Consider the following 72089-nt stretch of genomic DNA (forward strand, 5'->3'; position numbering starts at 1 on the left):
GTTTTGGAATTCCCCAAAGGGAGCTGAGGGAGTTAGAGGAAGAGCTGGAATCTGTGCAAAATAATAAGTCATCGGGGAGATGACTGGCTCTCAGCTGAGCTGCATAAGCAATATGCAGGGGTGCTCTTGACCAAAAAGGTTGGAGGTACTTTCAAAAGCGGTAAGACAAACAGAGCTGCCACCATCCATGCGAAATGCAATAATAACAATTATCCCAAAACCGGGGAAGGATCCACACTTGCTGGACTCTTACAGGTCTATCTCATTACTCAATGTGGATGTGAAGCTTCTAGCGAAAGTCTTAGCTAATAGGCTCTCGCGGGTGGTGACGACTCTCACCCATCCTGATTAAATACAATTTCAAAAGGTCTGCTTCTGGAATTCAAGTCTATTCCAAAGGATCATTTTGTACCTAAAAGGTATTTTCCAACCAGCAAAAACAATTAGCCGTAGAAAAGGAATTATCTCTAAGAATGGATCATTCATCTAAAAAAAAAAAAAAAAAGCTTAATCCCTTCCAGAAAATGTCAATTTCTGGGGATCCTTTTAGATTCCTCCAGTCAGATATCTCAGCGTCCCTTGGAAAAGCAGTTGATTATGAATATATAGTGTGATTTGTATAATGAATCGGCCACAGATCTTTGTCTCTCAGCAATGTACAGTAAGAAGGATGTCAGTTCTTGGCCTTTTCTCATCCTTAATCCCAGCAGTTCGATGGGCAAGGTTTCACTTAAGGGCTGTTCAGTGTGATATTTTGAAAAACTTGGTGGTGAAGATTTATCTGGACAGAACGTTCCAAATGTCAATAATAGGCAGAATTTCTTTAAACTGGTGCCTGAACTCTACTTTGTAAATTAAAAAAGAAGTTCCTTGTAATTCATTTTCCCTTAAAGTAATAACTGATGCAAGCTCTTTAGGTTGAGGGGCACATTCAAGTCTGGATTTTCGCCAGTCAACTTGGTCCCCTCAACGATAGCTTGTAATTCGATATTTTCAGCTATCTACAATGCTCTTTAGAAATTTCTTCTACAGATCTCAGGCCGCCATGTAAATTTTTTTTGGACAATACACAAACTAGCCCAGTGTTTCTGAACTCCTGTCCTCATGTAGCCTTAACAGGTTATCTTAAGATTTTCACAGGTAAATGTAATTTAGCAGTGGTCCCCAACCTTTTGGCAAAAGGGACCGGCTTCAAGCAAGACTATTTTTACAAGGCCTGGCAGGGTGGGGCGGGACATGGGTGGGGCTTTGGTTATATGGGGCGGGGTTATAAAGGGGGTTGGAGTTTAGATTTTATGTTTTTTGCAAATACAAACCAAGCATTGTAATCTGCAAATGGTGGCCACTAGCCCCAGCCATCGTTCACACCACGCAAGCCAGCAACCATTAAAGACCAGGATGGCAAAGGATTGATTCTTGGCAAAGTCAGTGGGAAGAGAAGATCCGGACGAGAAAGAACTAGATGGCTAGATACAATCAAGGCCACCACAAACATGCCAATCGCGGAATTGAAAGAAGCCGTGAAAGACAGAAATGCATGGAGAACATTGATCCATGGAGTGACCGAGGGTCGGATACGACTGAACAGATCATCATCACACCGGTAAAACAAAAGGTATATTAATATTTATGCATTTAAAATTCTCTTCAAAGTAGTATTTTTTTTATATTATTTTTTTCATAAAAGGGCTGTCCACGTTCTTTTATTCGTAGGAGTCGGGTGACATTGTTCAAATAAAATCTTCTTGCTGCTTCGTCTTGCCCTATGTCTTATACCTTGGCTTGATTTAGCTAGATTCTTAACTTAAAGGAAAATTTCTTGGGAGAAAGTATTCTCTTCTCTACCTCCTATCTAAAAAGCTGTGAATTTTCTATCAGATCTGTGGATGCAGTCCCATTTTTTTACACTAATGAGGTTGAGTCAGTGCGTGTAGTCAGCCATTCACTGGTAATGTGTACTCAGAAGGATGAGGAAACGGAGGTGCCACCTCTGGGTGTTCAATGTATCAGAGCCCACTGAGGAGGATGTGGAAGAGAATTAAGTACTCAATCTAACATGGAAAGGCAGGTAAAGTCTTCATAGCAGCTCGCAGGGAAAGGTGGACATTGTGGTGCAGCACCCTGCCAAGGCAGCCAGTAGGGTGTTTTAGAAAAACAAAAGAGCACTATCACCACCCTCAATTACTTACTGCTGGTCGCAACAGCAACAATTATCTTCATCAGATCCACATCTAGGTCTGCTCACAGGCTTTTTTTTGAAACCATAGGAGACGACGTAAGAGTGGTCCTCAGTGACTTCAAATTATTACAGTGGACAATGTATACTGAACCAACATTTTTCCTTTATTTGGTATCATTTTACATTGAGAAAAGAGACATTATTCTATAGGGGAGGGAACTATGGGCCATTGTGATAATTCCCAGAAAAAGGACTACCGGTAAGTAATCCCTTCTTTCCCCGGTCGTCATCGCGACGGCCCCTTTTACACATGGAGCAACACCAAATTATCAGCATTCTTAGGGTGGGGCTACTGGCTGAAGGACTTTCCGTCTGTATGTCAGGTCTTTTGTTAGATTGTACATTGACCCTATGATGTTTTATAAAAGTGTGCAGACTGGACTAGGTAGCCGCTTTGCAAATTTGCTCGGAGGCCTGTGCTTTCTCTGCCCACAAGGAGGAAAGGGATCTTGTCGAGTGGGCTTTGAGATTTTCAGTAGGATCGAGATCCCGGGCTTTGTACACCACCTGGATAGCCGTCCTGATCCACTTTGCTATGGTACCCTTTTTTTTTTTAATTAAATGTTTTTTATTAAACAGTTTACAGCTTTTTCCTTACTATAAGACTCACTCCCCCCTCCCCCTCCCCCCCCCCCCCTCCCCCTCCCCAGGTCTCTCTCTTGCTATGGTACCCTTAGATGCTGTCTTTCCTTTGCCTGGGTCCTGAAATTGAACAAAAAGATTGTGTTTTCAGAAGGATTGGGTAGCTTCTAGATATGCTGGAACAGCCCTCCTGACATTCAAATGCCTGACATTGCACTGTTTATCTTTGGGCATAAAGAAGGATTTAAAATCACAGGAGTGAGGAAAAAGAAAAAAAAAAAACACATTCACTGAAAAAGCCAAAAATACAATACCTGAAGGTCTGCAAAGCAGACACGGTCGCCATAGGCACGATCGCCACAAGGCAGGCACAATCGCCACCGGCACAATCGCCGTAGGGCAGGCGCAATGGCCTTAAGCCCTGAAGATATGTAGTCAGCCAGACAATAATGTGTGGAGGAGCAGCTTGTTCCTGGCAGGCTAATATGCAGTCACTCACTCAACCCAGCCCAGAATGGGGAGGAGTGACTGCATATACTAAAAGCCTGCACATGTGAACGATACCAAAGATGTCAGCCATAGATGGGTGGTGACCCACCATACAGGATATCAACCCTGGCTGATATGACAGCGGGTTGCCCTGTATCTCCAAGGTGGGCCACACTGGCTGACATCTTGGGCTCCCCCACCAACTAGCAAACTACATACAAAAATACTAATGCATACTAATAAAATGCGGGTGTTGGTACTGCATTTTGGCCAAAACGCATAGGCTGACGGACCGCGTCGAGGTCACACCGCTTCCGCCAGTACCTACGCTAACTCACAATAAATTACATAAAATCACAGGAGTGAGGAAAAAGAAAAAAAAAAAACACATTCACTGAAAAAGCCAAAAATACAATACCTGAAGGTCTGCAAAGCAGACACGGTCGCCATAGGCACGATCGCCACAAGGCAGGCACAATCGCCACCGGCACAATCGCCGTAGGGCAGGCGCAATGGCCTTAAGCCCTGAAGATATGTAGTCAGCCAGACAATAATGTGTGGAGGAGCAGCTTGTTCCTGGCAGGCTAATATGCAGTCACTCACTCAACCCAGCCCAGAATGGGGAGGAGTGACTGCATATACTAAAAGCCTGCACATGTGAACGATACCAAAGATGTCAGCCATAGATGGGTGGTGACCCACCATACAGGATATCAACCCTGGCTGATATGACAGCGGGTTGCCCTGTATCTCCAAGGTGGGCCACACTGGCTGACATCTTGGGCTCCCCCACCAACTAGCAAACTACATACAAAAATACTAATGCATACTAATAAAATGCGGGTGTTGGTACTGCATTTTGGCCAAAACGCATAGGCTGACGGACCGCGTCGAGGTCACACCGCTTCCGCCAGTACCTACGCTAACTCACAATAAATTACATAAAATCACAGGAGTGAGGAAAAAGAAAAAAAAAAAACACATTCACTGAAAAAGCCAAAAATACAATACCTGAAGGTCTGCAAAGCAGACACGGTCGCCATAGGCACGATCGCCACAAGGCAGGCACAATCGCCACCGGCACAATCGCCGTAGGGCAGGCGCAATGGCCTTAAGCCCTGAAGATATGTAGTCAGCCAGACAATAATGTGTGGAGGAGCAGCTTGTTCCTGGCAGGCTAATATGCAGTCACTCACTCAACCCAGCCCAGAATGGGGAGGAGTGACTGCATATACTAAAAGCCTGCACATGTGAACGATACCAAAGATGTCAGCCATAGATGGGTGGTGACCCACCATACAGGATATCAACCCTGGCTGATATGACAGCGGGTTGCCCTGTATCTCCAAGGTGGGCCACACTGGCTGACATCTTGGGCTCCCCCACCAACTAGCAAACTACATACAAAAATACTAATGCATACTAATAAAATGCGGGTGTTGGTACTGCATTTTGGCCAAAACGCATAGGCTGACGGACCGCGTCGAGGTCACACCGCTTCCGCCAGTACCTACGCTAACTCACAATAAATTACATAAAATCACAGGAGTGAGGAAAAAGAAAAAAAAAAAAACACATTCACTGAAAAAGCCAAAAATACAATACCTGAAGGTCTGCAAAGCAGACACGGTCGCCATAGGCACGATCGCCACAAGGCAGGCACAATCGCCACCGGCACAATCGCCGTAGGGCAGGCGCAATGGCCTTAAGCCCTGAAGATATGTAGTCAGCCAGACAATAATGTGTGGAGGAGCAGCTTGTTCCTGGCAGGCTAATATGCAGTCACTCACTCAACCCAGCCCAGAATGGGGAGGAGTGACTGCATATACTAAAAGCCTGCACATGTGAACGATACCAAAGATGTCAGCCATAGATGGGTGGTGACCCACCATACAGGATATCAACCCTGGCTGATATGACAGCGGGTTGCCCTGTATCTGACTACATATCTTCAGGGCTTAAGGCCATTGCGCCTGCCCTACGGCGATTGTGCCGGTGGCGATTGTGCCTGCCTTGTGGCGATCGTGCCTATGGCGACCGTGTCTGCTTTGCAGACCTTCAGGTATTGTATTTTTGGCTTTTTCAGTGAATGTAAAGAAGGATTTAGTTCTATTCATGGCATTGTCCTTCCCCTGGAGAAAGTCTTTCTGAAGGAGCACAGGATTTTATTTTTTGGAGAAATTTTGGGGATCTTGGCAGAAAGAGGGTAGGATAATTGCCTGCACTGTGAAATTTAGAGACTACCTTCGGAAGAAAAGCAGGCTCTAAGTTAAAAATAATTCTGTCATCTTGCACTAGGATGGGGGGGGGGGGGGGGGGGGAGGGAGGGAGGGAAAGGAATTCAACACAAGAAAATGCCTGTAATTCTTCCACTCTGTGCTGAGGTTATGGCCACCAGGAGAGCCCTTGAGTGTGAGTAATTTAATGGGAAGTTGGGAGAGGGGTTCAAAGGGTGGCTTACAGAAACTGTTTGGGACCAGTCGAAGGACCCTCTTAGGCCTGGCGGTGAGGAATGTGGGCCATCACCCTTGTGGGCCATCACAGTTTCACAGCCCACATCAGGTTATTACTGGGTGGTCACCTTCCTTGAGGTCCACTATAATGCCTAAATCATAAATCTCATTCTGGTACTGGAGAGAGACTTCAAAACGCAGCAGTATCAGGAGAGACTGTTAAGTAGCTTGAGCAGAGCATTTCCTCATGGCTGCATTTAGCAATAGCATGCAGGTCTGCGGGTCATGGCGGACGAGCAGCACCATTGCTGGCAGTGTAGGTCGAATACAGGTGTGGCATATTTTCAGTCCCAACGAAAGCACAGGGTTGTACTTAACCATTATGGTCCATGAGTAGGTTAGCTCCCGCTTGGATGTTCTCAGACATGGTGTTGGCCCCTTTGACTTCTGGGTGTCTAAGCTGGACAAGTGGCCAGAGCTTGCACAACATGCTTTAGAGGTGCTTACCTGTCCAGCTGCTATCAGAAGAGTGTTCAGTACAGCTGGGGGTGTGAGAACTGACTGAAGTGTGGAGTTTACCTGACTTCTGCACCTCTATGGCAGATTCCACTGATTAGTTAGAGCACAGTTTTATATCAGTGTGCTATCATAGGTGAGTAAAAATTGCCAAAGACCACACTGTGCCCTCAAGGTGCTGGTGAAACGGCTGCTGCTCTTTCTCCTGATTGTCATGTTTTCTTCTCCTCCCAAAACAAACATTTTCTAAAGCACAAGAAACAGTTGTAGCTCTACCGATCTTCCTTGAAGAAGGTCCGTGCTTGGCTGTTCTGTGCACCTGGTAGAATTTGTCCTTTGTCTCTTTTGACTTAATTTTTGGTAACTCTACTAGTTTGTCAGAGGAGGCGCGTGAGTGTTGGGTTAACCTGGCAGAATTGGTTCTGATCAATTTTTAGGAGGAGCACAGTGTTCCCCAGATGTGTAGCTTTATTCCAATGTAATTTGTGGGGCTTTGGCTGCATTGGGGACCTTCTAAATAAGTGAACTCCAATTTTTACTCCCATTGGCTTTAATTGGAGTCATAATTGACCATACTGATTCACAAGGATTTTCATGAAACTGGCCAGATGCCAGCACAGACAAATCATTCCACTAATAGCTCATCACTAGGCACAACGATAAGGCTTCATTTGCATAGAAAGATTCTAAAACCACTTTCAAAGAGGACTTGTTGGTTTTAGTAAATATTTGTATTCCAAATGAAAGTCTGGAATTTCTTTCTTTGGAACTCTGCATTGTGCTGTTCCTGTTATTTCCCCTGGAAATGTATGAACGAATGACCAACTATGTTCACAACTGTGTCATAAGGTCTGTACAATATTTTCTTATTTTCTGTTGCCTCAAGCCCGGGTGTGTCCTACAGTCCGTGATACTTGTGTAATATAAATCCATTTTGATTTATCCCAACTATCCAAGTTTACCTGGGAGATTCCCCACAACCCTGTGAGCGCATTGGTCAAGCAGAAAGTTTAAAAAAGGGGATTCCATGTACCCATCCTTCAAATAGCAAGTTGTCCTGGAGATTCACCAGTCGTTTGAATAATTGATTGGTTTGGACATACAATTTATTCAGCTAAATGGATTTCTGACCCATATATGATATGAAGCAGATTCAGGGGTATGTGATACCATGAAAGTTCAATGTTTGGGGCATATATATTATACGCACACACATACTTATCTCTCAGCTCGGTTTAAAAAAAAAAAAAAAAATTGAAGTTTTTGTTCCAATTTTACTTTAACTTGTATTGAAGTTCTAGTGTTAGGAAAATGTACACATTATGAAGAGTGACACCTTGCACATCTTCCTATGCCCAATAGTTCTTAGTGACCTTCAAAAATTGTCCCTCTTGTATTTCATGACCCCATATGGCTGAAAGTTGACATTTATTTACATTCTAGTAAACAAATATGCAAAAAGGTTCATAAAAATCAGAGATGGTCAGCTGTTACTCTGGGAGATTTGTCCTGGAATGACCATCTAATGCATACCGAATCTACTTAGAGTGGGAAGGAGTTCAGGAGGAGAGTGATGTCAATCAGTAGCTCTGAATGGAAAAGGCATGCCACAGAGACTGATATTCAATATACTCGAGAGGCTCTTCTACAATGCAACTTTGTCAGGTCAAGTGGTTCCAAAGAAACAAATGAATAGAGGCTAAAGAACGCAAGCACAGCTAGTTACTCGATGCACATTACTAACAAAACATACCATTAAAAAAATTCCCAAAGTGCTTCAACTGAACTTTTTCTGAATATGTTCTGTTTTCTGCTTTTGTTAGTCGGTAGCTGCAAATGGTTTTTTTTTTTTTTTTGGTACCACCACATAATCTTGATGTCTCAAGGAACATCCATTAGTTTATCCCAAGTGAAACACAACATGCAGGTTTAAAATTGATTCTTTATTTGCTCTGTTGCATGATGCCTGGATAAGAAACAGTAAGACTTACATAATGTTGGGAGAAATAAAAAAAAAAAAAACTAAGTGATATTATTTGGAACTCAATGCTTCAAAATGAACGAACCAACATCAGTAAATACAAATTGTATTTGTAACAGACAGAAGGAACCATTAACACTTCATTTAGTCATTTTAAACAATAGGAATATGACAAAAGAGCAAAATCTGCACTCTACGTGTGTACACATTGAATGGAACATGTAGAATTTGTAGGGTTGTTCATTCCAGTTTAGTCATGAGTAGTGGGACTAGTTTTACCATTCACACCGACGATAGGAGATCCTCATCTACCAGCAGTGAGAGGTACGAGGCAATAGGTTATTTTATGCGCAGGAACACCCTGCTAGCACTTTTCAGTACTCACGGTTGGTACTTGGTAAGTACCGGAGACTGTCACACTACAGATCCATTGTATACATCTAAGCACCAAGCAACCCTGTATCTCCTAAATGGGACTGGAATGTGCTTTCACTGGCTCCAAAGGAAATGTTATCCAGCCCATAAGTATTGCTGGGACTTCAGCATAAACATGCACAATGAATATAGAATACCATTTCACAGCTCTGGCGCCAGCCACAAGGAGACAACGAGTCAAGCATTGCATTGAATGTGGCCAGGTCACGTTAAAAGGATAGTTTTAAGCAAATGTCATTTAGCCCCAAATTCTTATTAAATATGGACACTATTAACATGTCAAAAGAGTAATAGATTTAATGCGGATCAGTTATCTATATTGTGTTGGCTTCCAGGATCACCTTTGCAAAAAGGTATGAGGTGATCCATTCAACCATGTGTGATACCTGAAAGATAATGTCACCAGTAAACTAGCATGTGGCTGAAACTGAGAATACAAAAAAGGGAAGACCCATTCACAGGCTACAAAATTAGTTTGAGCCTATATAGCAATGTCACAGAGGAAACCCAACCCTACAGTAATTCCATGGCACATATCAGCTGCCTTCATCTCAAGTATCTGACACTAGTACGTCACTTGGATTTAAAGAGGATTGTAAGAGGGACTCTGGCATCTGTCCCATCTGTGGAATTGTTAAGACTGATTGCCATCACAGAACACAGCACAAGAACAATTGATGACAATTCAGATTTCTGTCTTCGCTAGAAAGAGATTTCTCATAAAACTGAATGGCCTAAAACATATTTCTGTCTGCACAGCTAACACAGAAAGATGGTATGAGCAGATAACCAACAAGTAGCTTTCAAAAAAGCATAAAAAGGCACAAAAAGGTAAGTGAAGGGCTGAATGGTAAAGCTTATTAAGGGCTAGGAGGTAAGCAATCTAAAAGTTAAAAAAAAAGTGAATGTGCCAATAAATATGCTAACATTTTATTAGTTTAAATCTGAGATTCCCCCCTCAACACTTCCTTGAAGTTAACATAAGAGTGTGAAGGACTTTCATAAGTGATACTGATGCTCTGCGGTAAATCTGGCAGGAGCAGCCATTCTTGTTGGAATGTTGCAATATCTAGACTATATAGAGACAGCGAAAAGCAGGCCAAACTCTGCCCCACCTCTGACTCCAGTTCACAGGCAAATGGACCCTGAACTGAAGACCTGAGTAATTTAACCCTTTCCAATCCGTATCCTGGTTTTCCGAGGGGGCTTACTCTTTTTCTGACATTATACAAGGGCGCTATCTGCAGGCTAAAGCCAGTACTGCATGAGGTGACACGTTGGATAGGCTCCGACAGCAGAGAGGCTGGCAATATACAGTAAGAGAACCCCGATGGATGTCTTCCAACATCGGAGCTGTACAGCCTTAAATCATAATGTCTTCAGAGGTCAGACAGCGGATTGGAAAGGGTTAAGACCTAGGCTCTCGACCTGTGTTACATGTACCACAGGGGCTGTAGCTTATGTCTCTAGGGGACACTTGCATGGAAAAGGAAGCGTATTCTAGGACCACAAACCTTGGCTATTTTAGATGTAATTTGAGCAAGAGGTACTAGGCTGAGAAGCGATGAAAAATACTGATCTAAGGCCGATAGCACACGAGTATGCACGCATTTGTGCATCGGCTGTTGTGTATTTGTAGGGGCAACAGCAGTGGTCACTGTTATTTTTGCATGTGCAAATAAAAATAAAATGCACCGATGCTCTCAGCCATTGAAATGGCCAATTAGTTGAACAAGTCCAAGACATTCACTTTTAGTAAATAGAGAAAGCTGCATTTTTTTTTTTGAGCAACACAATTGCACGTGCAAAATATGCTCTTGTGAACGAACCCATTGGATTCTATTTTCTGCGGATCGCACGCACAAAATATTTGTGAACGCAAAAAAGCCTGCAAATACATCCGTGTAACACAGACCTATCACATTTACTGGTGGCTCTAGATCCACTGCTTTACGGCACATTTCAAAAGACTTGCAGTGAAGCAGTGCATCCCTAGCAATCGAACTATCAAACGATTCGAGGTGCCCTGTATTTTAATAATGTCATTAAAAAAATTTTTTTTTTTAAAAAGTGAACACACATTTTTTTAATTTTACTTTCTGCCTAATCTCCAAACCACTGCAGCAGTATACATAATTAGCTGGCTCTAGGGTTGCATAGTACCATCAATAGCCCTCTTTGCATGTACTTCCTGTCACGGGACGGTCACAGAATACATTCATAGAGAGTAGTCGGATGACAGTCCGTTCTAGTTCGGTTCCTGCAGCAGTAAGGAAATCAGAAGGCTAAAACGGACCATTTCTTTTTAGATTACAGAACCCCTTTGGCAGCAGTCATGTCATACGCTTCTTTATCTCAGCCAGCCCCACTCTGCTAAATGGCTAATTCAGATGTGTGATGAAGGTACCCAAAGTATAGAATTCAACACAGGCCTAAGGACAGTCATATTACAAAATGCTGCATGACCTCTAGTCATAGTTCACTCGTAGCGAGAGAAAGCCAGCAATACCGGAGAGCTGATCAGATCATAGAGAACCATATACACCAAGATAATAAAAAGTTTTATTTGTAGTAGTCTCAAACAGGTGCATTCACAGCTGCAAAATCCCTGGCTTACGCAAATACAAAAAAACCCTACATGTTAAAGCTGCTCTGATGTCATGAATAAATAATATAGATTGGTGTGCCTGGTAACATCTGCATCGTAAAAGTCACCGAAAAGTGTTTAAAAAAAAATAAAAAATTCAGCGCCACATTTCTGAAACACTTGCCACAGGTCCCATCATTCACAAAACTACATTCTTTTCTCACCATTAATCTGTGTAGAAAATAATTGGTATTTTTATATAACTAACCCCAGGAAAAAAAAGCCAAAACCCAAAAGAACAGACAGGAACATAATAAAATGTTTTCCTCAAAAGGCGAGTGCCTGTGTCAAATAGAAACCACAGCAATGGCCTGTAAGGGTTAATGAGCACTTTACATGGGATTTCACTTCTTAAATCAGGGTTTCCTTCCAGTCTTTAATTGGCGAGGGTCGCGCTTGCTCTTTCGTCTTGGTGTCAGTGGCGGTTTCTCTTTGCAGCTGGGATCGGCTGCCCGCTTTTCCCGTCTCCTCTTCGTCTTGCGGCTGCTCAGATTTGACGCGCTGCATCTGTAACAACCTGAGTTGCACGCGCAGCTCGATGATCGCTTCTCTCTCCTCGTGAATGGCTTGGTTCAAATGATTGTTCTTAATCTGACAAAAGAAGTTGTAAACTTGGAATACTTTAAAATGACACAAATGTCCTGCTACGCAACATGTACGAGCACTCAGACCATCTCGAAGAGCAAAATGGGAGAAAGGGAGAGCACAATCAAATAAGACCAATGAGAACAAAGAAATCCAGAAACAATCAGAAAGGAGGCAGCTTGGCAGAGGTCTCATATTTAAGTAAATGAACATCGATGTAGATGGTAGTAATTCTCCCTCTTCACTGGGAGCCCCGACTCACCTCCAGCTCTTCATTCTGCCGCTGTAGATCCTCCAGAATAATCTGCAGCTCTTCCTCATCCTCACTTTCACTCTCGCTTTCTGATGAATACTCCTCGGTCTCACTCCGGCCATGTTGCTGGCGACTATAATAAGACAATTCAAATATGAAAAGTGCAAAAGTCCCAGAATCCAACTTTTTCCCCTTTTATTTTTTTTAAACACATGTAAGGGTTGACATTCCCTGCCAACTATTCTCCTCACTCACCTCCTAGTCTTAACCTTAAGAAGAAACAATAACCTTTCTGACCCACATCTATAGGCCTCTCACTACCCAAGCCAGAAACTTGCTGCACACTGATGAGGGGCAATCACCCCGAAACAGCTGTCTGTGCATGGTTATTCTGGCTTTGGCTCACAATCCCCAGTCCTTGTTACAAAGCTTGTTTAAAAAGTTAGACATCGACTTGCAGGAATGCTGTCTTCTAATAGGTGGCGCTGCGGAGGTATTGTTCCATCTTCCTATCTGCTATCTATTAAAATGGTTTCACTAAAAAACCTTGACAGCATAGCAGTAAAGCATAGTGCGCTGTAAGTTTGAAGCACAAGACCCTGAACAATGATAATGTTCCCACCTCTGTATCTCTGAGATTTCTGCTCGCAGACGATCTATTTCTTCTTTTTCTGTAGCAATTTGTCGCCGTAAAAATTGCTCCATCGCTACCAGTTCTTCTTGCTCTGTGAGGATCTCATTTTCCTAAAATAGTATAACAGTGTATAGTTATACAGGCATATTACCACTGAGGGCAGACCTTTAGCTAGTCTTATTATTACTATACAATGGATATGCATTTGTGCTCTCAATACTAAGGCAAGTTCTAAGTCCAAACAAGTCTAAACCCTAAAGACTGTCATAACTTCTACAGCCCAAAGTAAAGTTTAGAGAAGAGAAGACGGACAACATTATGATGTATAGCCGACTGACCAGGTTTGTCAGTGTTACTCATAGGCCGCCTGCACACGGGCGGAAATCCCGCGGCGGGATTTCCCGCGGGATTTCCGCCACTGAAAGTTTGCATAGGAGTGCATTACAATACGCACTCCTATGCAGACGGCAGCGGTTTGGCCGCACGAAATCTCGCGCGGCAAACAAACCGCGACATGTGCTATTTTTGTGCGGGGCACGCACTCACCCGGTCACCGGCTGCGCCGCAGCCGGCACATGAAAGAGCCGGGGCCGCCAGGCGCGGGAGAGTACGCGCTCGTCCCTGCAGGCTCTCGGGTCGGGTCCCGCGGCGAGAATTCTCGCTGCCGGATCCGACCCGCTCGTCTGCAGGCGGCCATAATAGGCAAGTTCATACTGTACTTACCTGTGCAAGCAGGATATTGAGGACTTCCTCTTCATTTTCTGTCATTTCTTCTTTGGAAACATCTTCCTTTGAAAGGCTGGCAATTTCTTGGGCAATCTTGGTTTCACAGTCCTATGAAGAGCAAGGGATAAAAATGATTTTGCCAATTGTTCCTTTTCTGTAAGATTAAGATCATGCTCCATTGTCACTAAAAGTAGAAAGCGTGGAGAGTTGCTCTAAATAAACTTGTAATTTGTATAGCACCAACTTATTCTGCAGCGCTTTCAGGCAATTTATTTATAGCCCCCAACAAGCCTTGTACTCCTTTTTAGGACCTCGGAAGGCTGAGTCAACCTTGAGCCGGCTACCTGAACCAAGTGGGAATTGAACTCGCAACCTTCATAAGCGCGAGCTTAGTACTGCATTTCTGCTGCCTTAACACACTGTGCCACATGAGGCTCTATAAGCATTTGGAAATCAGCATTGGCAGCTGAATAAAACTGCAGAAAGTAGAAAACTGAGCTATAAAACAGGTCTTGTAGGGCATTCTTAGTATATAATGGTTAGTACCTACCAAAATGTGGTAGGAAAAAATTGATGCACATGGGAAGCAAAAGATAGCCTAACCACATACAGTGCACTGCAGCTTGCCGTGTAGGGGGCCATGCAGTCGCAGACTGGTAACAACGCCCATGCTATCCAACACTTGTCCATCCCGCCAAAAGCTCCTGGAAATGGGCTCATGAGCATCAGAACTGGACATGGAACAATTGGGGAAATGGCCTAGTCTGCTGAATCAGAATCATGCTTTCTTTTACATCATGTGGATGGCCAGGTGCCAGTTTGTCATCTACCACGTAAAAAGATGGCACATGGATGGGATGCACCATGTGAAAAAGGCCAGCTAAAACAGACAGTGTAATGCTTTGAGAAAGATTCTGCTGGGAAAACTTGGGACTTGAGAGTCATGGCAAAGACCAGATACCGGAAGGTGTCCTGTGATATCTGGTACTGGTGATACAGTAGCTCTCTTGTGGGCTTGGGCCAGACAAGCTAATCTTCGCTCCCACACACATTTATGTCTCCAATGACCATGCTGCTGGTTCACTTGCCGAATACCAGGAACCCCCCCACAAGATCTGCTGTTTCAGAGATGCTACCCTGCCATCAAGACATTGCAATTTGGCTCTTGTCGAATTGATCCTTTGCAGATTTTTCCAGCTTCCAATATAGAAGCTACAAGAACTGACTGTTCACTTGCTGCCTAATCTATTCCATCCCTTCATAAGTACTATTGTAATGATTGTAAGCATTAAATATTACGCTATAGTCCCTGATTACTTCAGAAGGGTCGGTGATCCGGGGATCATTGTGATCGCCAGATTGGAGTCAGGAAATCATTTTTTCCCTAAAAGGAGGAAAATTGTCTTCTACCTCATAGGAATATTTGCCTTCCTCTGGAACACTGCAGGATAACAGGCAGAACTGGATGGACACGTGTCTTTTCAACCTAACTATGCTACTGCACTTATTCATAAAAGTATGTAATAATGCACAAATGTGGATATGGAAGTTATAATGTAATTAAATCAGTTACAATAAAGAATTCAAAGAGCAACCCGAGATAAGAGTACAGTACAGAGGTCAACGGCATGTGAGATGTGTGCAACTGTGCTGAACGGGGCAGTCCCAGTCACATGACCTTATCCAGCACATACTGGGCCTCCGCCAGGAACCATACAAGGGCAAGCCTTGTCCTCTCTACGCCATTATGCATGCTTGTGGATGAAATGTTTAACAGAGCGGACAGGCCGAGACCCTGAAGATCACACACCTGCCTTTTGGCTTCTCGCAGCTTCCTTTTAAGCGCAGTTAGAATTCTCTGCACCTCCCACAACCTTTCTTCCTTCGACAGATCTTTTATGCCGGCCTGCAGATCTCGGTGCAAACAGTTTAAGAGAAATTCCTACAAATACAAAAAAAAAAAAAAAAGAGGTTTTATTATAGTAAACCTTAATCAAACCCATCTGTGGACCACGACTTATACAGTACAAAGCCAAGGTGGGATCTGACACATTGTGGAAAAAAATTTAAAAACAGTCTAAACGGATTTATTCATGAATATATGTCGCAACAAACATAAAAAGCATGGAGACAATTCTGGAGGCAACTAGGAGGTATAGTTAAATCTGAGCGTTCTAGTTTTATACCAAGTCTCCTATAGTCATCTACACAGTGAGGTTGTCAAGTCTCAAGTAGGCCTCATGTCCATGGGCACGCACGGATTCCGCGCAGAATCTGCCCATGACCACGGCTGGCAACCCTGCATACCTGTCCTTCTCTTCTGTACTTCAGATGTGTGCGAAAGCGGCAGCGCACATGCGCAGTACAGTTTGGTTTTTTTTTTAAACTCATGCTTTCCCGCAGAATCCATGCCCCGTTTGCAATGTCAAGTGCGGATGGGCCGCGGATCAGACGGCTTCCACTGTCTTCAAGGCACTGCTCTGAAGTCGCGCGCCTGCGCTACAATACCAGCTACCAGCACATGCGATAGTCTCCTGATAGGCAAGTTTACCTGCGCATACGCTGATACTGGCCATTCCGTTGCAGGCGTGAGACATCATGGTGTGGGGGTGAGACAGTATATGGAGGCTGTGATGGGAAGGTAGAGGGCTAGTATATGGAGGCTGTGATGGGGAGGTAGAGGACAGGTATATGGAGGCTGTGAGGAGGGTGAGGCAAGGACAGTATATGGAGGCTGTGATGGGAAGGTAGAGGACAGTATATGGAGGCTGTGATGAGGGTGAGGCAAGGAGAGTATATGGAGGCTATGATGGGATGTGTTCATGGGCAGCTGGGAGGACTGCATGTCAGTATGACTGAAGGTCATCACCCATTCATTTATATAAGTGAATCAAATACACAGTAATTTATTGATAGGTACTGATCAGAATTGGGCCTTGCAATTACAGTAATTACTATGTTTACTCCCTTATGTAAAATTAAAAAATGTGCCTCGGTATTCTTGGTTTAACAACATAAGGGAATAGAGAAGAGTGTGTGTGTGTATATATATATATATTTTTTTTTTTTTTTTTAATGCAGGTATATGTAAGCCCTACTGGAGAGTTCCAACAATAGCTCTCTGTCTAGTAAGAAAGGATGGGTGTTTTAGCCGAAAACTAAAGTCTTTAGACTTCGGACAAATCGCTCAGCCCTACTTACTAGAGAGTCTTTAATATCCCCTGCCCTAACGGAGTAAGGAATGAAGCCCCTTAGCGCTGATATGAACAAGCCCTTACATGCCAAGTTAAAAAACCTGAAATGTAACATTAAAGTTTTATATCTCTGTGATAGTACAGTGCCAGGGGTGAGGTTCCTGACCACAACATGGTGAGTGCACAACCCTGTGAAAGCAAAATTGTAGCACAATAAAGCATTGCTATAGCATTAAAATATATTACAACAATCAGACAAACAAAAAGAGAGAGGCAAAAACTTTCCCATAAGTCTAAATCTCCCAAAAATATTTTTTTCCCTTTATTTCTACTCGTCTCAACAGCGATAGGCCCTCCATGCAACTAACCAATAATTAGTGATTGGCAGCACTATGCGACTATCACAGCCCCTCTTACAAACGTCACAGGGGTGTATGAGGAAGAGCAACATTTAAGTCCAAATATTCTTCATCCACAGCTGCTCCTCTCCCCAGATTTCTACTTACCTCATTACAGTTTACCGGGTAGAGGAGAGCAAGACAGAAAATAATGAGCCATTCAATTATCTTTCCTGTAGTAGACAGGCTTCTAGGTATAAATACTATAACAAACCTGCCGCCTAATTTCTTCTTTAATAGTTTCTTGAGTTTCAGGCAGGGCAGGCATGGTGGCCATATTAGACCAGCGGAGAGGTTTTATCACTTTCTTGATAACCATTCCACCAAACAACTCTTGCACGTGCGTAAAGAATACATACAGGACACGGTTGCTGATCTGAAACACAAAATTGAGACATAAATAATGGCAAAGCGAGCTCGAATATCAGAACAGCCCAGTCCTGTCCCCAAGGAACTGCATCAATACATGTAACCCACCTTAATACATTTTTGGGTAATTAAGGCAGCTCAAGATCCCAAGAAAACCTGACTCACCTTGAGTAATGCTACTGTATTCAAAGATACAACAGCCTGCTGAGCATCTGACAACGCTGCAGAACTGGTTATTGTTCTCAGATACATTGTTTGCTTTTAATTACATAAAGTTATAAAAACTATAACATATAATGGTGAAAACAAATGAAGTGTTCAACTACTCTGCTTCAAGTCCTCCCAAGGAACTTCTCAGCTCCTGGCTGGAGGAGACTTCATGGAAAACATCATGGATGGTGGCACAAAAGACAAGGTAGAAAAGCCATGCTACGGGCACAAGAAAGAAGAGGACCATGTGATAGAGGCGAGGTAGATAAAACAAGCTGAGGATGGCTCATTGGAGAGAAGATATGACTTAAGGCTTTTTTACGCAGACTGATACTCAAAAAAATCGTTCCAATGAGCGAAAATGAACAAACGCAGCCAGCAATGGACGACAAAACGTTCACTTTTCATTTGTCCATTTTATGCAGGCATAAAAGTCATCGCTGGCTCGCTCAGTCATCGTTCCATTTAAATACTGATAGTTCAGTCGTTCTTGTTCACTGATACAGCGAATGTGAAAAACTGAATGAATTTCTCGTTTGAGCGAGCCAATAAGGCATCTGCCTGTATGAATAGGCTGCCAGAGCGAACTCGGACATCATTTGCTCAGTCAAGCAATATATCATTTGGTGTAAATGAACACTTACTCCATCTTAGCAAGAGTAGATCATTTGATTAAGTTATGATAACCCATTGCTACTTTTCATGAGCAGACCAGCCATCACTGCCATGTAACCTGCCTAGAACAGGACTTCATGAGTAAATGAGGAAAAATAGCTCCATGAGCAACACAAAAAAAACAACAGAAGAAGGGAATGACGTAGCTTAGTAACATAGTATGTAGGACTGAAGAAAGACATATGTGCATCCAGATCAGCCTATTACACCCCCAATGCTGATCCAGAGGAAGGCAAAAAAAAAACAACTAATGAAGTAGAAGCCAATTTTCCCAATTTAAAGGGAAAAATTTCAGTCCAGACTCTAACCTAGGTGGCACCAAATAAAGCTCAAGAGGCTGGAAGCAGGATACGGTTTAGAGATCTGCTCCTGTAAATGCGTAAAGAGTAGAGATGAGCGAACGTACTCGGATAGGCACTACTCGTCCGAGTAATGTGCCTTATCCGAGTACCGCTGTGCTCGTGCTCAAAGATTCGGGACGCGCTGCGGAGCGGGGAGCTGCAGGGGAGAGCCGGGAGGAACGGAGGGGAGATCTTTCTCTTCTTCTCTCCTGGCCGCTCTGCCCCGCTCCCCGCTCCGACTCACCTGTCAGCAGCGGAGCGCCCCGAATCTTTGAGCACGAGTACAGCGGTACTCGGATAAGGCACATTACTCGGACGAGTAGTGCCTATCCGAGTACGTTCGCTCATCTCTAGTAAAGAGCTATTCTATAAATACTGGCACTACACTTAAGAGACGCAAACTTCCTGTACCCGATAGCAGAGAGCTCCCCCACAAATCAGACTAAGAGAAAGACTCCGGATGGAGAGTATCTGAGATACACCTTGTCCTGACAAACACACAGAAGGGACCCTGTCACCTCCTCTAAGCACCATAAACGAAGTTATAGGGCTTATAAAATACGTCCGCGGAGTCCGGGGGTGTCATTTTTATACATACTTAGCTCCTCGTTCCTGCACTCGTCAGTACTCCATTTATCAGTCAGTATGACTGACAGAGAACAGTGGAGTACGTAGACACGGACTGAATGAAAAAAGTTATGCTAGTAGATGGAGTGACAACTTCCCAGGGTGACAATGTGGGAATGGAGACTTCAGCAAGTATACAAACTGCACCCCTGGACTCAGCTGGACCTATCTTATAAGCACCACAACTTAGTTTATGGTTACTATAGAAGATGACAGACACAAAAACTGCAGATACCAATACATATGTAACACGAAGCTTAAGCAGAGATCATGGATGTATGAAGAACCCAATGTATAGATTCAGAATCCTTCACATTCGTAAACCAGGGACAGACATCGTACTGTAAAGTTTAGTGTAGTGTGGATGAACATCAACAATCAGCACACATAGAACTCTCTTCACGCAACTTTTAGGAGCATATAGACATCATACAGGGCAGACCTTCCCCTCTGTGAGCGAGAAAGAAAAGTTGTTCTGTACAAACAACTCTGTTTCTGTTGGACTTAAGATGTACTTGCAATACATAGATGGAAGCCATATACTGCAATACATGCAAACCAAACAAGCATTATAAATAAAAGTTTCTCTAATACAACACCTGAAGTAAATAAGACAGCACAGAAGGATGTCATGGTAAATCTTGACATGTCTGACATTAAGAAAGAGGGCAACTAGCCAATAACAGCACTTTAAAGAAGTTTTCCACTGAAATCAGGATAGGTCATCCATAGTTGATCGGCCTGAGTCTGTAGTTCTGAACCCTGAATGATCAGCTATGCGGGTGCCTGCAGTGGGCGGCGCTTGTACCTGCAGGCACGGCTCCCATTGATTTCAGTAAGAGCTGTTCCTGCAGTTACAAGCGCCGGCTAATACACAGAGGTTGGCGCTCAGCTGATCGGTTGGGGTCCCGAGGAGCAGACTCCAGCCAATCAACTATCGATGACCTATTCTGAGAACAGTTCATCAACAGTATTTCAGTGTTAAACCCCTTTAAGCTAAACTGAATAGCGACGCAGTAATCATCATGCAACCTCCAAGAAATCTGTACCTGAACGGTCGGGCTCAGCACAATTGAAATATTCTGTATGTTCATTTTAGTTTCAAGTTCTTTCTCTATGACATGGTCCATGTGCACAATAAGCCATGAAATCAAGTAAAGGTTGCAGTCGGGCAGCTCCTTCAAGAGGCGCTGGCATTCCTGCAGCCTCTCAGCCTCCGTGCTCTTGCCACAGGCCTCTTCAAATTTAGGCATTAATTCTTTGGTGAGGACGTTCTCAGGTAGCTCACGCAAGTATTGCTTCAGTAGGCTGGCAACTGTGTAAGGCTCATAGTCATCAAGGTTTGGAGACTCCTCACGGTCGTAGGCTGTTTTTAATTCGTCCACCTTTGACTTGATTCCTGAAAAGAGATTATGGACACAAAAAGGTGGTTAAAATTCAGTAGTGTTACTAATCAACTAAGTGCAACTTACTAACCTTTCCCCCATCTTGCCTTATCATGCCCCCTGACTTTTCCATTAATGTAAATTTTCCATCACTTGAGTTAAATGGATGCAGTTATATGTTTGATATCAATGTACTTTTCCATTTGACCAATTGATCTACATCAACTGGTCAAATGGAAAAGGCGTTTCGAGAACCCAACTTGTTCTTCTTATCAGAATTCATCTCAGTTCGTTCGGGCAAATCAATGAGATTCAGATTCTTATACACGGATACAGTAAACAGCAGCAACTTCTAGTGGTTTGACCGGTTTTACCTGACACTCTGTAGATGCCTTCATATTTCATGCCATGTTGCTCAATGAAATCAATGCATTCCCGGAATACTGCCGGCAGCCGGATCCCATCGCACATCATGGTTCTTTCTGCAGCTTGGGCCAGCGGGACTCCAAATACTGGCCTCAGCCTGGGCACATCTACCGGTGCTGGTTCTGGCTCTGGGATGGGCTTCTTTTTTTTCTTTTTCTCCTTCCATTGCTTGACTACATCTGCAGCAGTTAGATCCTTGGACTTCTTGTCTTTGTGCTTGTCTTCTTTGTGCTTTTCTTCTTTAGGTTTCTCTTTTATTTTGAAGTCTTTCTCCTTCTTCTTAGAAAAACTTGGCTTCTTGAATACATGGATTCCCTTGGACCTCTTCATCTTGGACGGGCTCTCTGCTTCATCACCAGAACTGTCCTCCTGGAAGGCAGCATAACCTTCAGCTGGGGAAGAAAGGCTGAAGTTAGTCTTGTATAGAGGGTGAACACTATGCCTTTTCTGTGTTTTATGGTTGCATGCTTTATTAAAATTAGAACCTTCTATGGTTTTTAGCCATGACTATATAGCTTCTCTGATCTATTCCAGGCATAGCTGGGTCCAATTAAGGGCTCCTGCATATGGGCAGATTTGACTTGTGGAATCTAGGGCCGGCGGCTGCCCCCGATTCTGCAGCAAATATCACCCATAGCCTCCTACGGAGACCCACTGCTTCCTGCACACGAGCAGAAATTTCCGATTGTGGCAGGAGGAAAAAAATAAAATAAATGGAAAAAAAATAAAAAACACAACACAGCATACTCCATTTTGTGCGGTTTTCCACCTGGACGGCTTCCATTGAAGTCAATGGAAGCAGTCCATCTTGCGGCCCTTCCGCAATCATTATTGCAGAAAGCTCGCAGGATCCACATCACCGCCTAGCAATGGCGCGGCATAATCTGTACTGCGCATGCGTGGCGGCCGATGCTTGCACAGTACAGATAAAGAAGAATCCGGACAGGTAAGCGGGGTTACCGGCCGGGCACAGGGTTGGATCCCGCTGCTGGATCCGAACCAGTCGCGTGCAGGAGGCCTACGAGAACACAGAAAACCTATATGATAACTGTATCATATATTAACATATGACTAAGTATCACAGCACAAAATTAAATACGCTTTTGAACAGCTAAAGTATCTCAAACACCTCTGGAAGCTCACACTGATGTACAACATTAAGCCTTGGTGAGGGTACTGGAAGCCCTATCGACAGGTATGAGACACCTAGGGCCACATGTAAAACATTCTGGACTCTTACCAAAACTTTAGCTACCCACAACTTCCAATCACAGTGCAGGTTTAACGTTTTAGAAAGATATAACAAAAATGAAAGCTGAGCTCCGATTGGTTGCTATGGTCAAATTAGAAAGCTTGGATAAACAAGCCCAGTTTCACTTCAGCAATATCCTGTGGCTTCTTTACATTTGACATATGCGACAGGAAAGCTCTTCCCACATAACTACTGAACAGAAGAGCGCAGTTTCAGTGCAGAAGCATCCAAAGAAGTGGTAAAAGTTTCTTTAGCATAAGGTCTTATGGACAATGACTTGTACACACTTGCACGTTTGAGGTTTCAATTAGTGCAAATGCCCGGCAAAGTCTGAATGCTGTGTGAACAGAGCCCAAGTGAGGATGGCATGATTTATGCCTAGCCTGCAAAAAACGGAAGGCTTCACACATGGTTTATATTAAGGGCTTCTAATGTCACCAATGTAGCAGCTCAGTTTAGGCACAGCCAGCTACCTCATGTGGCAATAACAGATAATAAGGATGAATGCCAACATACGGATTTTTACCACGTTTTCCGTGGCAAAAATCCGCGCGTGAATTTCACAGCTATTGGGTTCTAGTGAACCTAATAGCTTTCTGCCTGCCAATGCTCACATGCGGAATTCTACCGCGGATTTCTGCAGCGGGAAATAAATCAAGACATGTTCTATTTGGCGCGGATTGAGGTCTCCATTAATATAGCTTTAATGGAGACTGCGGAAATGCACGCAGAATTCCGCGATCACCAGCAGGCACTTGTTGTTTTTAATCGCGGTACTCCCGCGATGTAAATCCGTGGGCGTTTCCTGTGACACTCGTGGGCACGAGCCCTTAACCAATAAACAGTCTGCACAAAAGGGGGGAGGGCCATGGCTTACTAAGGAAATAGGGGCGACAAGATCTTCTGTACAATCCAGCCCAAAAAAAATACAGCGCACTATACATGTATACAAAAAAAGCCGTATGAGCCGGTCACCAGCAATATTTGTATGTGTGTGTGTTTATATATATATTATATATGTGTGTGTGTAATACGATGTGTGGCGGATACAGTGGGGAAAAGGGTTTTCAAGGAGGAAGTGTAGATAGGTAAATGAAGACTTTAGATAAGGGAATATGGACGGTGTTAGGAATCAACCTGATTGCTTTGGGTGGTGCATTCCAGAGAGCTGGTGCAGCTCTGGTAAAATTTCAGAGACGGAAATGGAATTTTCATAACGTACACAAATAGTGCCTCATGGTGTGTACCGGGTTTATTAACAGACACCAAAATTGCCCAAAGGGCAAGAAAAACCCCGGTTGAATACCCTCATTAAAATGAACTTTTATTGAACTAAATTCAAATACTAAGAGCCCTAGAAATTAAGAATACATATTAAAATATACATAAAAGTAGAGATTTAGGCTGATTTGCTCAGGGCTGCAATTCAGCAAGACACTATGATTTATAGAGCTGCCCAGTTTGCAGAAGTCCACACTTTAAAAAATACTTTCTTGTAGCCTCAGTTCTGTGAAAAGGGATTCTCCAATCCTCACCATCTAAGGGGATCATGTGTCGCTGACTGGATATTCAAGGTGTTGAATCCATAGATGAAGTTCTTCTATTAAGTTCAAGGACGAGAGGCATGTTACGCTAATACATTTTTCCCCCAAAATGTCAGTACATGCCCTCCAACATATACCTATGGCTAAAAATGATGGCAGTATATACCAAAGGAGCTGCGGGTGGCACAGACCCCAACGTAGCAGTTTCTGAGGGTATTCCGTAGTGTACTGCATCTTCCAATCTGAACTGTTACTCATGCAGGACAATTTAATGGTGCTTAAGCCCATGGGGTAATTCTGATGTTTCCCACAGACACCTAGATGGGTCGCCAAAATTAGGACAATCTAATATATCATTTTGAATGCCTTCTAGTCTAAGCGTCCATTTTATCACTAGTTCATAGGCTATGCGTCTATTCATATTGAGGGACTCCTAAGGCATAATAGTATGTACTATGTTCTCCTGTCACAGGGCCTCAGTACCCTACACTGGCCCCATGAAAAGCTTTTAGGCGATTATGGGGGTGCTATTTTATAAAGGCGGAAGATCCAGCGCGCCTCCTCGTGCGGCATTTTATTTTGCCAAGATCTCCCTTATGGGGACCCAATACTATCTGACAAATGGCACACAATATTCCATTTAAGGCAAGAGGACTGACAAATAGGCTATGCACTAGATCATGTAAATTCTGGCCTCTTCTGTACGTAATGCTTGGGTAGGGGGTAATGGCACTTTCTGGATCTGACTCCAATGTTAAAAGTGGCCAATATTTCTTCATGATATGACCTGATGAGTATGTCGTCATTGATTCCTATGCAACAAATCACTTTTTTTGATTATGCTGGGTCACTCCTGGTTATAAGTAGCCTTGAACAATCCTCCGTTTTAGCCCTTTTATATACTTCCCTTGGACATGTAACCGGATAGCCCCTCCTGTTAAACCCTTATGAACAATTGATTGTATTCCCTTTGGAAGGATGTTTCGTCCCGGCAGTTTCTTCTTGCTCTTAAATATTGCCCCACTAGAATGGCCCTCGAGTAAGGGGAACGGGGACGAATTCCTCAAAAAGTGCCCGATCTCCATCTCATATGGATGTGGGAGTGGGATCTTCAGATTCAAGAGGATCATCATATTATAGAAGAGTGGGTCAAACTTTCCAAGATTATATCCTTCTACAGTAAATATAATTGATGTGAAGACTGAAAAAACACAATCTTCTTCCTTCTGTGTCATACAAGTATGCAAAGCGATCCTTTAACAAATGCAACTTGTATTTTAATAAGAGATTCACCAACCTATCTGCATATGGTGTGACGTGAGCTCCGCCACGAGTACTGATCATACCCGAAATCATAAATCATTCACTAAAAGCAAGGGGCAGTATTTATAGAAACCCATTAGCTTATTGCATTCCGTCTTCTATTCGAATGTGGAGTGGAATATAATTGACCTAGATGAGAAGGATTGTTGCACAAGTGAGTACTACAGACCTAAAGAACAAGCTGTCCAGGTACAAGGACTACATCACGAAGGGGTATGTGATGTCAGGACTATTAGTATGAAGGGACGTTCACCCTTACCTGTCCATTATGCCAATACCAAGGCTCATCTCTTGGGATACTCAAAGGTAGTGAACTCACATACTTACTTTTGGAAGCTTCTAGAAGTTCAGCTATTCCAGAAATCTACTATAGATCTTGTTGAACAGAAGTTTAATATGAAGACTCATTTGCCGCGGTCACATGTTGTGTCGCCCCTACGGACAACGTTATTACGCAATACAGTTAGAAGTCTTTTGCAACACCTATTACTTTCCCTGGGCAAAACTGATTAGAGGCTTCACGTCAACTCCAACATACATATGGTGAGGGTATGGGAATATTGATGAATTAAGAAGGAAAGCACATTACAAAGTATTTTTATTGTATAGCCATACTCCACTGATTGTATATTTCTGGAAGTGAACAAAAAGGTTCATCAATATCCAAGTTATTAGGAAATTCCGTAGGTACTTGATATGACAATATAAAATAGATGTAGCAGAGCTAATTACCACGGTGTGTTTTCCACGATCTCACACAAGGCTGCAGGTAAACCTACTATATTATCTTAAAGGGGTTGGTCAAGATCAGAAACCTATGGCTGCTTTCTTCCAAAAACCAGTGCCCCAGCTGTTCACAGGTTGTGTATGGTATTGCAGCTCAACCAAACTCAAAAAAGACAAGCTGTAATACCAGGTAGAACCTATGGACAGATGTGGCACTGTTGGAACAAAAGCAGCCATGTTTTTCTAATCCTGGACAACCATTTTAAAGAGGCTGTGCGCTTTCCACAGGATAGGGAATAACTTTCATACCCAGGGTGGTCCAACCGTTGGGAGCCTCACCAATGCCAAGAACAGGGCTCTGGCACATCCTGAATTGAGGGCAGTGGCGGTCACACATTCACACTCCTACTTCAATGCAACCACTGGAAGTGGTCAAGTTCAAGTGCTTGGCTATCTCTGGTGGTGAAGTGAATAAAGCAACTGTACACAAGTACAACCACCACTGTCCTCCTTTCAGGAAACACCAGAGCTCTGTTCTCGGCATCAGTGGGGGGGCCCAGAGGTCTGCCTCACACTTATCTGAAAGTTATTCCCTCTCCTGTGGATAATGGATAACTTTTAAAAACACGGCCTAACCCCTTTAAGTGAGTGAGATACCATATTGCAAAAGTTCAACTCTCCTACATCTTGTAATTAAACAAGTTGCTCCACATAGCCGAGAGAGTCAGGCAGAGTACACCAGCTTACTGCACATGTAATTAGTAAGTGATGCTATAGGTATGTGCAAAGCCTCTTCACAGAAGTGACTCACTCACAAACAATACCAAGTAGCCTGTAAGCCTGGACTACACCCTGACCTGACTGCGCCTCTGCTACTATGGCATCAGCTATTATAGTTTACTACTCGCAGTTAAGCAATTACACAAGCTTCTGGACAGTAACCTGAATATATGGAGAAATATAGCAAACCTAAAGCTGGATATGCTCCATGATGTATGTTTTACAATCAAAAGCTTGGAATGGCTACTGTAATTCCAACAATAAAAGGAGTATTCTAGCCCAAAACATTTAGCACCTGTCAGCTGTTAAAATGGGGGAGAACTGTTTGATGGGACCACTCATGTGAACAGACTAGTTGGATCCCAATCAATCTGACATTTATCACCTAATAGATAAGAATGGATAGGTGATAAAAGGGTATTCCAACCAAGAATCATTTAAGACTCAACCAATGGTTGGCACTCAATGGCTCTTGTGGCGCCCTTTTATCAAGGTAGTAAAGAGGTGGAAAGTGCGGCTTTGTGATTAATCAAATTAATTTGCCATGAAGTAATTCTTGATTTTGTTTCTTTCTTAAACCGTTAAATTCGATTTTATTAAACGGTTGGCTGCGGCGCTTCACTACCGGAAGCAAAGCGAAGAGCACTCAATGTTTCAACGGTGCCAACTCCGCCCCCGCAGTGTATGACGTGCCATTGGTTGGGCATTTTTTAAATTTCTCCCTATCCTGATCACCAAGGAAGACCCCCACAGCTCTGCTGTACCAATTGTTCTCGCCGGAACCCGCATCTGGTTAGTTTCTCCAGAGCGGATGCCAGCCAAGAAGTGTTCTGCAGGGCTGCCACCCAAGCCCACACTCAACAACAGTGTTGGGTGGCTGTCATATCAGTTGATATCTTACACTCATTGTAAGATCAACTGATGTAATGGCTGCCCGGAACACTTAGCCTGCTCTACATGAAAGATTCCTTAATGTAATGCCTGTGAGGTGCAGAACTGCTGAAAAGTCATAAGCCGGATTTGGGACTTTTCACAGCGAGTGCTTCTTGTAGTCAACAGAGCCGCTGTGTGTTCAGAAGTCACCGAGAATCCCATAACTCGCTTACGTTCTCACTTGTTCTAGCATCACATTGCATGCTGACAGTGTAATGAATCTTTCTTCTAGGGCTGGGTAAATGTCACATTAGTCGATTTCTTACACTGACTGGGCGCCTTTGTCGGTGTAAGAAATCAACTGATGTGATAGCCGCTCCGCACATTTACTGATCGCCAATATGTGCGTTGGGTAAGAGTACTAACCCGGCCAACGTGACACCAGTAAGGAACTGAGTGCAGGCCTGGGAGTTGATTTCTTGTAGAGGTACTCTGTCAGTTTAGACAAGGAGTCCCTTGAAAGCCACAAAAAAAAAAAAAAAAAAAAAGTTAAAAATTATAAAAAGAAACTGTAGAAACCCCCCAAAAATTTGTCTATAAAAAACAATTTTTTAGGTAACATATAAACACATTAGATATTAACACATTCATAATGACCCACACTGTTATCTCACAGGTAAATGATGGTAAGAAAATAAGAAAATAAAAGTGTTATGGGTCATGGAATATAATGATGCTAATAAAAACTTTAAAAAGAATTGTATTGTGAAAGTAGTAGAAGATAAAAAATAGAAATCTCTCATCACCAAAATCATATTGATCCAAATGATAACGTTAACATATTTATACTGCACAGCGAGTGCCGTAAGAATAAAGTGAATTAAAAAAGAAAAGGCAGAATTGCTGTTTTTCATTCATCCACCAATATAATATTAAGTAATCAAAAAGTTGCATGTACCCTAAAATGGTACAAATGAAAAACTACAACTCACATAGTTCCTTTGCCAGAACAATAAAAATGTTATGGGTCTTGGAAGGCAGCAATGCAATTACTATTATTATAGTATTGTGGAAAAGTAGTAACACATGAAGAAAAGTATAAATTTGGTAATGCTGTAATCGCAGTGATCCACAGAATAAAAGTGAACTTTAACTTTTACTGTATAATCCATGCCATAAAAAAAAGAATGTTTTTTTTCCCCTCCCTCTACCAAAAAAATAAATAACACAAACAAAAACACAAATTTAATACAAGTTTAACAATAAATTACATGTATCCCAAAATAGTGCAATTTCAAAAAGTACAACTTGTACTGCAAAAAAGCCTCTTATGGCTATATTTTAGTTTATTTAGAAAAATTAAAAAAGTAGATTAAAATAGAGAATTGTCCATAAATTTAAAAAAAATGATTTTAATTTTGGGCAAAATTGCCCAGCCCTAGTGGAAAGTTAAGGGAGAAAAGAAGAAGTTTTACAATGTATATTAAACGAGAACTTCTCTCCACTATCTCAACCCTCAAGCTAACGTCACTGACCAGCGGTACGTAAAAAAATCAATTACTTCTAATTCCCCCTATTTTCCTAATAAGCCGTGTACGTCCACAAATAGCTTCCACATCTATCTAGTGTGTTATTCAAATCAGCAGAGAAGAGTCACCTGGCCAAGAAAATTCACACGAATTCATGTGCGGTTGAGCTATCCTTTCACTCAATGATCCCCCATTACATAAGGAGTCCTGCCCATCAAGAGAAGGGGGAGTGGTGCGCTCCCAGCTCATTAGTTAGGCTGGGTTCACACAGGGCGGATTTTCCGCGGTTTTGCCGCAGCAGATCCGCCCGCGGCAAAACCGCCTGCGGCCGCTAATCTCGGGATTAGCCAGCCATGTGGATGAGATTTCTCAGAAATTTCGTCCACACGGGATGGCTAATCCGCTGCGGTAAATCCGGTTGAAACCGCGGCTGCGGCGGCCGCCGCAGCCGCGGTTTCCAAAGATTGAGCATGTCTGTTTACCTTTCCTTTTTTGTTTATTTACGTCGCAGCCGCGCTCTCCTGTATGGGAGCGCCGGCCGCAACGGAAAAGCATGCAGCCGAGTCGCTTCAAAGCCGCCGCGGCTTAAACCGCGGCGGTTCTCCTGGCGGAAATCTCGCGGTTTTTGCTGCGGCCAAACCGCGAGATTTCCGACGGGAATCCGCCCTGTGTGAACCCACCCTAAGGGTGACTCTTCTCAGCCCAACGACTCTTCACTGCTCATTTGCATACAGGACAGCACAACCTTAGATCCCACTTGTGGAGGTCTATTGGCTCACTGGTGGGCATTAGAAGTGGTTGATTTTTAATCCCTTGCTGAACAGTGAATTCCACTTTATAGGTAGGATTATGGTGACAGGTTGCCTTTAAAATAAAAAAACTACACCTTGTAATATTAAAGTAGGTTTTCAAGGGGAGCTACAAAAAAAAAAAAGTTATTTGAAGGCAACATACAATAAACCCATGAACTTGACAAAATTAAGTCTTAAACCAAGGATAACCTTTAGTTTTAAAAGGGATTGGGGGGGGGGGGGCTTTAATTAGTAGAAGCGCTGCAATAGGCATACTGTATACTTACTTCTTTTCTCCTTCTTCTTAAACTTCCCTTTCTTCTTGCCATGGTCTTTCTCATCATCAGACACTACATCAGGGGGCTCATGGAGGATGTCATGAGGAGGTGATGGTTCTCCAGTACGGTACAGTCCAGGGAATTTAGTTGGGCTGATCTCTTCTGAGCTAGGTGTACGAGCCAGTCCCCCGCCATGCTCAGCCCTTCGATGTTCACTGGGGCTACTGGTGGGAGGCAGAAAGCACTCAGTCATTCTGCCGTTGACAATTTACTGTCGGAACTGAGCTCGGATTTCTGTTACCTGTCCATTTTACCTACATAAAAAAAGACACAAAAATAAAAATAGTTATTTTAACACGTCAGTGATCCATTTAAGATTTTGCTTCAACCCATCAACGTAAATGTCCTATTCAACGCACCATAGGCTATTTTTTCTAACCTGTAAGAAACTACTACAAATGTGCATGTACATTATTAAATGTAAACATTTTACATCAAGAGTTGAACACTTTTACCCCATGAGCCAATACAGTGGATATAAAAAGTCTACATCCCCCTAAAATATTAAGACAAAAAAGAATCATTTCAGAATTATTTCCAACTTCAATGTGTCCCATCTGTACAATTCCAGTGAAAAACAAATATTTTAGAGTGTAAAAATAAAAATCCCAAAAGCTAAAATAATGTGGTTGTATAAATGTGAACATCCCCAAATGTGAACATGAGTCAACAGTGTGATGCAGCAGCAAAAAAGGCAAACACAATTCTGGGATGTATTAAGAGAAGCATAGAGTCTAGATCATGTGATGTCATTATCCCCCTCTACTCCTCATCTGAAATACTGTGTCCAGTTTTGAGCACCCCAATCTAAAAGAACTGGAGCAAGTTCAGAGAAGAGTTACCAGGATGGTGAGCGGTCTGCAAATCATGTCCTATGAGGAACAGTTAAAGGATCTGGGAATGTTTAGCTTGCAGAAGAGAAGGCTGAGAAGAGACTTAATAGCTGTCTACAAATATCTGAAGGGCTGTCACAGTGCAGAGGGATCAACTCTACCATTTTATGAGTCTATTTAGGAATGTGGTTATGTTCAGAATTAGCCAATCACATGTAAGCTCATGTTAAACAGTAGTCAGTACACCACTGCCATTATTCACAGAGATTCTGATTTACCTCCATATAAAAGGTCAGCTCTACTAACAGGATTTTCCTGACATTTTCTTAGTTGCATTTTTCAGCAAAAGCCATGGTTGGTAAAGAGCTTACAGCCCATCAAAGGGATCGGATTGTTTAAAAGTATCAGTCGGAAGAAGGCTACTAAAAAAATGTCCAAAGCATTACATACACCATGGAACACAATAAAAATGGTCATGAAGAAGTGGATTCAATTTGCCACAACTGCAACACAACCAGAAGCTGGATGTCCCTCAAAACTGATGAAGACCAGAAGAAAAATTGGTCCTGAAGGCTGCCAAGAGGACTACAGCAACATTGATCCCCTACTTAAGGACGTGGCTCATCCCCCCTGTGCATAGCAATTCCATCTGTGGACATTCACCCTTGGGGTGTGCATATTTATGCAACCACATTTTATTCATTTTTTTCACCTAAAAAAGTTTCCAGTCCATTTTTCAATAGAATTGTACAGATAACGGGTCATCCAGAAGGTGGAAATAAATCGGAAATGATTCATCTTTGTCAGATTCTAACATGACAAAAACCTGGCATTTTAACAGGGGTGTGTAGACTGTATATCCGCTGTAGCTTGCCTGATCACATGCTCATTTGTTTGGTCATATAATAGATGGGGTTTGTCTTCTCTCGTCTTCATTACAATCAATCACTAGTTTCGACGGTTCACTAGAAGTCACTTTTGTTTTGCTGACTGCCACTACAAACGTTCCTGACCAGTAAAAGGCAACTAAGTCTGCATTTGCAAACTGCACAGAAGTTAGGATAACCAGATCAGTAGTGGGTAAATGAATGGGAAGATACATCTGCTCACCGCCCAATAAAAAGATGGCTTGTATCTTTAAAAAAAGATGGTCAATTTTAAGAGGTTATCTGGTATTGAAATGAAAAAAAAAGTGGAAATATGATAAAATAAAGGAAGCATTTTACTTATCTGTCCTGGCAATCCAGAACTGCAGTGTGATCCTCCTTCCAGTCTGCACATACAGGCAGCCAGTAGTGACATTTCATACTGCTGATGATCACAGAGACCACATGCCATATTCCTGACATTATGGCTCCCATCACTAAACAGTAATGCCAGTAGCAGGGCAAATAGTCACCGATTGTTTGTGGCGGTCAGGCATGTTCAATTTTAAGGCTTAATCCTTTTGCTGTTCCAGTATACAACCTACCCACAGAGGTACAGGTGTCCATTGAGACCATACGAACACTTAGTCGAACCAAACTTGCATGGTTATGAGGTTGTTGGGAGGCTTATCGGTTGGCCAGCAGCTAATAGAAGTCTATAGGCGCCTTAAGTGGACCACAGACATTCGATAAAAGCAAAACCTGCCAGCATCCTAGTGCAGCATTTCCAAGTATGGTTCTTTACGAAGAAGAGCCATGTAGCCAACTGATCAACGCCAAGACATGGAGCCAGGAACTATGGACCGCTTCTCTTGCTTCTACAGTTTATTTTAGGGTATGCCTAAAGGTTCAGTTCAAAGGGGAAAAAAGGCACTCCTTCAAAGTAAAAAGTTTGAGAATCCCTGATGTGCATATAAGGGTTAGCAGATCATCCAAGGTCTGAGGTCAGTGTAGACCCAACCACTTGGATTCTTCTCTCTCACTTCCATTCTTTCCCCAGGACCAATGCCACAGGCATCCACCAGTAGTTCCCATCCTTCACCTCCTTAGATCAAACATGTATATTTGACCAAGTCAAACCTGAGTTAGCTGGGACACAAGACCTCTGAAGTCCATGGCCAGCCTGATGTAACAGATGAACAAGAAAGTAACCATTCTTTGTGCAATGCAGTACCATTTCTTTAAGAATGTGAGCATAAAACACAAATGGTTGAAAAACCTAACATCTGATGAAATATCATCAGATAATAGGCAGTAGAACATATTTATTTTGTTCTTCCAGCATTAGACTGCAAAGAAACCAAAGGCAATGTTGGGTTATTTATTCACTAGACTGGTACAAAACCAAGAGAGCTCTTCCATTAGAAAAGATGCAGAAAGTGGGTACTGTTGTATTTTGTCTCCACCATGAAGAATGAGTGGAGATAAGATGAACGCCCACAATTTGATTGGCTGCAGCTGATGATGGGGCTATGTCCTGCAGGAACCCCGCCCATCATCAGCACCACTGTGGAGGGCATGGGACCGGAGCAGCACCTTCAGTACGAGGCGCAGGCGCTCCACAGTTGAGTGGGGCAGGAGGCGGCAGCTGTGCAAGGGGGCGCAGAAGAGCGGGCGGTACGTGGGAGCAGCAGCAGCGTGTGGTTCCATGCAGCGGCTTTCAAAAGGAGAAAGAGGACGCGGAGGCACAGCGCGACAAGGCATCGGTGGTCCCCCAGGCTCTCCGGCCGACTCAGCAGCAGAGTGGTACAAAGCATCGACCCTCCCTACCTGAGCGGGGTTTACAAAGGAGCGGCTGCCTGTTTTCAGCAGCACAGGAGTACTGCCTGTTTTCAGCGGCACAGCGCTGCAGGGCGCCATCGGCAGAGGTTGACAGCCCAGCGGGGTGAGCAGAAGCTCCTTTCATCACCACCCAGCAGCAGCTCAGTGGAACAAGGTGCCAGCGCTTCCTAGCTGAGAACAGGATCTGGAGTAGCGCCCATCAGCAGCTGCAGCCAATCAAATTGTGGGTGTCACTTGTGGTCGTTCATCTTGTCTTCACCCATTCTTCATGGTACAACAATACCCAGAAAGTGTTTTGCTTTTTAGCCACCAACAGGGCTGTAGCTAGAGGTCCATGGGCCCTGGTGCAAAAGTTCAGTTTCGGCCCTCCCTAGACATATATTTTGCTGCCCCCAAAGAATATAAAGATCTTACACCTTAATCAGAGACAGCATATCTGTAATACCTTTTTTATAGCATGCCTGGCTCAGATATTGCGACTCAACTCTAGTATAATGCAGCTCTAAGTAATACAGTCACCATACAATTAGACACCAGTTCTACACAGCGATAGTGATTATAGTGCAGGTACCTCCAAATGAACGTTTCTCCGATTGGAAACGTTCATCTTTTCTTTATCAATGCCCAGACCACCATGAAGATTTCTTCCAGCCACAACTCTTCTCAGTACCCCATAGTAACAGTGCCTGCCTTTGTGTTGCATACAGTACTACAGCCACCTTTTGTGCCCCACGACGTATAAATGCCCTCACAGGTGTCACAATGACCCTCATTGTGTCCATCAATAGAATTCCCTATAAAAGCAGCATCTATGTGTTTGCCTTTTCTCGTAAAGTGTGGATGTATTTGCCTTATATATATTGCAGCTTTGCTACAATAGGAGTGACGTGGGAACTTGGTATATCGTTGGCTTTTTGAAAGACTCCATTTAGATCAGGAATTTTTATGAGCATTGATCTCCAACTCTGTTTGTTGTGTTTGAAAATAACATTGTTGAAGAATTTGTACTGAGATATTATCTCTCAAGATTTTTAGGCCGAATGCCCACGGCCGGGTCAGATTCTGAGATCTCGCAGTGGAACCAGACCCTGTGCACCGACAGAACCCCCGCGTACCTGTCATGCTATCTTCTCTGCGGATGTGCCGGCTGGCGCCCTGCTGCAGATGCGAAATGCAGACAGTGATGTGCCGGTAATGAGGCGGTCCTGCTGCGACTCACCGCGGGGCGTATGGCTTCCATTGACTGCAATGGAAGCCGTCTGTTTGAGGCTCGCACTCCAGTAAGATCTGCTGCAATTTTCCCTCCGCGAGCAGAAAAATCGGAGTTGATTTGCACTCGTCGGCACGGAAAAGTGTTTTGCAAAGCATGGCTTTGGGCCGTATTTACTGTGGGATCCAGAGGTAAATGATCGCTCCGTATCCAACAGTGCAAACAGCGCATTGGGCCTAAATTTCTATAAAGATCCAGATGCCTGTATTTACCAGAAGCATTTTTTCTAGCTTAGTTACCATATAGACTTTGTGTAAAAAAAGAAAAATCAAGCACCTAGAATTTGTTGTGCTGCAAAACTGTGCATGCAGTTACATCTCAGGCAGATCTGCAAATGATTAGATGAACGGTGTTGCCACATGAGGCCCGTAAAGTAGTAGAGGCTCTCAGAGGCTCCTTGTGTGTGGTGACTGCTTCTTCCGCTTGTAGAGCTTGTTGAACACTAGACGTCTCTATGACGCAGAGAAGAGATTTCACCAGTTACCAGAATTGGAGAGGGGCGCATTACTGGAATGCGAAAAGCTGGATGGTGGTATTGCCAGTTTGACCTGACAGTTAGAATTGGGACCAGTGTTAGGGCACACAAGGTGACCAGGCTCAGGACGCCCCCAACAGACCGTCAGTAGAGAGGAGCGTCTGACAAGCATGAGCAGCTCAAGTTGTTTTGCTGTCCGCCATCCAGAGACAGGTGGCACCATTGTTATAGGTCCCTATGTCTGTCAGAACCATTTCCAGGCTCTTGGCTGAAGGACATTTGGTCTCACGGCATCCATTAGATGTACTGCCTTTGACACACACCCAACATAATTTCCGTTTGCAGTGGAGTCGTGAATAACAAAATTGGACTTCTATGGAGTGGAACAGGATTGTCTTAAGTGTCAAATCCAGGTTTACTTTGGGCGCTGACGACTGCCGTATTCCTGTCTGGAGATCTAGCGGTGAGCACCTCAATCCTGCCTTTGCTGTAGAGCGGCACACTGCCCCCTGCTTGTGTGATGGTCTGGGGGGCCATTGCATACAACAGTCGGTCACCCCAGTATTGGTATGAGGGACAATGACAGCTGAGCGATATGTTGAGGACATCTTGCAGCCACATGTGTTCCTCTCATGGCGGCTTCCAAGAGGCAGCAGGATAATGCTTGGCCACACACAAGGGGGTCACAGGAATGTCCCCACAATATTATTCTTTGTCTCCACAACCTTGCCACACTTCCATGTTCTGCCTGTTCGTCAGATTTATTACAAATAGAACATATGTGGGACCATCTGGAACGCCAACTTCAACAGCCTATGAGATTGCGTGATCTAGAGGCTTAGAATCAGCAAATGTGGAGCGATACACCACAGGATACCATACGGAACCTGTATGCCTCCATACCCACTGGTATCACATCTTGCATCCAAGCTAGAGGCGGTACAACAGGGTACTAGAGCCTCCATGCCCATCCGTATCACATCTGGTATCCAAGCTAGAGGCGGTACAACAGGGTACTAGAGCCTCCATGCCCATCCGTATCACATCTGGTATCCAAGCTAGAGGCGGTACAACAGGGTACTAGAGCCTCCATGCCCATCCGTATCACATCTGGTATCCAAGCTAGAGGCGGTACAACAGGGTACTAGAGCCTCCATGCCCATCCGTATCACATCTGGTATCCAAGCTAGAGGCAGTACAACAGGGTACTAGAGCCTCCATGCCCATCCGTATCACATCTGGTATCCAAGCTAGAGGCGGTACAACAGGGTACTAGAGCCTCCATGCCCACCCGTATTACATCTTGTATCCAAGCTAGAGGCGGTACAACAGGGTACTAGAGCCTCCATGCCCACCCGTATTACATCTTGTATCCAAGCTAGAGGCGGTACAACAGGGTACTAGAGCCTCCATGCCCACCCATATCATATCTTGTATCCAAGCTAGAGGCGGTACAACAGGGTACTAGAGCCTCCATGCCTGCCTGTATCACATCTTGTATCCAAGCTAGAGGCGGTATAACAGGTTACTAGAGCCTCCATACCCACATGTATCACATCTTGTATCCAACCTAGAGGCGGTACAAGAGGGTACTAGAGTCTCCCTTCATATGTTCAGTTTCCCATAATAAAGTCTCCATTTGCTCTGATATTGTAACCACTTCCTTATATCAATGTTACAATCAAACAGAAAGTTTCATTCCATTCCAACATCTTCTTTTAGTGGATGGATTGTATAACACAAGTACCTAATCATTACCTATACGTCAGAGTAATATACATGTCATTACATTCCAGACTCCATCACAACTGTCTCAGCATAGAGGAGGTCTCTTTAAGGGTCCTTTCACACGGCAATATTCCCCCTCTACAATCTGCGGCAGCCCTGACACATAATCCACGGCAGGAATCCGAGGCTCAGCTCGCATTTAGTGAACGGGGCTAATCTGTGGATTATGTTGCTGATCCACGTCAGATTTCTCCAAAGCAGTGAACGGGGCTATGAACAAGCCCTGAAAGAGCCGGGCTCTATGCTCTAACAACTGCCATATCAGTCATGTGAGGGCTCCGTTACTCACAAAGCCATATTACAGGGCCCAGACAGCTGCCTTGGGATTTACTGTATCCTTAGGATACCTTTAATTTCATATCTACAAACCCGTAGGAATACACAATGATGACATGATCCGTTACAATCCATATCAGAGATATTCACCCCTGCAAGACGGGAAAATACCCTCAGCATACGGCAGCCGAGTGCCGCATCAAGGAAAACCAACGTACCTTCATTGATTCCATTCACCACGTATCACGCGAGTGAGCACTGAATGTGTAATCGGCTGTGAAATCAAGCTCGTGGGTATGAGCCCCAAGGGTGGTGCAGTCACACATCTGAGAAAATCGGGCTAGTTTTGTGTGTTGCGAGACGCACGAAACGTGCAAGAAAATGCAAATAATGAGTCGCAATGAGTGTATTCATATGGGCGATTCTTGTCTTGCAGCGGCGCTACGAGATGGAAACGTTGCAGAATGTTTGATTTTCGTGAGAGTCCCATACAACATGCAGATGCGCGGTCTCCCGCAGTGCACATGGACGGGGTCCGTGTACGGTGAGATTTAAGTTATGCGTGTCTCACTGTCGCCTGTGTGTCACCCTAAGGACACTCACATGTGCTTTTTACCACGCAGACATGCGCTCGAATGTGACTCAAGCGCTATCTGCTTTATTTTTCTGCGTTTAACGCACCTCATCAGCCATCACAATGATGGGGTGCGTTAAATGGCGCTGTCAGAGGCGGTAACCCATGTCCAAAAATGACAGTAAAATCGTGGCATTTTGCGGAGGCCATGTGTGAGAGTGGCCTTAGACTGAATTTAGACGACTGTATGAGTCGCGCAGGGACACTGCATGCTGTATTCTCAACTAGATCCCTGTCCAAAAGCGCCTATTTGTATAGCCATTTAGGGTCAGTGTGCTGTCCGTGAAATACAAAGACCGCGCATGGAAGGAAAATACAGCCAAAGGCTAGCTTCACACAAGTGCTAAAGTTATCACGGATCACAGAAGCCAAACCACCCCCCCATACCCCACCAAAAAACCTGAAGGGACATACCCAGCACATGACTAGGACAAAAGGGTCCAACGATCCATATTAACTTTAATGAGATCCACTAGATTTCCATCATGCACCCTAGCGGTTCACGGGGCAAAAATAGCGCAGCATGCTGTGCTGGATCTACACCAGACTCCGGGCGGTGCGACTATAGCCCGACCAGACAACCCTTGGACTACACAAGAGAGGTTGGAAGAGTAGCGAGAACCTTCAGCCAAGCTGCTAGTCTTCATACATGGAGGCCAAGTTATGTAACACAGCGGCTGGCTGAGCCTTGGTCTTCTCACCCAGTACCAGGTATCCCCCATGATGGCGTCACGGCGAGAGGGAAAATAGAGTCACAACCCAGTGGAAGGCCGCCTGCACATGGGCGGAAATCCCGCGGCGGTAGTTCCCGCAGGATTTCCACCACTGAAAGTTTGCATAGGAGTGCATTACAATACGCACTCCTATGCAGATGGCCGCGATTTGGCCGCGCGAAATCTCGCGCGGCAAACAAACCGCGGCATGTCCTATTTTTGTGCGGGGCACGCACTCACCCGGCCGCCGGCTGCGCCGCAGCCAGCACATGAAAGAGCCTGGGACGCCAGGCGCGGGTGAGTACGCGCTCGTCCCTGCAGGCGCTCGGGTCGGGTCCCGCGGCGAGAATTTTCGCTGCCGGATCCGACCCGCTCGTCTGCAGGCGGCCGAAGGGTAGGAAGCCTCAATGTTGACAAAACACAAGACGTTTTTCAATCTTCTGCTTCATTGTTTTGGAATGCATTTAGCAACAGTGCTCACACTGCAGAAGCATTGCGAGACGGACAGCTTCCACTGAGTGCAATGGAAGCCGCCTGAGTTTTTCCGCACAGAACAGAACATGCTGCGATTCTCCCACCGCGAGCGGAAAATCCCTGAGCACAGCATGTGTATGGACCGACATTGATGCAGAATTCGTGGTGGGTGAATGACCACGAATTCCGCAGCAATAACCCATCTGTGAGCATTTGGCCTAAGGCCGGGTGTCACACAAGGGGGTTGGATGTGAGCAGGCCGGTCACCCTGCGGACCTGCTGTTTCTGTATTACAGATGACCGTGGAGCTATACACAGTACAGTTTGGGGGTATTTTTGTTTGTATTTCCCACGCTGGCGCTTAGCGATGACACGGGTACCAGCAGCCCATATGTAATGTGAATTGCATAATGGCTTCAGGTCAGACACCTTCATTGACCTCAATAGAGGAAGTCAGCACAGATTCCGTGGGAAAATAGAACATGCTGCGATTTTTCTTATGCTCACTGAATACGCAATTTTGGAAAATGCATGCCTTTCAGTGCCCATGTTTACCGCAGACCGCCTGCACGGACGCTGATCGCAGAATCCGCTGTTTAAATCCAGCGGTATGAACGCGGCCTAGAGCCGGGGCATAACAGTTTCTGGCCACACTGCCATACTGAACCACTTCCAATGGCCGTAAGGTGTTCCCATCTGAGACATCTATGGTCTATCCCAAGTAGATGCAATTCCAACACTTCGTATTCCAACCATGTAGGTTAATACCGCCAAGCTGCCCATTTTACAGAAAATAAAACCAACAATGGCGCACTGAATGCAAACAACGCACATTGAATCAATAGAGCCTTCGCTGGAAATGCATTGATGGACATCCCCCTCGTCTATTCACATCAGCACTAATGGCTCAGAAACCAGACAAGGGGGATGCCAGTCACAGAGGAGCGGGCCGGCCATAGCGGTGACCACTTGTAGAGACCCCAGCGATCCCGCTCTGCTACAGCATCTGCAGTTACACGCTCTCCGCAAAACAGGAAAAGTGGCATTGTTAAGGAGGACCTTGCTGGAATACTCTGGTCCAGGGTGCCAAACTCATCATCACCGAGGGCCACACCAGCATTATGGCTGCCCTCATAGGGCAGTTTATAAGGGCTCATTCACACGGGTGTATTAGCATTCCATATAATATGGACCCGCATAATATGGACAGTTTAAACACCATTGAGGTTATTCAAACATGCGTGTATCATTTATGCGCGTAGAAAAAAAAAAAAGCACATAGCATGTCCTATTTTGTCCTATTAAAATCAACAGGCTCACGTAAATATGCAGTCAATAAGCCTGAAACTTGAGTAATTTCGCATGAAGGCAGAAGAAATCTATGGGACCTTCTTGAATTTTTTTTTTTTGCGCAGTGAATACGCATGCAAAAAAAAAAAAGATCCAAACGCTCAGTGAATACGAAAAAAATTGGGGGCTGTGAAAATGCTACATATTAAACGGATCAGAACTGCATCCGCCCGTATGAATGAGCGCTAAATGTAACCAGTCCTTAAATGCTATGGAGCTCTATGCACTATGATGGAGTTTCTCCGCTTTCACCTCCTTAGCACTAAGCTTTCTACCTTGGAGGTGGCTAGGGTGCTTGGGTAGTGGGTCAGAGCTGTGCCACCACCTATGAATTGCTGAACAGTCGTATGGAGGTATGTGCCGAATCCAAGATGGCACCTGCTTCTGTGTTTGCGCCACCTTCTCTGCCAAATGCTGGCTGCATCCTCCAGAGAAAGTGGAGAGAGCAGGTCCTTCTGTGTCCGAACCTCATCGTGGACCACATAAAATAACATGGAGGACTGATCCCCAAAACACTAACGAGAGCTCCCCTGTAAGCATCAGTTGCCCACGGACGGACTACCTACCCGGCTGCGGGGGTTTCTCCAGCTCTGGTTATTAATTACACAATATTCCATATATTCTAATAACTATACAGCAGATATCAGTCACATGACGTGTGATATCTCCGCAGAAAGCGCCAGAAAACAGCTGCAACGTAAAGGTCTCCAGGTGTGACACCTGATTCACAGGGACGTCGGCCTCAGTGGCCGGTTGTCACACATCCAGCGCAGCGGACAGGACTAACGCTGCACATCCCACCGCCATTACTGGTTGCGGGGAATCACAATCTACAATCGCCGCCGCCAGAACCGTATAACGTCTGACCCCCCCGAACGGAGATCACGGGTAAGACGACCCCTCCAAACACCAATGACCCGTTCACACCGGCACGTAGGGGTCCCTCATAGACCCTACTGAATATAGTGGGGTCCGTGCGTCACTTTATAGGACAATACAGTGCAGTAAGCTGCGCCATTTCATCACAATTCAGTCATGGAGGCTACGAACGAAAGCAGCGACGCTCATGAGCAGCCCGAGGGCTCATTCACACGGGCAGACGCGGTTTCCGTCCCGTTGTGTAAGTGAGATCCGTTTATCACACGTAAGGCGAGTCCGTTTTTTTTTTCACTGCCTCCTGCAGTTAAAAAAAAAACAAAAAAAAAAACACACGTCTGCTTCGTGAATACAGACCACAAGGGACATTATGCTTTTTTTTGTTTTATGCATACCCTTGAAAAAAAAAAACATTTTATCGGACGCTCCCATATATTTTTAACGACAATCCTATAATCCAGCATCCGGACTTTACTGTAGTAACGCACTACGCTCCACTGCGCAATATCACCCCAAGCCCTTCTCCATGTGATCACCATCTTAACACCCTCCAGCAATATTTACTTAAACGGCAAGTAGTGCGGCGAATACGCACGGGCGTTACGTCATTTTAGGAACTATTTTTACGGCAGTTAATAAAAACTTCCACAGACACTAAAACTTAGATGCGTTGCGCCCGGCTCCTCGGATCTGTTCAGCTCAGTGGATGTCGCCGCTGTGCTGATCTTTAAATGTAAACATAGACAACAGATCTCTTCTATAAGGAACACAATGGGGACTTGTTACCGGCACCTCTTACTGACAACTACATAGCACTGACTATATTAGTGGCCCACCAGTTACATAAACATATAGCAGTCATATCCCCATAGTGTGGAGCCCCATGACATCCACTGTCAGCCAGGATCCTTCCTCCATATGTGCAGAGCAGTCATGGATACATACACACTATGACGCGGAGGGATACACAAGCACCAGCACTGACAGGTAACTCTCCGCACAGACCTTCTCACCTGTGTCCTCCCCCTCCGCTCGCTCTGTCACTATGAGCCTGTTTTCCTCTTCCTCCTGGACTCAGTACTCGGCAGGAAGCAGCGTAGCGCAGGGTTCTGGCAACAGGACATTCATAGAGTAAGCATCTACTACTAAAACGTGTCTCTAATCTTGTTGGTGGTTACTCCATTTTTATGAAGACTACGCAATGGTAGGTATAAGTAGGCTGGTCGTCGTGAAGGCGGCACCAGGAGGAGACAGATGAATCAGGGACACTTTGGCCTCTAGTTAATGGAAGGTCTTTTTCCGTGACAGCGTGCACTCCACGGTCATGTGATCACTTGTAGCAGTAGTGGCGGACATGTTGTGGTTGGCGCGCCGCCATCCAGGTCGTTGTTTTCTATAGGGAGATGGATGTAACCAGGGAGATTCTTGTGAATTACTTTACTGATATATGAATAGGTTGTTTTAGTGTTTAGTGTCTCTTTAGAGATGCTAATTGAGACACTATGAAATCAGCAGAGAATGTGTAATCTTAAATGATCATTATGATGTTCATTTCGCCACCCTAAATTGACCCAAAAATATAACGCCAAGAGTAGCATAAAAACAAACCTTTTTTTAACCCAAACTGGTCATGTTATTATGTGCCCATCTGACTTCTTTTAGCCATTTTTAACCCTTTCCAATCCACTGTTTGACATCTAAAGACATTCTGATTGAAGGCTGTACAGCTTCCAATGTTGGAAGACGTCCGGCAGGGTATTCTTACCCTAGATTACTGTCCGTTCTGTTGTAAGGGGCCTCTCCAACATGTCCAATACCACAGTACTGGCTCTAGCCAGCAGATGGCGCCATTGTATAATGGCAGAAAGACAAAACCCCCTAGGAAACCGTGAATCCAAAATTGGATTGCAAAGGGTTAACGGATCTATTTTTTAAAAATGAAATTAAAAAAACACGTCTAAGGGTTCCATTCCGTTAGTCTTCTGTTTTTTTGTTTTTTTTAATGGAAGAAATATGGCAGCAGACCAGTGGGGAGGATCATAAGCATTGTGAGAAAATGTTATTTACCGAAAGAGTAGTAGATGTGTGAAACAAACTGCCAGCAGATGTGGTCGGAAAATCAACAGTAAGGATTCACACGAACGGAAGCGTTTTTGCGCATATTTTTGAGGAACAGATGTTGTGTATTAGCATGCGCATCTGCATATTTTTCTTTTACATTTTGCATGCGCAAGTCGTGCGCTATTGCGCACCCAAAAATACGCTCCAATGCTCTCAGCTGTTAAAATGGCCAATAGTTTCATGAGTTTAAAGTGTTCGCTTTCCCTGTGCAAATGCGCAGGAAAATAGAACATGCTGCGCAACCGAAAATACGTGTATGTGAATAAACCCATTGAAATCAATTGGTCGTATTTTCTGTGTATTACGTATGCAAATTTTCTTTTGCGCAACTACACTCGTGAATCCGGCCTAAATGAATTCAAGCAGGTCTGGGATGAGCATCGATCTATCTAAGGGCATATTTACACAAGCTGCACCGCCCCCAATCGCAAACAGCCGGAGGGGAGGAGAGAGGCAGAGAGCCGGCGAGGGGGAAGGAAGGGAAAGACAGCTCAGATGCCAGCGTATATCAGCTGGCCGTGAAAACGGCGTCCGAGATACGCTCCTGCGAATAAGCCCTAAGACCGCTTTCACACGGCCAAGAATCTAGCATGAGTTTTGTGCGTTGCGAGAAGCACAAACTTCTTGTGAACATGAACTCCATTCTTTTGGATGGAGTGATAAACATGAGTGATGTTTTCTCTTTCTGTGATGCGGCCAGGGGAAGAAAATCGCTGCATGTTCAATTTTTTGGCATTCTTCGGAATGCATCGCCCAGTGATTTCAATGGGACATTAAATACATTGAGTGCGATGCACGGTTGTTCCATTGACAGTAAACAGGAAACACTTCCAATCCTCTATCGCACGTGAAACTCGCATGGGAGGATCGAAATTTTACAGAAAGGATGCATGCAAATCGCCTCGTATCCGCGGGTAAAACACAGGTTGCCGAGCACGATATCGGCCCGAGTTTCTGAGTCCGATGTCACGCTTGCTCGTGTGCAGCTAACCTAAGAGAGGTTAGGACAGACTAGACAGTTAAGAGATTACCATAAGGACAGACCAGAGGGACCGCGTTGACTTTTACTGCCATCAATTTCCTATGGTTCTGTGTTTGCACCAGTTTCCTATTAGTTTGGCCGACTGCACACGGCACAACCGGATTCCACATGTAGGAGACAGCAGCAGAATCCGTCTCTGACCTCGGCCGGCGAACCTGTGTACCTCTCATTTCTGTACCGCAGATGCTCGTCGTCGGTGATGTGCAGTACTGAAATTTTTCTTTTTGTTTTTCCTGTGCCGTTGCTAGGCAATAACACTGTGTAACCCAAGAAAGTGTCCTTTAGATAGCAGCGATGTGTGTATTTTGGGAGAAGAACCTTCTATTGTCAAATGTGTTCAGAAAGGTAGAGCCCAGAGAACCGTTTTGCAGCATGTATCTTCATGTTGAGAAGTACAGGTAATTTACCTGTGTTGGAAAATCAAAGTTGAAACATAAGTAAAAGGAAACTGTGTGCCCCCGGTTTTGAAAAAGCACTCTTTGTCTGTGAACTTATTAATTTATCGCGAGTAACGCATGACTTATCTAGGGACACTGGCGTCACGACAATAATCTAGAACTGAACTGCAGTTATCCAGTCTGATAAAATCTTATCTCCCTTGCTAGTGACTGAGCTGGGCTATACTTCAGCTTTTGGGAAAAGGAGACAGTAGTGACACTGTGAACCACTGCCATCTTGTACCCCGCTGTCTCCTTGACTGAAGGCCTGGTTCTCGGTCGCTGCACCTCCTATCAAGAGGCGGAAGATAACATAATTATAGAAGTGATGATATTTGTAATATGTGCTGCACATTATTCACATTGCTAGGAATTCTGCTGTTTTGGATCAACTTTAATTTAAAATTGGACATTATACCTATTTTATGCATTATCAGGACAAAACAATGGTTTTGTCTTCACTAGCTCTTTTTTTCGCGCGTGAAAACTACGCCTGAGAAAAAATAGAACTTGCCCTATCTTTTCCGCACGTAGTTAAAACTATGCATGGGAAAGGCTAGGAGAGGCTAGAACCTATCTTCCCGCGTTTTTTCTTTGAAGGAATAGAACCTTCAGAGAAAAAGAATAATGGGAAGATTTAGGCCCCCTGTCCATGGGCGTGCTTCCGCCGGCGGTAAATCGCCGGCGGTAAATCGCCGTCTGAAGCTTTCCATAGCATTGCTATGGAAAGCGCCGCCCCCCTATCCACGAGTGGAGAATCATTGCGATTCTCCACTCGTGGCCGGCAATTCGCAGCATGCATCGAATTGCCGCGATTCTCCGTGGTCAGCCTATCTGTGAGATAGGCTGACAGCGGAGTTCCGTCTGCCGGCTCCTGCTCCCGGTTCACAATGCCCGTGGACAGGGGGCCTTACACCTCTTGTATATTTTGGATCCACTCCTGGTTTCTGCTTTTAAATGCTGAAGCGAAACACTGACCAAAATACTGGGACTTATTTACTATTCAAAATATTCTTGTGCAAAAAACTGTCTTGTATGCTTTATGCCACATTCATTATGTGTTTTTAGACGTTTTCTGTTCGGTTTTTCTGACTTGCCCAAAAATGGGACGCGCCCTAAATTGCATCAAAATGTGCGCCGAATTGATGCAAATTGCTGTTAGAGCATGGTCCCCAACCTTTTTTGCACCAGGGACCAGCTTCAAGCAAGACCATTTTTACATGAGCGTGGCAGGGGCGGGGCTTTGGTCATATGGGGGCAGGGTTATAAATGGGGTTGTATCGCTATACATCAAACAGTGCTGTAGACCGGGGGTTGCTGGCAGGACCTCGGTGTACAGTGCTGTAGACCAGGTCCCTGCCAGGACCTATGCCAGGAGCTACGTCACTGAGGCCAGCCCACCGCAGAGCCAAGCGGTGCTGTTATGTTATGTCTCCACCACAAGTATGGGTGGAGACCTAGTTATGTATCCGCCCAATGTACCCCCACATGCTGCTGATAGTCTGCCTGCAGGAAGGTCCTGGCAGCGTGTGGATGAAGGGTTAGGGTTAGGTTTTAATTCAGTTTAAGGCTTACATAATTAGCTGTAAATGCTTCCATGTGAGAGCTGGACCACATTAACATGGAAATATTATCAGCTAATAATGTAAGCCTAACTTTGAAAGTAACCCTCCATCCAAGCCCTAGGTCATTCCCTATGCTGCTAGGAGCTTGCCGCAACTCCCCTCCAGCATCCCCACTGTAATAACTATCACTGTGTAGAACTGGTATCTGACTATTATATAGTGACTACATCATTTAGAGGTATTCCTGAGCTGAGCCACTGTATCTAAGCTTACCGTGTTATTAAAGGGGTTGTCTCGTGAAAGCAAGTGGGGTTATGCACTTCTGTATGTCCATATTAATGCACTTTGTAATATACATCGTGCATTAAATATGAGCCATACAGAAGTTATACACTTACCTGCTCCGTTGCTGGCGTCCCCGTCTCCATGGCTCCGTCTAATTTCAGCGTCTAATCTCCCGATTAGACGCGCTTGCGCAGAAGGGTCTTTTCCCTTCGGCTCGGTCCGGCAGCAGCGGCGTTCTGGCTCCGCCCCTTCTACGCGTCATTGCGTAGCTCCGCCCCATCACGTGTGCCGATTCCAGCCTCCTGATTGGCTGGAATCGGCACACGTAATGGGGCGGGGCTACGTGATGACGCGTAGAAGGGGACGGAGCCAGAACGTCGCTGCTGCCGGACCAAGCCGAAGGGAAAAGACCCTTCTGCGCAAGCGCGTCTAATCGGGAGATTAGACGCTGAAATTAGACGGAGCCATGGAGACGGGGACGCCAGCGCAGGGAAGGTAAGTGAATAACTTCTGTATGGCTCATATTTAATGCACGATGTATATTACAAAGTGCATTAATATGGACATACAGAAGCGCATAACCCCACTTGCTTTTGCGAGACAACCCCTTTAAAGTTGTCTTTATAGATATGCTGTCTATGAGATTATAATATATATTTTTTTTTACAGGTGAAGGAGGGGGGATGCTTTTGCTCCCAATCTTTTCAGACTTGCAGAATCCCTAGCTTCTACTGCTGCATTTATGGACCTCTTAAAGGGGTTGTCCCGCGGCAGCAAGTGGGTCTATACACTTCTGTATGGCCATATTAATGCACTTTGTAATGTACATTGTGCATTAATTATGAGCCATACAGAAGTTATAAAAAGTTTTTTACTTACCTGCTCCGTTGCTAGCGTCCTCGTTCCCATGGAGCCGACTAATTTTCGCCCTCCGATGGCCAAATTAGCCGCGCTTGCGCAGTCCGGGTCTTCTGCTCTCTTCAATGGAGCCGCTCGTGCAGAATGCCGGCTCCGTGTAGCTCCACCCCGTCACGTGCCGATTCCAGCCAATCAGGAGGCTGGAATCGGCAATGGACCGCACAGAAGAGCTGCGGTCCACGGAGGGAGCAGACCCCGGCGGCCATCTTCAGCAGGTAAGTATGAAGACGCCGGACCGCCGGGATTCAGGTAAGCGCTGAGCGGTTTGTTTTTTTAACCCCTGCATCGGGGTTGTCTCGCGCCGAACGGGGGGGGGGTTAAAAAAAAAAAAACCCGTTTCGGCGCGGGACAACCCCTTTAAGAGATCTAGTGATGCTATGGAAAGCTTTGGGCGAACCATAGCTAGCAGCCATGAAAGGCAGGGGGCGCTGAACATTTTCACTAGAACCCATGAGCTTTTGACTATGTCCCAGACCACACCTGCTGCCATGACTTAAAGGGGTTTTCTCAGACTAACACCACTTTCACATCTGTTTCCAGGACTTTGGGATTTCCATCGTTTAGCTCTGTCCTCAGAGCCCATTAAAGAAAATGCTAAAACTGTCAGATCAGCAGCAGGCACCAGATGTACCCCATTGACTGTATAGGCGTTTGTTTGGCTTCCAGCATGCTGGCCTAAACTCTCCCCGGCAATATAATGCAGCATGCTATGCTATTTCATCTGGGACTTTATGTCAGAGACTCAGAACACAGCCTCCAATGCAGAAATGAAAGTGGCCTAAATGTTGATGACCTATCTTAGGGTAGATCATCAATATCAGCTTGGTGAGAGCCTACTTACAGACCCTCGCTAATCAGCAATGGCACTTGGGCTAGTTTGCATCTTCCTCTGTGGCCTGTGATGGCTTTGGCTCACAATTCCCACTCATTGTTAGAAGGCTTGTTAAAAAGTCTGACATTGACTTGCAGGAATGCTGCCTTCCAATAGGTGGCCCTGTAGAGGTATTATACCAACTTACCATTTGCATATTCCCCAGCGGAGCACAGGTGTCCTAATAAGTCTCCTCACACCTTTTAGGTGCTCTCTCTGACCCACGCTGGATGACATCATATGGCTTTTATGCAGCCAGCCTGGTCACATTCAAGTGAATGGGATTGAACTTCAATACCAGACACCGTCATTAGGTTCGGGGTATGTATGGAGGGGAATCGCGTGTTGATCCCACTCCATGCAATGTAGGTGCCGGCTGTTTCTTACAGTTTTGTCACAGTGCATAAAATAAACGAGAAGTGAACGAATTCTCTTCCTTCATTAAATTATTGGCTACGCTTATACACTGACTGATTTTTGTCCATATTCGCACGATCCAACAATATTTTTTTTACGATAATCGTTCTTTTTAAAGGGGCCCGTTTGACTGATAAAAATTCATGAAGAGTTTACTCAATCACTTTGCATTTCCCCCGATATTTCATTTTCCTGAGTGAATACACTGGAGGAAAAATTATTTAACATACTTGCTTTCTCCTCATCACCCTCTACAATTCTCGCTTTGCTTTTTAAACAGCCAACACTTTCCATTTTAATCTTTTTACTATGTATATAGTTGAAGAACAGTTTAGGGCTAGTTTTACTTTCTTTGGCAATGTGTCTCTCTGGCTCCACATTTGCTGCTTTTATGTGCTTTAAACATAATTTTTTTTCCTTTATAGGCTTTTAATGCTTCTTCACTGCCTCCTTGCTTTAGTAGTTTCAATGCTTTCTTTTTGTTGATTATTGCCCCATTTACATCTTTATTGAGCCACATTGGTTTTCTTCTAATACTAACCCCTTTATTCCTGCAATTTATTCCTGTAAGGTTTGAACCTCTCACAGTAAGTACTTCAGATGGCTTTAAAAATTTCCCATTTATTGTCTACATGCTTATTTCTTGGGACATTTGTCCCAGTCAATAAGGCTTAGGACATCTCTAAGCTTATTAAACTTTGCCTTCATAAAATTTAGTATTTTTGTGATTGAGTCATTTATAAAAATAAAAAAAAGACGCTCTAATCGGGAGTAGTAACTCATATACAGAATTACCTGTGGCGGAACATGTCTCTAGTCATGGACACAACATAGAACATATGCAAGTTACCATATTAAAAGGCAATTTCAAATCTCTGTGTCTCAGGAGAATTTGGGAGTATAAATTTATTATTACCTTTGACACTGTCAAGACCAGCAGGAATATCGGAGGGGGCTATCTACAACAGCGGAGAATATGAAAAATCTGTAGCAGAGATAACACGCTGGTGACCCCCTAACACAAATTTAGAGACCATAAAACTTTCACATCTCTTATCAGTGGAGTATTTACATATTTACTCATCTACTCCTGTTGTACTGGTGTTATTTTAAGTGCAAATTAATCACTCCATGTCTGTGCTTTTTCATCATGTTATGGCATCGATTTAAAGGGGTTGTCCCGCGCCGAAACGTTTTTGTTTTTTTTTTCAATAGGCCCCCCGTTTGGCCCGAGACAAACACAAGGGAAGGGTTAAAAAAAAAAAACAGTTTAGTACTTACCCGAATCCCCGCTCTGCGGCGACTTCTTTCTTACCTTAGCAAGATGACCGCTGGGATCTTCACCCACGATGCACCGCGGGTCTTCTCCCATGGTGCACCGTGGGCTCTGTGCGGTCCATTGCCGATTCCAGCCTCCTGATTGGCTGGAATCGGCACACGTGACGGGGCGGAGCTACGAGGACCAGCTCTCCGGCACGAGCGGCCCCATTCACCAGGGAGAAGACCGGACTGCACAAGCGCGTCTAATCGGGCGATTAGACGCTGAAATTAGACGGCACCATGGCGACGGGGACGCTAGCAACGGAACAGGTAAGTGAATAACTTCTGTATGGCTCATAATTAATGCACGATGTACATTACAAAGTGCATTAATATGGCCATACAGAAGTGCTGAACCCCACTTTCTTTCGCGGGACAACCCCTTTAAGGGCAAATTAATCACACCAGGTCTGCGCCTGTTCTTATGTATGCCTGTTCTTATCCAGACATTTGTTTGGAATCTCTCTCAGGTGAAAGTAATAGATCCAACAAATTCTTATCCGCTCTTGCTGACAACTTTATCTTCCAAAAGGTAGAAGAGAAAACAAGGGGATCTGCTATCTTGGACCTAATTCTTACCAACAGGGAGGGAATGGTTGAGGAAGTAAAGGTGGCTGGGACCTTAGGAGGCAGTGATCATGCAATCCTTGAATGTTGGATAAAAAGGGGAGGAAGGCCTGAGAAAACTCAGACCTTACGGTTGGATTTCAGAAAGGCAGATTTCAATGAACTCAGAAAGAGGGTAGGAAAAATCCAATGGCTGGATTTTCTTAAGGACAGAAATGTCCAAAAAGGTTGGGAAATATTGCGAAATGAGATTCTCAAAGCACAATCGTTAACAATCCCTAAAAGAAGGAAGAATGGGAAGCATTTAAAGAGACCAGGATGAATGAACACAGAACTTGTGCACATGTTAAAAAAGGAAGAAAAATATATTTATCAAATGGAAAGAGGGGGGAATATCTAAAGAAGAATATGATGCGGTCTGCAAAAACTGTAGGGCAAGTGTCAGAAAAGATAAAGCTAATGCTACGTTCGTGTGGGCAACTAAGCATCAGGCCCACACGAACGTGACCCGAAGACATGGGTTAGGGGAAAATGACCTTGTGCTGAAGGGAAGATGGCGAGACCCTACCTAACAAGCAGAGTGATCGCCTCAATAAAGGCAGCCCCATGCTAGAACCTCGGCCCTGGCTCTCCCAAAATAGGTGGTATACGGAACCATGGCAAGTACAGACAAGCCAAATGCACAAACTCACCACACAACCTCGTACGCTAAAGCAGATGGTAAAGCTGAATATAAAAGCAAGGATTAGTTTGTACATTGGCTAGTAAACTTAAGCTGCAAGGCCGCGATCAAGACTCCTCGTGTCTTGCAGTCCCTACTCTAGCAAGACACCAAACAGACAGCACAGGACACCAAACACGCAGCAAGCTGCAATATGACCAAACACTACACACACAGCAAGCAGCAAGCTGACCAGACACTACACACCAGCAAACTGACATGCTACAAACACAGGCAGACAAGACTGAGGAAATACAGCTTCCTCTTGCAGAAGGGCAGAAGTATATATACACACCCAGACCCAGGGGATTGGCTGAACTGAGCTAACCACACCCAGCTAACTCAATTAACCATCACCTTTGCAGGTGTGCTCCTGGAACCCTGTAGAACAACAAACTCCAGTAGCACAACCTAACAGCTAATAATGAATTGAGGCTCGCAACAGAGGCCAAAATCGATAAAAAAGGATTTTGGGGATATATCAAAAGCAAAAGAAAAGTCAAAGATGCTACTGGATGCTTACAAGATAAAGATGGTGAATTGGTTAAGAATGATGTCGAGAATAGAGATGAGCGAACGTGTTCGTCCGAGCTTGATATTCGTGCGAATATTAGGGTGTTCGGGATGTTCGTTATTCGTAACGAACACCATGCGGTGTTCGGGTTACTTTCACTTCCTTCCCTGAGACGTTAGCGCGCTTTTCTGGCCAATTGAAAGACAGGGAAGGCATTACAACTTCCCCCTGTGTTGTTCCAGCCCTATACCACCCCCCTGCTGTGAGTGGCTGGGGTGATCAGGTGTCCGCCGAATATAAAAGTCGGCCCCTCCCGCGGCTCGCCTCAGATGCCGTGTGAGTTAGATGAGGGACAGTGCTGTTTGTACCGGAGCTGCTGTAGGGAAAGAATTGGTAGTTAGTGTAGGCTTCAAGACCCCCAAAGGTCCTTATTAGGGCCACTGATAGCTGTGTGTTGGCTGCTGTTAGCAGTGGCAATTATTTTTTTTCTCACAATCGCCTCTGCAGAGCGTTGCACCCGGCATTAGGGACAGAAGTGCTGCATAGGCAGGGAGAGTGTTAGGAGTGAGTGTAGCCTTCAAGAACCTCAACGGTCCTTTCTAGGGCCATATTTAACCGTGTGCAGTACTGTGCTGGCTGCTGTTAGCTGTGCTGCATTTTTTTTTTCTTCTCAAAATCGCCTCTGCAGAGCATTGCACCCTCCATTGATACTGCAGGGAAAGAATTGTGTAGGCAGGGCCACAACACAGTTATTATTCATTGAATATACGCAGTGCTGCCTTTTGGTGGAAAAAAACTGAAAATAATTCTATTTGTCCTGCCTCTGTCCGTCCTAAGGGCGGTGGACACGTGTCGGCTGCATGTGCAACGTTTAAAAATCAGACGCACCCAGCTACGTTTTACTCCTGGCTTCGCCATTTGCTTTCCTTAATTGGGAAAAAAAATACCTGCTCTGCCAGAGTTAATAACTCTGCTACCCTCACGTTCTGTGACACATTAGCAGGGCCACAGCACAGTTATTAAACTTCTCATGTTCATTGAATATACGCAGTGCTGCCTTTTGGTGGAAAAAAACTGAAAATAATTCTATTTGTCCTGCCTCTGTCCGTCCTAAGGGCGGTGGACACGTGTCGGCTGCGTGTGCAACGTTTAAAAATCAGACGCACCCAGCTACGTTTTACTCCTGGCTTCGCCATTTGCTTTCCTTAATTGGGAAAAAAAATACCTGCTCTGCCAGAGTTAATAACTCTGCTACCCTCACGTTCTGTGACACATTAGCAGGGACACAGCACAGTTATTAAACTTAGATTATTCATTCACTAGAGGCAGTGGGGCCTTTCGTTTTCAAAAAACGGAAAAAATTATATTTGGCTGCACTCTTGCGCCAATTTATTTCCTGCCTGTGAAATCAAATCACTGGTAATACAGCATGCTGAGGGGTAGGGGTAGGCCTAGAAGACGTGGACGCGGCCGAGGACGCGGAGGGCCAAGTCAGGGTGTGGGCACAGGCCGAGCTCCTGATCCAGGTGTGTCGCAGCCGACTGCTGCGCGATTAGGAGAGAGGCACGTTTCTGGCGTCCCCACATTCATCGCCCAATTAATGGGTCCACGCGGGAGACGGTTATTAGAAAATGAGCAGTGTGAGCAGGTCCTGTCCTGGATGGCAGAAAGTGCTTCGAGCAACCTATCGTCAACACGCAGTTCTGCGCCGTCCACTGCTGCAAATCCGAATCCTCTGTCTGCTGCTCCTCCTTCCTCCCAGCCTCCTCACTCCACTACAATGACACCTGCTCAGGAGCGGGAACACTCCCAGGAACTGTTCTCGGGCCCCTGCTTAGATTGGGCAGCAGCGGTTCCTCTCCTACCAGAGGAGTTTATCGTCACTGATGCCCAACCATTCGAAAGTTCCCGGGGTCCGAGGGAAGAGGCTGGGGACTTCCGCCAACTGTCTCAGCAACTTTCTGTGGGTGAGGAGGACGATGACGATCAGACACAGTTGTCTTGCAGTGAGGTAGTAGTAAGGGCAGTAAGTCCGAGGGAGCAGCGCACAGAGGATTCGGAGGAAGAGCAGCAGGACGATGAGGTGACTGACCCCACCTGGTGTGCAACGCTTACTCAGGAGGACAGGTCTTCAGAGGGGGAGTCAAGGGCATCAGCAGGGCAGGTTGCAAGAGGCAGTGCGGTGGCCAGGGGTAGAGGCAGGGCCAGACCGAATAATCCACCAACTGTTTCCCAAAGCGCCCCCTCGCGCCATGCCACCCTGCAGAGGCAGAGGTGCTCTAAGGTCTGGCAGTTTTTCACAGAGACGCCTGACGACCGACGAACAGTGGTGTGCAACCTTTGTCGCGCAAAGCTCAGCCGGGGAGCCAACACCAACAGCCTCACCACCACCACCATGCGCAGACATATGATGGCCAAGCACCCCACAAGGTGGGACGAAGGCCGTTCAGCGCCTCCGGTTTGCACCCCGCCTCTCCCCCTGTGCCCCAACCTGCCACTGAGATGCAACCCCCCTCTCAGGACACAGGCACTACCGCCTCATGGCCTGCACCCACACTCTCATCTCCGCTGTCCTCGGCCCCATCCAGTAGTGTAGTTCAGCGCACCGTCCAGCCGTCGCTTGCGCAACTGTTGGAGCGCAAGCGCAAGTACGCCGCCACGCACCCGCACGCTCAAACGTTAACCGTCTGCATAGCAAAATTCATCAGCCTTGAGATGCTGCCGTATAGGGTTGTGGAAACGGAGTCCTTCAAAAGTATCATGGAGGCGGCGGCCCCGCGCTACTCAGTTCCCAGTCGCCACTACTTTTCCCGATGTGCCGTCCCAGCCCTGCACGACCACGTTTCCCGCAACATTGTACGCGCCCTCACCAACGCGGTTACTGTCACGGTCCACTTAACAACGGACACGTGGACAAGCACAGGCGGGCAGGGCCACTACATCTCCCTGACGGCACATTGGGTGAATTTAGTGGAGGCTGGGACAGAGTCAGAGCCTGGGACCGCTCACGTCCTACCCACCCCCAGAATTGCGGGCCCCAGCTCGGTGGTGGTATCTGCGGAGGTGTATGCTTCCTCCACTAAAGCACCCTCCTCCTCCTCCTCTGTCTCGCAATCAAGATGTGTTAGCAGCAGCATGTCGCCAGCAGTCGGTGTCGCGCGGTGTGGCAGCACAGCGGTGGGCAAGCGTCAGCAGGCCGTGCTGAAACTACTCAGCTTAGGCGATAAGAGGCACATGGCCCATGAACTGCTGCAGGGTCTGACACAGCAGACCAACCGCTGGCTTGCGCCGCTGAGCCTCCAACCGGGCATGGTCGTGTGTGACAACGGCCGTAACCTGGTTGCGGCTCTGCAGCTCGGCAGCCTCACGCACGTGCCATGCCTGGCCCACGTCTTTAATTTGGTGGTTCAGCGCTTTCTGAAAAGCTACCCACGCTTGTCAGACCTGCTCGTAAAGGCGCGCCGGCTCTGCGCACATTTCCGCAAGTCCCACACGGACGCTGCCACCCTGCGCACCCTGCAACATCACTTTAAGCTGCCAGTGCACCGACTGCTGTGCGACGTGCCCACACGGTGGAACTCTACACTCCACATGTTGGCCAGGCTCTATGAACAACGTAGAGCTATAGTCGAATACCAACTCCAACATGGGCGGCGCAGTGGGAGTCAGCCTCCTCAATTCCTTTCAGAAGAGTGGGCCTGGTTGGCAGACATCTGCCATGTCCTTGGTAATTTTGAGGAGTCTACCCAGGTGGTGAGCGGCGATGCTACAATCATTAGCGTCACCATTCCTCTGCTATGCATCTTGAGAAATTCCCTGCAAACCATAAAGGCAGCTGCTTTGCGCTCGGAAACGGGGGCGGGGAAAGACAGTATGCCGCTGGATAGTCAGGGCACCCTTCTGTCTATTTCTCAGCGCGTACAGGAGGAGGAGGAGGAGGAGCATGAGGAGGATGAGGAGGAGGGGGAAGAGACAGCTTGGCCCGCTGCTGACGGTACACCGGCTGATTGCCTGTCATCCTTTCAGCGTGTATGGCCTGAGGAGGAGGAGGAGGAGGATCCTGAAAGTGATCTTCCTAGTGAAGACAGCCATGTGTTGCGTACTGGTACCCTGGCACACATGGCTGACTTCATGTTAGGATGCCTTTCTCGTGACCCTCGCGTTGCACGCATTCTGGCCACAACGGATTACTGGGTGTACACACTGCTCGACCCACGCTATAAGGAGAACCTGCCCACTCTCATTCCCGAAGAGGAAAGGGGTTCGAGAGTGTTGCTATACCACAGGACTCTTGTGGACAAGCTGATGGTAAAATTCCCAGCCGACAGCGCTAGTGGCAGAAGGCGCAGTACCGAGGGCAAGGTAGCAGGGGAGGTGCGGAGATCGAGCAGCATGTACATCCCAGGCAGTGCAACAGTCTTTAAGGGCCTGGCCAGCTTTATGGCTCCCCACCAAGACTGTGTCACCGCTCCCCAGTCACGGCTGAGTCGGCGGGAGCACTGTAAAAGGATGGTGAGGGAGTACGTAGCCGATCGCACGACCATCCTCGGTGACGCCTCTGCCCCCTACAACTACTGGGTGTCGAAGCTGGACACGTGGCCTGAACTAGCGCTGTATGCCCTGGAGGTGCTTGCTTGTCCTGCGGCTAGCGTCTTGTCGGAGAGGGTGTTTAGTGCGGCTGGAGGAATCATCACAGATAAGCGTAGCCGCTTGTCAACCGACAGTGCCGACAGGCTAACACTCATCAAGATGAACAAAGGCTGGATTTCCCCAGACTTCTCTTCTCCACCAGCGGACAGCAGCGATACGTAAGCAATACGTAGGCTGCACCCGCGGATGGAAGCTACGTTCTCTCTCACCATCCAAAACGGGGACATTTCTGCTTCATCAATCTGTGTCTAATATTCCTCCTCCTCCTCCTGCTCCTCCTCCTGAAACCTCACGTAATCACGCTGAACGGGCAATTTTTCTTAGGGCCACAAGGCTCACTCAAATAATTTTTCTGAACAATTTTTATAAGTTTCAATGCGCTTAAAAGCGTTGGAACTTTAACTTGAACCAATTTTTCGTTACACTGGGCTGCCTCCAGGCCTAGTTACCACTTAAGCCACATTAACCAAAGCGATTAATGGGTTTCACCTGCCCTCTTGGCTGGCCATGGCCAATTTTTGGGATGTACATTAGTACTGTTGATACAGCAATTTTTGTGGGCCCTCGCCTACAGTGTAATCAAATTAATTTTTAGCCCACCTGCATTCCAGCTGACGTTACCTCAGCTGTGTTGGGCAATGCAATGGGATATTTCTATGTACCGCCGGTGGCTTCCTGGCACCCACCCAGGCAGTGGGTCCACAGGGAATTATAAATGCATCTGTTTCCACTTGTAAAGAACCCCAGTCTGACTGGGGCATGCAGTGTGGGCCGAAGCCCACCTGTATTACGCACGACATTACTACCTCAGCTGTGTTGGGCAATGCAATGGGATATTTCTATGTACCGCCGGTGGCTTCCTGGCACCCACCCAGGCAGTGGGTCCACAGGGAGTTTAACCTACATGTGTCCACTTGTAAAGAACCCCAGTCAGACTGGGGCATGCAGTGTGGGCCGAAGCCCACCTGTATTACGCACGACATTACTACCTCAGCTGTGTTGGGCAATGCAATGGGATATTTCTATGTACCGCCGGTGGCTTCCTGGCACCCACCCAGGCAGTGGGTCCACAGGGAATTATAAATGCATCTGTTTCCACTTGTAAAGAACCCCAGTCTGACTGGGGCATGCAGTGTGGGCCGAAGCCCACCTGTATTACGCACGACATTACTACCTCAGCTGTGTTGGGCAATGCAATGGGATATTTCTATGTACCGCCGGTGGCTTCCTGGCACCCACCCAGGCAGTGGGTCCACAGGGAGTTTAACCTACATGTGTCCACTTGTAAAGAACCCCAGTCAGACTGGGGCATGCAGTGTGGGCCGAAGCCCACCTGTATTACGCACGACATTACTACCTCAGCTGTGTTGGGCAATGCAATGGGATATTTCTATGTACCGCCGGTGGCTTCCTGGCACCCACCCAGGCAGTGGGTCCACAGGGAATTATAAATGCATCTGTTTCCACTTGTAAAGAACCCCAGTCTGACTGGGGCATGCAGTGTGGGCCGAAGCCCACCTGTATTACGCACGACATTACTACCTCAGCTGTGTTGGGCAATGCAATGGGATATTTTTGTGTACCGCCGGTGGGTTCCAGGGAGCCACCCATGCTGTCGGTCGACAGGGACTTCACAATAGGGAGTTGTACCTGCCTGTGTCTATGAATTAAAAAGCCCGGTCTAACTGGGGCATGCAGACACCTTGACAGAATGAATAGTGTGTGGCACATAGGTTCCCCATTGCTATGCCCACGTGTGCAGCTCCTGATGGCGGTGGCACAGGATTACATTTCTCATTGCTTCTGTACAGCATTGTGGGCTATCGCCCCGCCCCTTTTAAAGAGGGTCGCTGCCTAGCCGTGCCAACCCTGTGCAGTGTGTGCCTGCGGTCCCTCGTCATGGCAGACGCACTTCTAAATAGACATGAGGGTGGTGTGGCATGAGGGCAGCTGAAGGCTGCGCAGGGACACTTTGGTGTGCGCTGTGGGGGGGAGGGGGGGCGGTTGGGCAGCATGTAACCCAGTAGAAGTGGCAGTGGAGTGTCATGCAGGCGGTGATTGTGCTTTGTTGGAGGTAGTGTGGTGCTTAGCAAAGGTATGCCATGCTAATGATGGCTTTTCAGAAGTAAAAGTTGTTGGGGGGGCACTCTTGCCGGTATTGTGGCTTAATAGTGGGACCTGTGAACTTGAGATGCAGCCCAACATGTAGCCCCTCGCCTGCCCTATCCGTTGCTGTTTCGTTCCCATCACTTTCTTGAATTGCCCAGATTTTCACACATGAAAACCTTAGCGAGCATCGGCGAAATACAAAAATGTTCTGGTCGCCCATTGACTTCAATGGGGTTCATTATTCGAAACGAACCCTCGAACATCGCGGGAAGTTCGTTTCGAATAACGAACACCCGAACATTTTGGTGTTCGCTCATCTCTAGTCGAGAAGGCCAAACTTTTAAATTCCTATTTTGTATCTGTTTTCTCTCAGAAAGTAGATGGAACATTAACTGATCTTCCCTGTGCTATTGGGGGAATAAAAGAATGCAGGCTATCTATAAGCAGAAAGATGGTGAGGGAACACTTAGCTAACTTAAATGAATTCAAGTCTCAAGGTCCAGATGAATTACATTCTAGAATACTAAAGGAAGCAGCAGAGGTAATTGCTGAACCACTCGCCATAATCTTTAAAAATTTCTAGAGGACAGGAGGCCTTTGAGCCTGACTTCTTTACCAGGAAAGATCTTTGAACAAATTTTTAAAAAGCAATAATATGCAAGTACTTAGATAAAAATTGAGTAATTAACCAGAGTCAGCATAGGTTTGTAACAAACAAGTCATGTTAGATGAATCTAATTTCCTTCTATGACAGAATCACCGACTGGGTTGATCAGGGAAATGCAGTGAATAAAGTATATATCCACAGCTAGACAGAGCTGAGCAGGTAGTAGAGACAGGAAGTCGTTGAGAAAGTTGCTTGGGGCAGAACGGAGGTTGAAGCAGGAGTCTCTCCTGGTGTACTTTAGTGTCACAGGTAGAGACCTAAGAACTCTACCCCTTCGGGAGAAAGATACAACCATTGACAGGTTTGCAGATTGTGTTGAGAAGACAGCTAAGTTGCAGACAGAGGAGGAAGGGAGTCTCTTCTAGTTTGTGCTGTTTAGTAGAAACAAGAAGCATCAATTTACATACTGATCACGCAGGATCAATCACACGGAAAATGACATCTCCCTTGAACAAACGTCTCTGGTGATGAATCGTGCAGTATATTCCTCAGGGAGCTTTTGTGAGAGCCAGTGTTTTAGGATTGTGCATTTGGCAGCCAGGAGGAATACATGCACGAAGGGTGAGATGGGTGGTAGTTTGGTCATGTCTGTTGTCTGTTGCTGTTCCGCATGAAAAAGTAGGGAGAGCCTGTCCACACCTATTTCTACCTTCCATTTAGTTTGGATGTATTGTGCTATCGCTTCCGATCGGTTGGGGTTTGTTGCCGTGGCTGGGATGTTAAAGCTATATATGGCATGGTGCATTATTTTCAAAAAGGACTCTCTTCACACCTATCTGTACATGCTTGCATATCGCGTTCCAGCTTCGAAAAAGCTTGGTCTCTAAGTTGTCATTTTGTGACTTTTTTCCATTCTGTAAAGAGTTTATATGTACCTGGCTTGTTGAATTTGCCTCTGATGGTTTTCTGTATTGTTGATAGCGATGGTGTCATGTGCATCTGCTCAATAAAAGTGTCAAACTCCGTAACAGTGGCTTCTTTTGCTATGTTAGTTGACCTGCTTTTAGAGAAAGAGAGGGCCTGTTTGATTTGTAAGAATTGTGTGGGTGGTAAGTGGAATTTGTGTTGTAGCTCTAATTGGGTGAGCCATCTTTGCTCTGTGTCATGCATGAAATGGGCAGCTAGGTTTGGGCCATTTGCATGCCATATCTGGTATATTTTGTTGTCTTGCCCTCTGCTAAAGTTAGGGTGGCCTATCAGGGGCATATTCTTGGATATGAGGCAAGGGAGGCTGTAGGCCTTTCTCAGTTCCCTCCATGTGATTATGGTATCTCTTCATAGTTGGGATTTCTTTATGTCTGCTAGGAGGTTGGCATATGCTCTATGCAGGTACGCCCCTAGGTCCCAGGGTGCAGCTAGGTTGGATTCAATTTCTCTGCATGAGTACGCATCAGTCTTTTTATCCAATCTATTATGTGGCAGGTTACGAAGGCTGTGTTGTAGCGTCTTATATTTGGGAAGTTTATTCCTCCCTCCCCTTTGTCCAGCATTAGCTTTTTGAGTGAGATGTGGTGTTTTCTGCCTGCCCAGATAAATTTAGTGAATTCCAAGTTTAGGCGGCTCATGTCTCTGTGTTTGAGCAGTAGGGGGATCATCTGCATTGGATCTAATAGTTTTGAGAAGCTCATCATTTTTATGAGGTGGCATCGTCCAAACAGGGACAGTGGCAGATGTAGCCATTGCTTTAGTTCTTTATTTTATTAAACAGCGGTGGGTAGTTTAGTTTGTAGATGGAGCCTGGTATTTTTCCTGTTTTGATGCCTAAATATGTGATGAAGGATTTTACTATGATGGTTGGCCAATCGAGTGACATCCTAACATAGTAGGGCAAGGTGAGCCTAGTTCTAGTATTTCACTTTTTAGGGGCTTGATTTAATAGGCAGAGAAGACACCGTATTCGGTTATCATTTGCAGTAGCGGTTTCAGGTGTATCTCTGGGTGTTCTAGAAACAGTAGAATGTCGTCCGTAAATAGAGTAAGCTTCAATTCATGGGAGCCTACATTTATGCGTTATACACTTCTGAGTCGATCAGTCTTTTGACTAGTGGTTCTAGTGCTAGGTCTAATAGTAGGGGTGATAGCGGGCAGCTCTGTCTTGTGCCTTTGTGGAGTTCAAATAGGGCTAACAAAAAGCCTGGCATGTGTATTTTGGCTTTGGGGTTGCAGTATCTACTGTCACTGAAAGTTCTAAAGGTTACATAGTAACATAGTTCGTAAGGCTGAATGAAGACAATGTCCATCTAGTCCAGCCTGTTTAGCCTCCTGTTTTGTTGATCCAGAGGAAGGCAAAAAACCCCAAGAGCAGAGGCCAATTAGCTCTTTTGGGGAAAAAATTCCTTCCCGACTCCCTAATGGCAATCAGACTGTTTCCTGGATCAACCCCTAATAGATCCTACCTGCCTGTATACCCGGATTACCAAACAACCTTAGATTTATAGCCTATAATATCCTTCCTCTCCAAAAAGACATCAAGTCTCCTTTTACACTCCTCTATGGATTTTGCCATCACTACGTCCTCAGACAGAGAGTTCCACAGTCTAACTGCTCTAACAGTAAAGAACTCTTTTCTATGTTGGTGATGAAACCTACATCCTTCTAATCGTAGCGGATGCCCTCTTTTTACCGTCACGGTCCTGGGTGTAAACAGATCATGGGAGAGATCCTTGTATTGTCCCCTCATGTACTTATACATGGTTATTTGGTCGCCCCTTAACCACCTTTTTTCTAGAGTAAATAGTCCCAATTTGGATAGCCTCTCTGGGTATTCTAGTCCCGTCATTCCATGTATTAGTTTAGTTGCTCTTCTTTGAACCCCCTCCAATACCGTAACATCTTTCCTGAGTAACGGTGACCAGAACTGTACACAGTATTCCATGTGGGGCCTGACAAGTGCCTTATATAGTGGGAGGATAATGTTCTCGTCCTTCGCCCCTATACCTCTTTTAATGCATCCCAAAACTTTAGTTGCCTTTGCAGCAGCTGATTGGCATTGGTTACTCCAGTTTAGTCTACAATCCACTAGTACCCCCAGGTCTTTTTCCATATCACTTTTCCCTAGCGGTACCCCATTTAGTGTATATTGGTAACATCCATTTTTGTTGCCCATGTGCATAACCTTACATTTATCAACATTGAACTTCATTTGCCATTTCTAAGGTTCCTTAGATGTTCATTTTGTTTTAGCACTAAGTTCAGCCAGTCCGAGTTTACATTGTCGAATGCCTTTTCTGCATCCAGTGCCAGTAGAATTGGACTGCACTTTTTTGTTTGGGTAGAGTGATTTAGGTGCACTCATTGTATGGTATCGAGGGTTGCCAGGACTTTGTGGATAATTTTGACTGCCGAGCAGCCTTTCACAAGCTCCACCTGTACCGGGCCTACGAGCGAGGTCATGTGGTTGTGGATTTTGTCAGCCATGATTTTAGATAATAGCTTTGTATCCTGGTTGATGAATAATTTTGGGTCGTATGACTCTTGGAGTTCCCTGTTTTTGTTTGGTTTTGGGATTAGTTTTATGTGTTGTAGGTTGGCTTGGTCAGACTGCCTTCCGCTTTGCAGTATTTGGTTGAAGAGATTTGTTAGCATAGGGGATATCCTGGTCTTGAGGGACTTGTGAAATACCTCTGGATATCCATCTCCTCTGTGTGTTTTGTCATTGGCTAATTGCATTATTGCCTGTTTGACTTCTTCGTCTGTTATTTCTTTATTTAGTGATGCTAGTTGTGTTTGGCTTAGGGTGGGCAGTGAAACCTTCTTTAGGAATTATTTCCTGCATTCTGTATTGTTTGTCTGGGGCTTGTATAGTGTTGCAAAATATTTGTGCAGTATTGTGTTTATGTGCCTTGGATGCATTTGTGTTTGGCCATTTTCATCTCTTATGGATGTTATGTGTGTGTTGGGGTACTGTCCTTTTCGCTAGTCTTGCTAGAGGCCGGGCTGCTTTGTTGCCATGCTTGTATAGTTCAGGTTGCAGGTACTTTTGGTGCGTTACAAGGATATTTTATTACAGACTGTTGGTGTTTGCTACATCTCATAACCACACCAAATAACTTTATTGACTGTGCAATAGTTATATATAAATTAGGACAATTCATAGGATCTCTTTTGTATTTTATGAAATACTGCACAATTAACTTTTGGAGAACAAAAAGCATCTCCCATCTAACAATGTCTAACTGAGTGCAGACCGATAGAAATCAAATAGCTTAATCATACAATTTTCTGCCTCTCAGATTGCTAATAGATTTTCACTATGCAGCTGAATCCATCAGCCTCTCCAATCTCCAAAATCAAACAGTCTGGTAAATCTTCTAAAACTGCAGAGGTGCGTAATATTTACTATAATATGTAAAGGAATAATAAACATAGTTGAGCGAGTTAATATTCTCTGCAGCTGCATCACCAGACAGCATTGGTTATATCGTACAGGACTGGTAAAATCAAATTCTATTGTGAAATGTGACATATATTTTTCTTACTTTTACTAAACTTTGCTTTGCTGAAAGCATGTAACGTGAAGGAGATGACAATAGTCAAACATACCGATAAAGTGAAGTGGAGTTAGGCAGATAAAGGAGAGTTTAAAGAGAGTAAATGATGCAGATATAGCAGAGCTGACTTTTTTCTTTAACGAATTTTCATGGTTAGTTACGGTATTGAAGGTAGACCTACTGATTAGTGTTGAGCGAACATTTGAGAAGTTCAGTTCAGTCTGATTTAGTTCAACACCAATCGGCACTTCAATAACACCCTTGATAGTGTTTTAACACTGCCTAAGAGCCATAAACAGCCCTCCTCATCCTCCTCCTCTTGCAGTGCTGGGATCCTGGGTTGAAATCTGACCAAGCAGATGTTGTCTTTGGTCAGATGTTGAACCAAGGAGCCTATGACCACAGTGCTGCAAGCCAACAGTCCTAACCATTGAGAGGGAGGAATTTTACTGGATTCAGACAAGACAATCCGCCCGAGGTTTGGGATCACATTGAACCAAACTTTTATTTAAGTTCGACCCAAAACAGTGTTTGACTGTTTTTGTTCGCTGAACACTAGTTTTGGGCAGTGCTGCTCCACTATCTATTTTCCTAGTCGCTTTATAACCTTGCACCATTAGGGTACATGTGTAATAAATGGGTCCAAGTATATGAAAGCAGAACATTTTTCTCTCACTGCCACAGTTTTACTATTCTTCACTTCAAGTCCAAATTCACTCCAATTTGAGCTCATAAAGTCACCGCTACACATACATACAATCCAGTCAGTTAGCATCCTAATCACTTAACTATTTTTAATACTTACTGGTTCAACGATTTTTATATTCTTCTCTGACAATCCAGATCAAGTGTTCTTGTCCAAAAAACTGTTTTTGTTTTTTTTAACCAGAGGTCAATTTTCTGGTCTAATTGTTTATTAATATTCCTGGTGGTCAAAAAAACACTTTAATGCAACCAATCAACAGTGAAGGTTTCATTTTGACCCGGAGGGTGGAAGAAAAGCGCAGAATACACAGCTTGCAGGAGACGAGCTACAGACCAGGATTCTTCACAGCAGAGGTCACTGATATTGTGATGGATTTCCGCAAAATAAAAAGAAATACATGGAAGGCTTCTTTAGGCCTCATTCAGACTATGTGTGTTTTGCGCATGCATAATGCACTCTTCTTAAAGAACCAATGGGTTACTATAGAAGCGTTCATATGCGCAGAATTCGATGCACACCTAAAAAAGATATGAAAGACATAGGTGCACATTTTGCAGGAGTTTCCATTGACCCCTATGGGAGCAGCAGTTAATGGAAACTCATGCTCTGCCAATAGCGTCCATGCTGCTTACAGCAGGACATTTAACCCTTTCCAATCCACTGTCTGACCTCTGAAGACATTATTATTTAAGGCTGTACAGCTCCGATGTTGGAAGACGTCCTTCAGGGTTCTCTTACTGTATATTGCCAGCCTCTCTGCTGTCGGTGCCTATCCAATGTGTCACCTCATGCAGTACTTGCTTTAGCCAGCAGATAGCACCATAGTATGATGGCAGAAAAAGAGTAAGCCCCCTAGGAAAACCAGGATACAAATTGGATTGGAAAGGGTTAAAAGGTGCTACTAGCCAGAAGCAGCTTTTAAATGTCCCGCTGTTAACCCCTTAGTCCCCCACAGAAATGAGGGGACTCCCAGAGGCTTCCATTAATGCCGCAGGGAGTTCCCTCATCACTGAACACTGTGACAGCACTGTCACAGTGTTCAGTAATGAAGGAACTGCTGCAGGGAAGAATGAACTACTTTAATCTATTTGAAGCACTTGCGATCTTCACAAATATATAGATACAAGTTGATGCATTTAAGCAAAAACGCATCGTGCTCGCAACCAGAATCGCAGGTTTATAAGCACGATGTGGGTCCAACACTTGGCTGAAATAGAACATGCTACAATTTTTTCAACTTGCAGTATGACTGTGAGAGAAAAATCACCCATGGAAGTAGATCCATTTAAAAGAATGGGCTCTATTTTTGCGAAGCACAAAATGTGCTTGATTTTATCGCCCATGAGGCTACTCTCACACATATTCCCAAAACGCCGCATTCAAAATCACTGCATTTTAACACAATTTTGAGCAGTTTTTTTAAACACGTGTCACAGTGTTTGACAGCATTTTTTTAAGGCACCCATCATTGTGATGGGTGACGAGGAGCGCTAAAACATGTAAAAGTAGAGCAGACAGCACACGAAAATTGGGGTGTTAGAAATGCTGCATACAAGCTCAGGTCTGTGAAATCTGATTAAAAACAGTTGGAGTGTTATACCATGATTAAGGCCGCCTGCAGACGGGCGGAAATCCCGCGGCGGTATTTCCCGCGGGATTTCCGCCACTGAAAGTCTGCATAGGAGTGCATTACAATACGCACTCCTATGCAGATGGCCGCGGTTGGGCCGCGCGAAATCTCGCGCAGCAAACAAACCGCGGCATGTCCTATTTTTGTGCGGGGCTCGCACTCACCCGGCCACCGGCTCCAGTCTGCGCATGCGCCGGCTGCGCGGCAGCCGGCACATGAAAGAGCCGGGGCCGCCAGGCGCGGGTGAGTATGCGCTCGTCACTGCAGGCTCTCGGGTCGGGTCACGCGGCGAGAATTCTCGCCGCCGGATCCGACCCGCTCGTCTGCAGGCGGCCTAAGGCCTCCTTCCCACGAACGGATTTACGCCGCGTAATTCGCGGCGAAAATCCGCTGTGTTGCCCGCTGCTATTAGGTTCTATTGAACCTAATAGCACAATGCTCACGATGCGGAATTCCACCGCGGAATTTCGCACCGTGAAATCTCCCGTCCTCACCCGCGCCATGCTCTATTTGCCACGGGTGTACGCGCTGACGGCTTCCAACGCAGTACATCCGCAGTGCAGCTGCGGATGGAGTCACTGGTTGCTATGACTACAGGAAGTAGGCGTGGTAGGAGGCGTCCCAACACACAGCACAGAGCTTCACAGGCAAATTTCAGCAGCAGCACTGCCCTTCCAGTCACCTCATCCACCAGACAGCAGCCAGCAGCCTGCAGCCACAAGCCACCAGCCTGCAGCCACAAGCCACCAGCCATCAGTCATCAGCCACCAGCCTGCAGCCACAAGCCACCAGTCATCAGCCACCAGGCGTAACAAATAATGATCGACATGGGCAAACTTGTCGCAATGATGCAGGACTTCCCTAGCATATGGGACAGTAACTCCCCAGAGTACTTAAACAAGAATCGAAAGGAACAATCCTGGCTTCAACTCTCCGCTCAGGTTTATGGGGATGCCTGGACGAACGCAATAGAAGCGGAAAAGAAGAACTTGCGTGAGTATTATTCGCTATTGCGTCATATGTCCTTTTTTTTTCCATTTTAACCCCTTAGTGGCCAAGCAGTTTTACTTTTGTTTTTATTGTGCTTTTTTCCATCCCCACTTTTAACCCCTTAGTGACGGAGCTTTTTTGATTTTTGTCCTTTTTTCCCCCTACTCCCTAAAAAAATCGTAGTTCCTTTATTTATCCATCGACGTCGCTGTATAAGGGCTTGTTTTTTTGCGGGACGAGTTGTATTTTGCAATGGCACTATTTATTGTACCATATAATTTACTGAAAAACCTTTAAAAAATTGTAATCGGAGAGAAAAAAAAAAGACTTTCCACCATCTTTCAGTCGTCCTGTTTCTGCAGCGCGCAAAGTGCAACAAAAACGACCTGATATTTTTATTCTATAGGTCAGTACGATTACTACGATACAAAACTTATATAGTATTTTTTTTGCTGTAGTACTTGTATTTTTTTTTTTAAGATATTTAATTTTTTTAAATTATTTTCTGTGTCCATTTTCTGCGTGCAATAACTTTTTTTATTTCTTTGGCGACATAGTTGTGTGAGGGCTCATTTTGTGCGGTATGTCCTGACGTTTCTGTTGGTACCATTTTCGCATACAGTTGACTTTTTGATCGCCTTTTATTACATTTTTTCTTGGAAATAGGGTGACCGAAAAAGTGCATTTCGGGCGTAGTTTCTTTATTTTTTTTTACCACATTCACCGTGCATATCATAATTACTTTGATAGATCAGACTTTTAGGGATGCAGCGATACCAAAACGGTCACACTGCAGGACGGGCGACTCTCCGCAACGCTGCAGAAAAGAGCACATGACCGGCTCCATTGCCGGACTTGTGTTCTTTCCTCCAGCTCTGTGGAAAGATGTCCATCCTGCATTGCGGCCATCTTGTGCAGGAAGACGGGTGCATCAGCCGCCAGGATGCGCCCAAGTTACTAAGCCCTCCCTGTTTGTTTTTTGCGGGAACAGTTGTATTTTCCACTGGTGCCACTGAAGCGGCATTTATTGGGTTAATAGCCTTGTTCAGCAGACACCCGCAATGTGTAGAGGGAGATAGGTAGTATTTCTTGCCAATGCAGGATGTAAGAATGCAAAATCTGTAGTAATGAATTCCTCTTGTGAATTTTTTTGCAGTGACTGAAATAAAGTCACGCTGGAGAAGCGCCTGAAAAAAGTTACATGGATCAACCATGCCCACAAAGACATCTGCTCACCGGGTGAAAGCATGTTGCCAGAATAATTTAACGGTGCTCGTACAAGCAAGAGGGACAAAACGGAGTCTGGGTGTTGGTTTTTAAGCTGTTTTCCAAGGAATGGGCAGTTCTCTAGGGGTTGGGTTTACAATAAGGGGCGGCTGCTGGTTTTTCTGCGCGTTTTTTTCCGCAACACATCCGCGTATATCCGCACGTGATTTTTCACGCATCCGCACCTATCCGCAAGCTCATTTAGGTACCATACGCGTGTGAAAATCCGCTAGCGGAATCCGGAACGCTCGTGTGCAGGCGGCCTAATGCAGCATTTGAAACGCTGCGCTAATGGGGTAAAAAGTGGACTGTGTGAGAGCAGCCTTATTTTGGGAGTATCCGTCTCATACATTTCGGTATGTATGTACACGTTTGTTTTTAAATGCGTATTTACATGCATTTTTCAGTAAAAATTGTATATTTAATGTGTACTGTGAAAAAGCAGCAGCAAATCAGCTCCTTGTGAATGCAGTGTGGATTTCCCAACTGTGCTCCCCCCCCCCCATATCTCTGCCCCTTCCTCTGTCAGGAGAATATACACTAATATCACTTATTATGCTGTGTACAGTATCACACTTGTAAGGTGAGGATAGGAGTAGGAAATGTTGTGCTCCAGCAGCGCTGGTATACAACTGGATTGTTGGAAGGAAGCTGACGTATGCCTTCCCCTAACAAATATATCCTTCTAAACAGCCACAGCCGACCCATGAGAAGAAACCAGCCATGCAGAGAAGAAAGAAGGATGATGTAAACTGATCCTCACATGTACAGAATGACTGGAATGTAAGCCATGAAATGAAAGATGAAAATTACAGTAATGGGAACATAAGGTGGAAGGAAAAGATTAGTCCAAATACCAGCTCTTATTTACTGGAGATAGCAAATTAACTGAAATCCTCGCTCCATTTGGTAGATGAATAACAAGGGAGTGATATGTATGAATGTATTAAATATTCAAAAACATATCCCAAAATTTTAGCTCAACCCCAAGATCGCTCACACAAAGGATTTTTTTCCCCTTTCATCCGCTTCTGTATATCTTTTTCTAGCAATAAGAAGAGCGGATCCTAGCTAGAAGCAGCAGGAAACCCTGTTTACAAAAGGTAAAGTAATCCTCCTGCTGCTTGCTAGGATACAATACTTTTTTTTTGTTGAAAAAGAATAGAAGAGACTATAGAGACGAAAACATAGAGATGAACACGGCCAAGATCTCAGTTAGGAATTTAGAATTGGCCAATACTATTGAGGAGATCTATCAAAAAAGGGGTGCAAAGAAAAATGGATACTTGTCATGCGCAGGTTATCCATTTTTTCTTTGCAGCGGTTTTAATACATCTCCTATGTGTGCAGTTTCAACCCATCATACGGTAGTCTTATAGATACACAGATCAAGCAGAAAAATGTTTAATCTGTAGATCCATAAATACATAGAGTTGGGATTGCAGAACTAATATATACACTTTGACATAATGTGGACTATTAGTTCTATTTACACTTCCATGAATTTCTGTTAAACTTACATTACAACAAAGCTAACACTCTACAAGCAGTTTCCGGTCTATTATGCTGACCACACTTCTGATACTAGATCTTCCACGCACTGTTCCCCTTCTATCTTGTTGGCTGTGCTCTGCTTCCTTCATGTAACACCAGGTTGGCTTATTGCCCATGTCTTTGGAGTGGTCAAGCTCGGTTGACAGATGTTAAAGAAGGTCTTGCATTGAATAACGTGTCTGCAACCCCATCATTCCAGTAATTGATAGGGGGTGGGGGGGGGGAGGAGGGTATTGTATATGGCATATCCTATTGTTATACTATGGCTGACTGTGTCAACAAAGCTCCTTTAATGAGCCATGTACCTAGACATTATAGGAGTAGGTTATAAGCCTCTAGATAGGAACAGAAGTGCTTCCATCTGCTGACCAATAGCCAAGATCTTGAAAACAGTGTTAAATACATTGCATACACAAGCTGCTGAATTTATAGTAGATATATGATATCCAGAAAGCTCCCTAACTTAATTCAACACTGCTGGAGCATCTTTTCTTGCAAACTTTGTTTTGTGCTGTGCCATCTAGAAATGTATGGATAAAATGACAACTGGGTGTTACCATTTGGAGATTGGACAATGCCAGAGTGGGCAGGGACAATCAGTGCTTACAGTATAAGGCTGACAGGACACAGTTCTTTGAGAAAAGAAAATAACACCGCCCAGATGTCAATTTATTCATTCAAAATTCTAGGATGAATAATTGAGAAACGGCACAATGTAAAGTTCTAAGAAAAGATGCTCCAGAATATTTCATGAGAATACATGTATTTACTAGAATAGTCAGGTCAGAGGAGCTGATGGATCCTTAACTTCAGGGTCTACACAAACTTGGTACAGTCTACAAAGTATACAAATTAAGTAGCAGGTCAATACTTTAAATATATATTCCGATGCTGTCCAATGGATCAACTCAACAACCATGTGATCAATTGTCATAGAGCTGTAATGGCAAGGCCCTCAACAACAAGCAGTATAAACCATTTTTCCTTTGATTCCAAGCTAAGGACTTCCTGCATTACTTGATTCCTCAGCTGAGAGGAGAGCAAGAGGCACTGTCATATAATGCAAATGTGAGGAATGTACAAGAGAATGTCGAGTGATAATGCTTGGAAACAACTGAAAAATCATATTCTGGAAGGTTTGACTATAAATTGTGATTTAAATATTCAGAACTATAAAGAGGGTGCGAGAACCACAGCCACAAAGCATTTTGGATATAGATACTAGTTAGAAGGTCTAAAACTCCCAAACATTAGGGCGTAGTTGCATATCCGTATTTTTTTGTCTGAGAGGGGTTTCATTTTAGTTTGAGGTCCATGCAAAATAAATAGAAATTGCATGTTCCAATTTTCATCCGTATCCCATATGAGAGTAGGACATGTAGGGTCCACTGTCCCAGCTGCTCGGACAGCACACCGACATTTTACCCAATACGTATTGCACCCATGAATATGGGGCACAACTCGCATACAGATGACTAAATCAGCACTAATAGTGACTATTTTGAAGACTCCGTTCGAACACTCTTGCTTG

At 44.9% G+C, this 72089-nt stretch overlaps 1 protein-coding gene across 2 annotated transcripts; it reads right to left on the reverse strand.

The window, feature by feature from the left end:
• Positions 1–11239: 11239 nt before the first annotated feature.
• Positions 11240–42813, reverse strand: RALBP1 (ralA binding protein 1). Of its 2 annotated transcripts, none has more exons than XM_066579551.1 (10): positions 42732–42813; positions 30271–30575; positions 21114–21557; positions 20404–20753; positions 17347–17508; positions 15351–15482; positions 13538–13648; positions 12803–12924; positions 12190–12313; positions 11240–11933 (listed from the first exon to the last, which is right to left on the reverse strand). In XM_066579551.1, exons 2-10 carry the CDS (start codon positions 30512–30514, stop codon positions 11694–11696), a joined length of 1929 nt encoding a protein of 642 aa, XP_066435648.1. In that variant the 5' UTR covers positions 30515–30575; positions 42732–42813; the 3' UTR covers positions 11240–11693. The 2 variants fall into 2 exon arrangements, with proteins under 2 accessions (XP_066435648.1, XP_066435649.1); XM_066579552.1 differs by having other exon boundaries at positions 42724–42809.
• Positions 42814–72089: the final 29276 nt, after the last annotated feature.

The sequence above is a fragment of the Eleutherodactylus coqui genome, chromosome 9, assembly GCF_035609145.1.
Source record: "Eleutherodactylus coqui strain aEleCoq1 chromosome 9, aEleCoq1.hap1, whole genome shotgun sequence".
In the NCBI taxonomy this organism is placed as follows: Eukaryota; Metazoa; Chordata; class Amphibia; order Anura; family Eleutherodactylidae; genus Eleutherodactylus; species Eleutherodactylus coqui.

What these genes read in the sequence shown, in the direction of transcription:
- RALBP1 (XM_066579551.1), bottom strand. Translation starts at nt 30,514, where the DNA reads ATGACTGAGTGCTTTCTGCCTCCCACCAGTAGCCCCAGTGAACATCGA. An exon ending in TAAGAAGAAGGAGAAAAGAA is followed by an intron (nt 21,558 to 30,270) that starts GTAAGTATACAG and finishes TTTCTTCCCCAG; the next exon opens with CTGAAGGTTATGCTGCCTTC. An exon ending in TCAATATCCTGCTTGCACAG is followed by an intron (nt 12,925 to 13,537) that starts GTAAGTACAGTA and finishes ATACTATTTTAG; the next exon opens with GAAAATGAGATCCTCACAGA.